This window comes from Ananas comosus, linkage group 19 (assembly GCF_001540865.1).
Source record: "Ananas comosus cultivar F153 linkage group 19, ASM154086v1, whole genome shotgun sequence".
NCBI classification, from domain to species: Eukaryota; Viridiplantae; Streptophyta; class Magnoliopsida; order Poales; family Bromeliaceae; genus Ananas; species Ananas comosus.
The window spans coordinates 1,525,241-1,577,209 of NC_033639.1; the positions used below are offsets into that span (position 1 = coordinate 1,525,241).

A 51,969-nucleotide genomic window follows, 5' to 3' on the forward strand; every position below is an offset into this window, starting at 1 on the left:
TTTCACCATTTGGACCGTTATGATCTTGAAAGAAAATTAAATTTTAAAAAACTATATAAGAATTTAGAATTTATTTTTTATATAAAATGAAACAAAAATTATATTAAAGATATTAAAAAATAAAAATTACATAGTAAATTAATTTTTTTTAAAAAAATTAACTTATATGAACCAAACAGGGATTAAAGAAATAGGGTTAATTTCAAACAAGTCCCTGCAAATATAGTGAATTGTAAATATATTCTTATAAAGTTTAACTTTCATATATTGTCCCTACAAAAGTCTTGATATTTTCAAATATGCCTCTTCCAGTAAGATCCGTTAGAAAAAATTAGTTAATCATAAGTAAAATACTTAACTCTAGTTAGTTTTTTTTTTTTTTTTAGAGATAGGTAGCACGCTACCTGCTTTGTTTATTTCATTTAGAAATAAACTTAGTTGGAAATGTGACTCAATTAGGACTCAAACTTGGGTCTCGGGTATCAACCACTAAGCCCTTTGCCATTTGCTCTAGGGACGGTCGGTAACTCTAGTTAGTTAATAACGTGAATTGACTTTTTTACCCCTTTTCAATTAATCATTGGAATTTTTGGAGAGACACAGCAAAAAGGTCATTTCACTTAGAAAATAAATAATATTTTAACAGTGACAAACCAGAGAGACATATTTGAACATATTATGACTTTTTGTAGGGACAATATATAAAAGTTGAATTTTATAGAAATATATTTGTAATTCACTATGTTTATAGGGACTTCGGTGATAACTCTATTTGGTGCGTATATTATTATTTGCTCGTTTCATTATAAGTTAAGGGCCTGTTTGGTATTAAAGGTCGTCAAATGCAATTAGGGTGAAAACTTCAAAAAAAACCCTATGTGGTTTCGTACCTTTTTACTTTGCCCCCTTATGGTTTAAAATGTATCAATTTGCCTCCCTATGGTTTCTTTTTTCTCTTTTTCTTATCAATTTCATTTTTTTTCCTTAAATCAGTAATAAAGTTAAAATTAAAAGATACTAAAGTGAATATTTGATAAATCTAGATAGGTATCTGAAGTTTTTTGTATATAATTTAATAAAATATTAACGAAAAAGCTATCGAAAAGATAAAAACGAAACCATATGGAGGCAAATTGATACATTTTAAACCACAGGGAGGGTAAAGTGAGAAACTACGAAACCACTGGGGGTGTTTTTGAAGTTTTTCTAAAAAAATATTAATAGTTGATCAATATATATACACACATAAGTTTATGGATAAACACATTAAGTTATTAATAATTAACCAGCTAATTAATTATAAGTAATAAATTAATTAATTATTTTATTATTTAAGTAATGAATAATTATTTAAATGTACTTATTACATTAATTAATGATGTAACATTTTTCTAATATGATACTATTTGCATTAGAAAAATATTTTTTAATGTATTATTATTTCGTGCAGCCACACTCAGGAGCCGGTGCTTTAAAGTTCGTGCCGAGCGGCGGCTTTTCGCTGGCGTGGCAACATCATAGAGTTTTGAAAAACATGTTGAACTGTTTAAGAGGATACTGTACTTTTTCATTTTAATTTGTTTATTTTTTTATTTTTTTAAAGAGCCATCTACAAACAATTATATGTTTGAAAAATTACCAGACTTTTCAGATATTATTCTCCCGTCCATCAAGCGAACACGAAAATAAATAGCTGAAAATAAATATCCTCTACAAAGTGACGATAGAAATTTTATAATCAAGATCGAGAATATAGATCTTGTTCTAAATAGTTTAAATAATTTTCAAACCAAAATTCAATTGATTTGGATAGCTTTACACCGTTAAACCAGAAAACGCCTCATATTTACTATTAAAATTATAAATTTTTGAAATCCTTTTATCATTAGTTCAATAATGTCGAAAAGATTTGAAATTTGTTTTCTAAATGCTTCAAGCGATATAGATCATGTTCAACGGTGCTGATCGACTGATCGTCGATTTGGAGGCTCCATTATCGAAAATAAATGAATGACAACGGAGTCCATTTGTTACCGATAACATTCCAGCTCAACTCATACTTTGATAATATATATTAGTGATTTACTTTAATATTTAGTACATTTAAATTACCGGGTTCGGATTTTCTATTTCGGGTACAAGTTCCCATATTTGTTTTCATTTACAGTTTTCGGATTTCAATTTTTTATTCGGATTTGGTTTCGGGTTTTGCCAAAACCGCCCTAAAAAAGAGTAACTTCACTTTTGGTACCTTTTAACAGCAAGTAGGGATGTCAATGGGTGCGACTACCCGAAATTTTATTCAAATCCGAATTCGAACAGAGAGCGAATTTATCTGATGCTAAATGGATATAATTTCATATCTGAATATCAAAACTAAAAACCTATCGGATATGGATTGGAATATAGATTTTAACTGTACCCAACCCAAACCCGAACCCAATCCGAATCCAAATTTATTTTACATTATATATAATATATATATAAAAATTTGATGATATATTTGAATTTGTATTTTAAAATTTTAAATTTAATGTAATATATATATATTTGAACTAGTGAAAAGAGAGATAATTATCTCGGGTTTGAATTTTCGCATTCGGGATCGGGTTAGGGTTTGGGTTCGGATTTCGGGTTTGGAGTTGGGTTGGGGCTCGGGTTTGAAAAGCCGCTCCGAATTCGACCCATTGACATCCCTAACAACAATACATATCACTTGCACTGAAACTCCACTTTTCACCCTTGATTTACTCCAAATTCAAAATGAGACCAAGTTGCGAATCTTAAAAAGTCGAAGGACTACAACACAATTTACCGCGAAAAATGCTGATACACTGCACTCATGTTCTTCAAAACAAATCACACATACACACATACAAAAAAAAGAGAAAAAAAGAAGCGAAAATTTCGAAGAGAAGGAAACTTCTTTCGGCGAATCGCGACGATAAGCCGAGGAAATTTCGGAGCTAAATTTACTGGTTGAGAGGAATCCACTCCAACTCCAAGTCTATTTCGCCGGACTCGACGTTTTGTAGCTTGAGTGACACCTCTTGCTTGATCTTGCCGTCGACGATGTTGATCGTGCTGTCTTTGAGGAGCGCGTTGTCATGCGACTTGAGCCACTTCCCGATCGGCATGTCGGCAAGCAGGTCGGGGTCGCCGAACGCCATCGCGGCGGTTATCATCGGTTGGAGGTCGACTTCGGCCTCCCCCATTATGTCGTCGGCGGAGAGCATGTCGTGGTCGAATACTTGCTGTTGTTTGGAAAAGAACGAGGACTAAACTGGAAGGTACGTTTTCTAAAAGTTCTGCAAAAGTGATATTTGAGTGCCGCTGCTTCCGCAGCATTCTACTGCGGTAAGCGGAAAAAGCTTTAAATCGGAACTGCTACTTCTAGGGAAAAAGGCTATTTTAGCTTTTTGACAAAGGGCGACTGTTGCTTCTCGAAATAGAGAAGCAGTTCTAGAACCCATGTCATTGTAGAATCGGAAAATTCCGCATGCTTGGTTGAGTTTAAAGTTGGTATCACCTTCAAGCATGCCGTTTAAACGAGGCCCGACAAAGTGACCCTTTATATATATATATATATATATATATATATAGAGAGAGAGAGAGAGAGAGAGAGAGTGAGTTAGGCTAGCGTGCTTTCAGAAACACGGTGGCCTCCATACTGTCAAGTCGTTTTCGATGCTGGGAATTTCAAATCGACGATCGACTACGTTAGACTTTATCTAAAGTATATGAATTACCTAAAATAAATTTTGCGATATTTCAATATTATCTACCTAGTGATCAAAGGGACCCAAAATCCACAATTTTAATTGTTGTGGGGAACCGCTTGCAAGTTTAACGGTGTAGAAATATCAAAATCACGTGAAATTTGACAAAATTTTTTTATACTATATAAAACAAGATCAATGTTTTTGATCTACAATTTTAGTATTATATTATCACTTTTTGTAAGATTTTTATTTTCAGATATTGATTTTGAGTCTTTCAATCACAAATTAAATGATAATGAAAAATCATAAAATTTATTTTTTGCATACTTTTAATACTCTAGATCAAGTCTAATGAAGCTTATCGTCAATTCAGAAGTCACAGCATCAAAAATAATTTGATAGCCCAGAGGCCACCATGCTTCTAAAAGCGCACAAGCCAAACAGTCTCTCTCACTCTCTCTCAATACATATATGTGTGCGCGTGCGCGTGCGTGTGTATGTATAGAGAGTTGAGCTCATGTGCTTTTAAAAGCACAGAAACATTTGTGCTTGTGATTTTTTAGCCGTTGGATCGCCTCAAGATCTGTGCAGTACTATAAACGGTGTGTCCCATTAAGTCCCCTTTACTAGTGCTGCGTAGATTTTGAAGCGATCTGACGGCTAAAAAATCACAAGCCCGCTGAGGTCCTGTGCTTTACACACACACACACACACACACACACAGAGACACAAAAGTTAGTATCATCTTTCAACTAATGTATTTAAGCTGAAGCATGTTGCAACCCAACGGTAGATTTCAACTTTCCTGGTTTAACCTTCTTCATGAAATTCACTCTTCAACTTCTCAAACCAGGATCGAAACCATAAAACGGAAACGTCGATCGCAGATGAATCGAGTTTTCCACTAAACAAGAAGCTACAACAAACAAATAGAACACATAGCATGGCAAAAATAGATTGACTATGCCATTAATTTTATGTAGTTATCGTCCCCTCAACAGTAGTAAGCTCCTCGTAAGTAATTTTGCATGAACTCTTCGCAAATGGCCGACCAATTGACTAATCCACCAATATTAATTACCCTACGTGATTTCGCACTTTTAAGTTTAATACTTTTTGATGAAAAATGGCTTAAGCGTAGTCCTAATCAATCTAACTAAACACCGTGAAATGCTGAAACGAACAATTATCGATGTTGAGGTAGTGAACATACCAGTTGCAGAGGCCCATATTCTCGAGGAACAGATAACTTGAGCTCCTCATTCCAGATAGGGTTCAAATTGCTTTTGATAACAGCAGTTTGCGCTCTCTGCATAAAGCTATCATCTTGTCAAAATTCGATGAGAAAAGAAAGGCCACATTACACGTTTGGTCTTAAAACTATGAGGCGCATGACACTGTGGTCCTCAAACTTTAATTTGTTGTAATTTTTGGCTCGAACTTTCTGAATTGTTGCAATCAAGTCCTAAAACCCAATTTAGTCGACTACATGTCGATGTGCCGCTAATATCGAAGTGATGTAGTAGTACTGTGATTGATGATATGGTAATAATTAAAATGCCACATTACTTCTACATTAGCAGCATGCCAATATTTGATCAGCTAAATTGGTTTGTGGAGTTTGATTGCAACAAGTTAGTAAGTTCGAGCTAGAAGTTCCAACAAAATAAAATTTGAACACCAAAAGTTGTAATTAAGCCGAAAAGAAAAAAAACTTGAAGAGGCAGTAATGTCACCTTCTAAAGAAAACACAATACTTATCATGCAATTAGCTTTATCTTTGTACAAGTTGCGGAAAACTCTTTCCTAAAGTACAAAAAATGACTAAAATGTTGAAGAAAACAAGAAACTAAACTACCTGTTGCCCAATGGTCAAGACGACGTAAGGATCGCTACTTAGCATATCTCTGATGGCTAGATTTGTTCCTTTTATGACTTTGACCTTTAGTATGCCGATGAACTCAATCATGCCCGCCTATTAACAAGTCAAAAGAATAAAAAAATTAATCGCGTGGCTACTCTAAACATAGGATCCTAACACTATTCATGCTTATTTACAATCTTAGCAAAACATTTTACATCATATAATCAGAATTTTCGTATACACCCATTAAAAGTGCAGCTTCTTCGAAAATAACTTTATTTGGAGTCATCCAAATCATGGTGGAAGGACGATTTTGCGTCAGATGAAGGTTTTATAGAACGGAAAACTTTGTAATTTACTGAAAAGAAAGTAATATCTTACTGAACTCTTGAAACTGTCCGAGCCAGAGCAGCTGACTTTTCCAGAATCGCAAGACTGGAAAGAGCTTTTTGAAGAAACGATCCGTAGACTTGGTTTGAGAAATTCCTGTAACTCATACTTCGACCTAAAGGGATCATAATACGGCTTCTCATGATCAGTCACTTTCGACCGTGTGAACAATAAAGTAAATAAACAACATACTGATTAAAGTTTACCTGATGAAACTCGCTCTTTCCTCATGAGACGAATCCGGATTAGGTTTGGAACATCCTTGTGGAAGAAACGCCTCGTATATTGCATTAGCATAAGAGTTTCCTCCGACTTCTACCATAGCGTCGATCTCATCGTCCGTCCATTCATCTAATGTCACCGAAAGAACCTGGATGACCATGGTCGATGAATATCATTATTAATGCTATGCTACCCTTTTGACCTATCAATATGTGCAGGGACGTAGCTAGTACTCAATTCATTGAAAGTTAAATTTTTATTTAATGTGAAAACAATAAATTGAGAGGTGTATTTTCTTTAATAATGACAAAACAAAAAAGATAAAAATCTATTTAGATGTAGACTTTATAGCAAGTAAAGAAGCTAGCACTATTGTTAATGTGGGGTTATGAGATTTCGCCACACAAAATGCCAAATTAAGATGGAACTGTGACCCCTCCCTTCGTCCTTGAATATATTGTAGTAATAATGCACAATTAAAATTGAAAGAGGTGGACAAAATTATAATTTAAGATGAATATGTTAACGCATATATAATACCTTCGATATATGCGTACCAAGACTCCTGTGCACGCCGCTGCATTTTAAGCATATGAATACCCCTATGTTTGCCGACCTGCAAATCCAAATCATTGAACCACTCATGAGATAAAAATTGAAAAAGAGAATTTGTAGTCCACCAATTCTTCACAGACAAATCTAAAGAAGCGGTATAGTTGATGTCACAAATTGATAATGCTCTTCCTTCATATTCATTTTGACCCTTAACGGCATATATTTCTGATCTGATATCTGAAGAATGTTATTATGCGGCTCTTAATCATATCAATCATCTCAAGTTCATGAGTGGTTCTTTCTAAAATCCTATCCTGTGAGAAACTAGATAAAAAATCTCTACAAATCACAAGAATTATTTTTGATTACTGGTGATTGACGAAAAGAACGAATGACAAAGGTTAGGGCAAAAGGCACTTTGGGTCCTCAAACTATGGTGACACTTCGGTCATCAAACTTTAATTCATTACAATTTCTGGCTTGAACTTTCTGAATGTTGCAATCAAGTCCCACAACCCAATTTTTTTGGCTAAAAATTGATAAATTACCAAATGGAAGTAATATAGCAATATCGTAATTGATGATGCAACAATAATTAAGATGCTACATCACTTCCACATTAATAATTCATCAATATTTACTCAAAAAAAATTGGGTTGTAGGACTTAATTGCAACAATTCAGAAAGTTCGAGCCAGAAATTGCAAAGAATTCAAGTTTGAGGACTAAAGTGTCACTCGTCCCATAGTTTGAGGGCCAAGAGTGAAATTTACCCTCAACTACGCAAATACTATTCATTTTCAATGCTTTAGTACGACATTACTTACTCAAACCCATGCAAGTAGTCTGTATTTACTCAAGTCTCGATCTCATCAATCATTACTCCTCTGTTCTTTAGATCCGTTCTTTTCTTAGATTATTTTTATTTTAAGTAAATGAAGATAGGAGGAAAAAAAAGTATGTTTATTACAAAATTTAGATATGTTCGAGTTGCCAGTTTCTCGTACAAGTTAGATGCACTTACGCCCATTTAGGATCTGGGGCGCTGCAATCTGCACAAATGCGGTTATCGCTTTTAAGCAATAATTCCTTCAGCTTTTTCTTGCCTGTTAACAGAATAAACAGTTTTAGTCTGATTATTGAACAAAAGTACAACAAAAAGTTCCGCAGATATTTTCATCAGTGCCCAAGTAATTAGAAAAAGTGTACAAAATTTTCCCAAAAATGAGTTTCACCAAATCCCAATAGCCTAACCCCTAATCCCATGCAAGTATCGGCGACTCCAAATTGTATACATAACTAAAGATACAAACACCTTTTTAAAGTGCTTTGTTTCTGATTAATGTTAGCAAGAGTTAGCTCTCGAGTTCAAGTGATCAATTGTAGGTCATATTGCACACAGTTGAATGAAGCGCAGTAATCGTTTGGAAATGAGAAAATCAAGTAATCAAACAAACATAAGTATCATCCATTAAAAACTGCACTTCGACATTGTTTCTGTGTGCACCTTCTGATACATTTGATGTTCTAAGCAGATATGGGTACATGTTTACACCACGTTATATGACGCAATGATGCAACTCAACAATGCCGAAAGAGTTTCGTTAATCAAACCCAATCCGATTACGATGTCGCGGGTGTTGAGTAGTCGCATTTATGCTAAATAGCCACAGTTATACATGCATACATGCTTCGTTTGACGAATAACTGCCTTGGAAAAGTTTGCAATCTTCTTTACAAGCACAGAATTTGTTTCGAAGTTCCTCAAAATTGGCCCGTAGCTCATTTATGTCGCATTTGCTCTTTAAGAACTAAACACCTGTTTGGCCGGACATTCGTAAAAACTGCTTCACTTCAAGAAGCTGGCTATTAGACAAACAAAGCGTATGGAGCTTTTGCTGCGCTGGGAAGTTGAAATGAGCTTTCGGAACCAAAAGCATATGCTCTAATTATGCGGCTTCAATTCGCACTGCGGCGAGAATTTTAGGGCGATTACAGCTATTAGTGCTTCTTCAAACAGCTCTGCCCAAATAAACACGCTACGCAAGCTCCAAATGGCTCAAACAAACCCTATATTTTAACATACAACCCCCTTGAACTCTTTTTTTTTTTTGTTTTCCGATTGATATCTCCTCAAATTTTGTTTATTTTGATTGGAATTATTTTAGTTCATTGGATTGGGGATTTCGTTAAATTTAGCAGTACTTCCATTAAATCTAAAATTGAAGATCTCATTAACAGTTAATGGCCGATAGCTAATGAAGCTCTCAATTCTATGAACAAAAGTAACACAAAAAAAATTGAGGGTGTTCTCAATTAAAGAAAAGAAATGAATAAGGCCGAGGGATCGACTTCAACAAAGGCTAATGGTTTGCGAGTATCGAAGTAAAAGATGAGAAAAATTTCCAAATTTCGCACCTGACGACGGCTTCTCCTCGTCGTATTTGAAACTACTCATCTTGGCTTTCACAAAACTCGATCGGTTTACGTCAGCTGAGCCTGCTAACAAGATTACTGAACAAAAATGTTAATTTAAGAAATAGAAACAAAAATAAAAAAGGAATTAGAAGCATAAAAATAAACTATCTTTCGGATTTCCATCACATACACTATCCAACTTAAAAACTTGCTAAATAAGTGCAACAAAAGCTTGTTTTAAAACTCGCTAATTAAGCAGTTTCGTTTGAGTAACCTACACTTTTAGGAGGCACAAATAAATGGGGACATGGCCCCCGAAACCACTCGAACTTCAAAAGCGCGAATTTTGATTCACCATTCGAACTTTGAACACGACATAAAGTGCGAATTTGGATCACCATTCGAACTTCGAACATGACATAAACCCTCTTAAAAAATTACGCATTTCGCGACATAAACAGCCTCAAAACAAATTGTTGAGGTGGTTTTTGTTTTTTTTTTTTTCGGGTGGTGATCTCAAATTGTGATAAAGTATATTAGGTTTTTTTCTTCTTTTTTTTTTGTTTTTGTTTTTTAGAGCATAATAACAATAAATCCTACACTATTCATACACTATCTTAAAAAAGTGCATTTTTTTACGAGTGGTATAAAAATTAAAGCATTTCTTTTTATTCCTTTTTAAAGAAACAAAACACTAGTTTATACATTCCCAATACGTAAAAAAATCACAAATTTACAACAAAAAATTGCATATAAATCACTAAAAATGGTGGGGGAAAAGAGGGAGTAGGATCAAACTATGCGAAAATCTAAATTACACCCAATTTTGGTGGAATCAAAAGAAAATGTTGGAGATTCGGGAAATTTGGGGAAAAACCCATAAAAAAAAAAGGAATCAAAATGGGATCGATAATTGGGAATAGGATGATTCGGTTGTAATAAAAATCCGATCTCTTTGGGAATATATTAATGATTGGATCTTCTTACCTGGGATTTTGTTCGAGAAATTTATCGTATCGGATTTGGGAGAAAGATGCGATTTTTTTTTTTTTTTTTCGAATGATTTGATCCGATCTTCGGAAAAGGCGTTTTTTTTTAAAAAAAAAATGTGCGAAATAGTTTCTTTGGTTTGGTGGAACAATTGCATGAAGACCCCTAACTTATCATAAATTTGTAAGAACACTCTCCATCGGAGGACTTTTTTATAAAATAACCTTCTAAAATTTTATTATTTGCGAAATAACCTTACCAAAATTATATTTAAAAAACTAATCTCTTAAAAACGGTGAATGGTTCACCGCCTTTACCTTCTGAGAAAAGCGATGAATCATTCATCGCCTTTCATTTGTTTATTATTTTTTTTTATAATTCTAACAACTATATAAATATTTCAACAAATTACATATAATCTTAACAATCTAAAAATTTTAATAATTTATCCATACAATCCTAACAATCGATCCTAATAATCTATCCATACAATCGTAATAATCAAATATCACATATAATTTTAACAATTTGAAAATCCTAATAATATATCAATATAATTCTAACAATTAAAATTTTTTTAATAATCTATCCATACAATTCTAACAATTAAACAAAAATTCTAATATTTCACAAACAATCCTAACAACCTCATTTTTTTTATTTTTCGTATAATTTACGTACAATTTTAATAACTTTATTTTTTTCTCTTTTTCAAAAAATTATGAAAAAGACGGTGAATGATTCACCGCCTTTAAAAGACCTTAAAAAAATTTCAGAATGCGGTGAATGATTCACCGCATTTCGAGAGTTAATTTGCCAAATATAAATTTGAAAGGGTTATTTCACAAATTATAAAATTTTGGATGGTTATTTTATAAAAAAGTCCCCATCAGATATGCTTATATTTTGGGAAAATTTTATATAATATTTGGGTAAAAAGTTTTGAATTTATAGATTTGCCCCTGTAATATTTTAATTATTTAAATATATTCGTTTAAAGCTTTCAAAATATATAAATTCCTCTTTTTTTTACCATTTGGACCGTTATGCTCTTGAAAGAAAATTAAATTTTAAAAAACTATATAAAAATTTAGAATTTATTTTATATATAAAATGGAACAAAAATTATATTAAAGATATTAAAAAATAAAAAAATACCTAGTAAATTAATTTTTTTAAAAAAAAATTAACTTACATAAACCAAACTGGGATTAAAGAAATAAGAGTTAATTTCAAACAAGTCCATGCAAACATAGTGAATTGCAAATACATCCTTATAGAGTTCAACTTTCATATATTGTTTCTGCAAAAGTCTTGATATTTTCAAATATGTCCCTTCCGTTAAGATTCGTTAGAAAAAATTAGTTAACCATAGGTAAAATACTTAACCCTAATTAGTTAATCAGATGAATTGACCTTTTTACCCCTTTTCAATTAACCGTTGAAACTTTTGGAGAGACATGGCAAAAAGGTTATTTCACTTATAAAATAAACAATGGTTTAACAGTTACAGTAACAAACCAAGTAAACATATTTGAAGATATTAGAACTTTTGTAGGGACAATATATGAAAATTAAAGTTTGAAGCGATATATTTGTAATTCACTGTGTTCGCAGGTGTTGGGCAAACAAGCAAGTTGGGCAATCCACGGGCTGATCATCATATATAACATATACAAAAGGGTCGTTTGGGCATAGATAGAATTTACCAACAAATTTTTAGAGCTAGGCTCCTACGCTTTTCAATGATGAGGCATCCATAATTAGAATAGTATATTTCATATATGAGATAATTTATTTAATTATAAATAAAGGGATAATTACCTATATACCTCTTAAAACTTCGGAAATATCTCATTTACCTTTATTTTTTTTTCTTTCCAATATACTCCTCATATGTTCCTCCGTTATTTCAAAATATCCCTACAGTTACCATCCGTTAAGTTAACTTGGGTTAAACGTGAGTTAAATATCTACCACAGTTAAAAAAAATTAAAATGCCAATTTTTTCCTTAACTTAAGAGCAAATAAGAAATATTGGTGACATTAGAAGGGTATATTTTAAAAGACCAAAAGTCAAAATATTTTTTGTGCTTTTGATTTAAGGGGAAATAAGAAAAGTCGGTAATGGTGGAAGGGCATATTTGAAAGGGCAAAATAGTAATTTTATACAGCTAGCAGAGTTCATTAACAGATTTTAACTCTATGGATATATTTGAATAGGTTGAAACATAAAAAAAAAAGGTATTTTCAATATTAGTCTTTTAAAAGGGGTAAATTAGAAAGTCATAAATTTTTCAGGAATATATAAGCAATTGCCCCATAAATAAATAAATAAATAATTGGAATTGACCGACTAAGATATTCATACATTCTCCTTCCAATTCCGGATAGCATTATCAAACACTCATTTTATAGACAACCCCCTAAACTTCAGAAGGATTTGAAATTGACCTTTGAACTACTTTTTATTTAATTTACACCTACTAAACTTTAGCCCGATTAGGGATGCAAATGGATACAGGTACCCAAAATTTTATCCGAATTCGAACCAGAAGGAGCGAATTTATCCGATGCTAAATGGATATAGTTTTGAATATGGCTATAAAAAATAAAAACCCGATGGATATAGATTCAGATATGAATTTTGACGGTACCCGACCCAAACGAGAACCCGACCCAATCCCGCATTTATTTTACATTATATATAATATGTATATAAAAATTTAATGTTATATTTAAAATTGTATTTTAAAATTTTAAATTTAATGTAATACATTTGGAAATATTGAGAAGAGAAATAATTATTTCGGATTTAGGTTTAGGTCTGGATTTTGAATTTTTGGTCGAGTTCGGGTTTGGATATGAATTTTTAAAGTCTGGGTTCGGGTTCTGGGTTTGGAATCGGGTTCGGGTTTTTGAAAATCCACCTTGAATCCGACCCGCTGACATCCATAAGCCCGATTGGAAATTGACCCCATAACTATTTTTTAATTTAATTTACGCCCCCTACTTACTAAAAGTTTGATTCAAGCTCTTCCCTTGATAATTTTGAAAATTCTATTAGAATTTTTAAAAAAACCTATAAAATGCACAGCGAGTAAAATACATTTGCAGCTTAATATTGATCAGCATATTTTTAATTATAATACAATAAACAAATAAAAAAAACCCAATAAAATAGAAAATAAAATACATTAGAATTTTAGCAAAAATCACATTTTACAAATCAATCACCCTCCCTCCCTCCCTCTAAAATAATGCACTTATTTTTCAGCTTATCCCAAAAAAAAAGTCAAATAAAATAATAAACCCCAAAATTGCTAATTTAATAAGTAGAGGGAGTGCAAATCAAATTAAAAAAAGGGTATAAATCAAATAAAAGAAAGTTTAGGGGCAAATTTCAAATCAGGCTAAAGTTCAGGGAGTGTCTATACATTTTAACCTGGAGACAAATAGTGTTAGATAACATGCATAAAAAGAATACTAATTTTACATATGCATACATACACACATTAAGATTCTACCTCATACATTTTGAAGAGAGAAATTTTGTGGTATCTAGGACCAAAAAAAAAGAAAAAAAAAAGGCGAAATCACGCACTCTCGATGAGGGGACAACATAATGATCAATGGTTAATTAGAATTTTATCATGTTAATATACTGAGAAGTGAACTTCTGATAGCAGCAAAAATCTGCAGCTTTTCGTCGGTTCTCAATTGCTTTCGAAACCGAATATCCGGAATACACCTGCATGCGAAAAAACCAATGTTATTACCGCTGTTACTATCGAAGAACACAAGAGTACAAACACAAGTCGATTTGTTCAAGATTTAGTTTTTAAAACAAGAAGAAAAATTCCGAACATGAGACTTAAAATGAGGGTGGAATTCAATTGCAGTGAAGTTTTTAAGTTTCTCGGAAGTCGACTTCTCATTTGGTTATTTGTTTTGATGAATTAGTTCATTTTGGTTCGGTTCGGTTCGATTTTCCAATTAATTTTTAGATTTTCTTTTCTTTTTATGAATTAATTTATAATTTAGAATTCTAATTGAATCATTATGGAAATCACACAAAAAAATTTAATTCTAAGTATAGAATTTTGAAAAATATGCTGATATATGATCATGATTTGATCATAAATATAAAATTTTAATAAATAGTTTAGGAGTCTGGCTGGGATGCTATCGATAGCACGAAGTATTTGGTGCTATCAAGTTTTCTACCGTTAGATTTACCTCTTTTATCATTTTCATCCGTTCGATTATACTATACAACCAACCACCCACTCAACCCTAAGAGACCCACATCATCCTAACCACACATCTTTTAATCCAAGAGCAGAAAACTTAATAGCACCAAGTCATTGGTGCGATTAATAGTATTCCAGCCTAGTTCAATAGTTTAGATAAAAAGCGTAAAAAAATTAGTATTTGGTTTTGGTATGGTTCGGTTAAGAAATGTGTTCAAACCGAACCGGAACCGAAAACCAAATTTTAGTAAATTTCAAAACCAAACTAATTCATTTTGGTTCAGTTTTGCAATTAATTTTTAGATTTTCTTTTCTTTTTATGAATTAATTTATAGTTCAACATTCAAATTGAATCATTATGGAAATCACACACAAAAAAATTGATTATAAATTATAATTTTTTAAAAAGTGTTGATATATGATCATGATTTGATCATAAATATAAAACTTTAATAAATAGTTCAGATAAAAAGCGTAAAAAATATTACTATTTGGTTTTCCGTTCGTTCAGTTAAGGAATGTGTTCAAACTGAACCGAAACCAAAAACCAAATTTCAGTAAATTTGAAAACCAAACTGAACCGAAAACCGTATAAATCGAACCAAATAATCTTATTTGGTTCGGTTCGGTTTGGAACCAAACTGTGTACACCCCGAATTGTACTACAAGTAGCTTTTTGACATTGTTAGTATTTGTTTGGCCTATTTGTTTTATCATAAATCACCTAATCCTAATGTTTGCCAATAAATTACATAAATTTTGGGCAAAAAATGTTAGATAAACAAATTTTTAATAACTTCTATGGGAGGTAAAGTGCGGAGGAAGACAACTATGGACCTAATAAAGCAAAGTCGAGTGCAGGAGAAGTGAGGAGAAGCTGTAACTGCAGTTACAGCACTTTCTCACACTTACGCCAAAACAAGCATACAAAGATGTCACTTAACGTGGAAACTACACTTCTCCCCACTCACTCGCTCCAATCCGAAGGTGCCCTAACAGGTCCTTCAGCGTTTGTTTTGTATATTTCAGCCATTCAATTAACATGTTTGTGTGATATGAAAAATTCCCTCCAGGGTAGGTCAGAAATGCAAACAAACTTTTTAACTACTACGATGGAATACGATGATACTTGATCGAGCAATTTAACTTTCCTCATGGAAACCACGAAGATCAGATAAAACCAGATGATTTTTTTAAAAAAAATAAAAAATAAAAAATACATTTTCCAAGGGGTTTAACTGAAAACAGAGAAAAAGAACTCAATTCTGGGACACTTAACATTAACCAACTGTAGCAGGCATAATACTCGTGTATTTTTCACCTAAATTTACTGAGGGCTGTAGAAATAAGAGGGTTTTTTGCGTTTATAACCCTGAAAATATGCCACCCTTGCAAAGTTAGTTTGCATGCGTAGCCCTTGAAAACCCCCATTTACTCAGGATCATGTCTTGTAGGGGAAGATGCAATTTTGCATATTTATAGGGGTATGAATGCGACAAGCCCAAAAAGGAAAAAAATGGTTAGTCAAGAGTACCTTCGTCGGCCTGGTATTTGTTCTTGTCATCTCCAGCGTAAGCTAGAAGATTGTACTTAGGGTTCCACTCCACACTATTCATCGCCGCCTTACTTGGTATTTGGTGAACTGATCGTCCGGTTTGAACATTGGCCTATATATATAGTTCGATAAATGACCAAGGCATTATTAAAAAAAAAAAAAAAAAAAATCTAAATTTCTGATAATGTTATCGCGTGGCAAATGGTTCTTTGACATATACGTACTATGTCAATAACAGGATCTTCACTCGCTGAAGCAATGTATTCTCCAGTATAGTTGAAACTTACAGTTCTTACCGGCCACCTGAAATGTAATTTATTTGAGCTTTTGTCGAGGACTAAAACCATATTTTCACAGGTCAGAGAAAATGGGTTGCAATATTGTGCCGAAATAAATATGTGTTTTTCAATCTAGAGAGGTTATGAATAAGAGAGGAAAAAAACAGAGAAGAATTGAGAAAAACAGACTAAATTGCCGGAATCTACAACGAGTATCACAATTTTCACTTCCCCGCGGAAATTTTGAGAAAAACATGCTGCTTCCTTAAACTACAAGATTTTGTAACCATGACATCCATAGTGAGGTTTCCTGATGTTTATCAGCCAGGAAAAAGGAATTTAACAAACCAAATTTTCTTGCATCAAAAGCCGATAGGATTCTGTTCTTGCTAACGTCGTCGGTGTAAAAACTAAAAAGCTTACTCGAGTTTGGTGAATGTTTTGATGCACAACATCTCTTTGACATTCCAGAGGCTGACGAGTGAGTCTGCACTTCCAACAGCAAAATACCTGCCAAATTTCGAGTAATTTGCAAAGGAGTTCAAACATCCGAGCTTTCATCTGTTTTATGCTCCAAAAATTGCAGAAAACACAAATTTCAAAACGTAGAAGCAACCAATACAGCATTAGACTGTGCTGAAAGAGAAACTTCATTAAAGTGCTCGGCAATCACAGGCTGTGATGCATCATTTAGATCTCAAAAAAAAAAAAGAAGAAGCTTCAGCTGGACTGCACAATGAAAGTAACATAAAGGGATGATAGTATCGCCAGTTTGTCACCAAATCCAACAAAACTTAATATTAGAGTTGGCCACATCTCGAGAAAAGCAACAGAGAATGATTTCAACTGATTATTTTTTTATCATCAATGCTGGAGCTTTTCTAAATTACAATATTTTAAAAAAAATTAAAAAAAGCAAGGAAGAAGTGCAGAAGATTCAAGTAAGCGAACATATGCAATGATAGTATTAGTACACCTAGGATAATTTGGTTCACAAGTAAATTACGAGAGAACGAATTTTTGTAGCAATATTGCAGAATAACGAAGAACAAAATCAATACTATGTTTTTTAGCTTGATACCATAGGGAAAGCTATGATAATGACAAAAACTAACTGTAACAATGACGATAACTTTAATAGTTGCCGTATAACAGCGGATAAAGTGCGGGGCAACACTATTAGAGGGGAAAGCTGGGATTGTTGTCCGCACGCTATTCTAAAATAACGACTTTGATCAGAATCACTATTCCTTATTATTATTTGTTGCATTGTTAAGAACAGTAACAATTATAAATAAAAATTAAAAAAAATTGTATCACCTTCCTAGAGGATCCATTGCTATACAGTAGCAACCTGCTGTATGAGCCATTAAATTATGGCGCAACTTGAGGGATGGATATGCGAGCACCTCAACAGTACCTACATAAATAGCAAAACAACATCAAAAGACTCAAAATCAGTTTGAAGCTGCATAAATGAGTATCAAATTATATTGAAGAACAAATCCTAGTACTGTGTTGGGGATTATTCTGATGAAACATACTTGAGCTACACTATGAAGCAAAATAGGTAGATCGAAGATGATTCTTACCGTTCCCTGTAGTAATGAAAAATAGGTCTCCAGTTTTATTCCATGCTATCTCATTTATCTGAAAAAAGCTAAATTCAAGATATAATGCGTCCATGAGAATTTCATTCTAAAATGGAAAGTCAAATTGAAAATTACCTCATAATTGAACTTGAGCCTGTGAATAGGTTTAAACTTCCTAACATCCAGTATTGTTAATTCATCCTCCTGCACATAAAAGAGAAAAGAAGAAGAAGAAAAAAAAAAATATCAAAAGAACATTCATAATCAACCGATAGAGGAATACAATAATGTTGATAAAAAATCAATTTTAGTTTGGATGTTATTTTTCGAACACCCGATATATTAGAAATAACTGTTTTTGATAGTTAGTCATTCGCCATTCCTTTTGATTTTCCATCCTAATTCTTTCGGCACACTTCGTAAATACACTTCTCATTCTTTCTCCCCTTTAATTTCTCGATTGTACAACATGGAAGAATATTACAAGATTTGGTACGAGTTCTTTAGAAAGTTGTTTTTAGCATACCTTATTACCAACGGCAATATTAGTACCATCGTGCTTGTATGTGATATTGATATTTTCTCCACTAAGTTCAACATTTTGGGAACATTTTCCACCTAGGAAAACCAACAGATTAGTATGTACAGAAGTTTTGGCAACATGAAAATAGTAGGGATTCCAGTGCTTTTAGCCTTGCTGCAGATGATTTAAACAGCGAGTTCAGTCTCAAGAAAGAAAGAAATAAACACTTATATTTCAGCCGTTACTACCGTATTTCGAAAAAAATTAAATCATGATACTACGTAATGCTTGAAGAGTTTATTAAGGTAAGAGAAGATGACTAGAAATGTAATAGAAAGTTACAGCTGCAGAAAAATAAAAAAGTTGACATCGCACACATCCATTTATAAATCTGAGCTTGCACAATAAGAATGGATGTACTTACTACGAGCATCCCAAAGCCGAACGGTCTTGTCCCCTGCTGCAGTAGCAACTAAATCGGGGTGCTTCGGGTCCCAACATAGCTGGTCTACACTGTCCGTATGACCTTTCAATTCTATGTCTTTGACCTTACCCTGCACAAAAATCAATTCGACCACAATGCATGTATGTGATCTTTCCATTCAGGAACCTAAAGCATTTTAGCCCTGGTTGAAGCTTCTGCAAAGGGTTTGTTTAGGTGGAGCTATTCGAACAAGCATTATAGCTTTTTCGTTAGTCCCCTCAACAATTTCATTCTACAGAAAAACGGTAGCTTAATATTGAAGTTTCTGCTTTTCAGGGCCAAAAACTCATTTTGGCTTTTCGCTATGGCAAAATTCCAGACATCATTCTTTATGAAACACCAGGTTTCTAGTAGCTTCTAGTTTCTAGAGTTGACAAGCTCTTCCAGAAGCTGGTCAATCGGGCACTTATTGAAGAAAACCACTTGCCTAAGATTTTGCAAAAACTCTTAAGTCAATTATAACTATAAAAGATAAACAAAGGTTGGAAAGCCTTCAGCTAGGGAGCTCATATTGAGCATGCCAGACCCCATTCATCAGCGACAGCGCCTTCAAGCCGTTTCCCAATAACAGAGGGTTTTCTAGACTTAAAAATTCAATTGAGAAAGCTTCAATACAAAATGTATATAACTTTTCTGGACAGCACTGTTACTGCAACGTTCGATGTTGGGATTGCAAACATCAACTGGTGAACATATTTGTGAATAATGACACACCAACTATAGGCCAGTGAAAAAAATAAGTCTATAACGATCTGTATTCACATTATTTCAACAGATTAATTTCTTTCCTTCTAAAAAGTAAGGATTTAAGTGCCGTGGAACGGGGTTTTCGAAAACTTGCCGGCACGGTATGACAAAGTGCATGCAATGTCGTGCCAAAGAGTGCCGGTCATAAAAAATACTTATGTACCGACACACAATGGCATAAAATATATTTTCTTTAGCACCAATATGTTCTATTTGCTTACTATATATCTTTTTCAAATCTTTTGCACTTTATTGAGATAACTACTTGGTAATTTCAAAAAAGAAGAAGAGGGTTTTGAGTAGTGTCACCGGCACGGGACCTATATCATGTTGATATCTTGTCGGCACATTACGGCATGGTGAGCACAGCGGATGCCGATGGACACTTAAATCCTTACTTAAAAGATCTTTTAGAGTAGGACATTAAACTAGATTATCAAGGAGGTGAATACTAGATTGCAAACAGAGAATCAAGTAATGCTCTCCTATACTGATATACAGAAGCCCAAATCATTCTTTCTTTCTTACATATGTTAGATGAGTTTAGATGGTTCCGAACCTCATTTCCATGTCCTTCTTAGAAAAAACACAAATAACTTAGCATAACTGAAAACAACAGGATAACCAAACCAACAGGTTGGTTCAATCTAACACTTCCAATGTCTCCTTGCAACACCTTCTCTATAGAAAAAGAAAGAAAACAATGGAATCACATTTTCTTACTTTAAATAGTATTTATATCTTCTCATCATGCTATATGGGTTTAGAAACTTCTACACCTACAGCCGATTTCGATCCCAATTTCTAAAACCACAACTAAATTTCTATGAGGCATTTCGTCGAGTAATGTAACTGCAGTATCAGATGACCCAACATGCCAATTACACATCTAAACTAGAGGACTAAAAGCAACAAAAAGTCGCATTTTTTAAACCAAATTCCAGCTTTTTCTCCCCCAGAATAGTAACATTAAAACAAAATTAATTAGAAAAATTATAAAGAGGGAGAGGAGATTACATACATGGCCATGTGGGTCGATGTTCCAAATGCGCGCCGTGTGATCAACGGAGCCCGAAGCAAGCTTCGTCCCCAAGCAATTCCACGCCACAGAGTGCACCTTACAACAATAACAAAATACAACATTAAGCACCAAAAACCCTAAAAACCCATTGTAGGGCACCAAACATCAAACCCCAGAGTGATAAAATTCCGAAAAAGGGACGAAATCCCATTTAAATTCGAACTATTTGGAGCAAGAAAACGATAGAAAGATTCGATTTTCCTCTTTCTTTATAGAATTTTTATTTTTTTTTTTTCACCTTTTTCTTGTGCCCCTGGTACTCGCGGGAGACGAGGGTTTTGAAGTTGATGGGCTTCTCCTCCATGAGTGTCGCTTTGCCGATGGAATCGAAGGGTAAAGAAGAAGAAGAAGCGACCGAGCGATCTTACGCCGCCATTGTTGATTTGGAAAAACCTTCGCGCGATCGCACTCGGTGGAGGTGGTAGAGCACGGGGAGGAGGAGGAGGAAGAAGAAGTAGCGGTATATTTTCGACTTAGTCCCTGTAATGCTTGCCTAAACAATTTAGTCCAATTTTCTTTCCAACACTTTACATTTAGTCCCTAACCAGTTTTTTAATATGTGATTCATTTTCTAGGGCCACGTAAATTCTTAAATATTCTGATATAGTTCAATTATAGTCTATTTGAGTCAACGTAAAATTTTTTTTCTAAAAATTTTACGTTGACCCAAATAATTTTTTATCAATATTTATTTAGTTGAAAAAATATACATTTATTTACTTTAGTGGAAAAAAATAAATAAAAAAATTTTACGCACCTTGAGTTTTTATTTTTATCAAAAAATGGCAAAAAACGAAACTTAAATTTTTTTTTCCCAAATTCATAAAAATATTTTTATGTCGAACTAAATAAATGAAAAAAATATTTTTCATATCCAAATAATTTTTCGGTTCGCTCCCCCTTAGGTGATTCTTTTAATTTGTATAAATATAGTTGAGCCAGAATGCTATCAGTAGCAAACGGACTTTATTGCCACCTATTTATTATTGATAATGGAGCCTCCAAATCAACGATCGGTACTTTTGAATATGATCTACACTGCTTGAAATATTTAGAAACTAAAATTTAAATCTTTTATTATTGGCATAATGATCAAAGGGTTTCAAAATTTATAATTTTGATGGTAAATATGAGACGCTTTCTCATTTAACAGTATAAAGATATTCAAGTTAATTGAATTTTGGATACAAAATTTTTTAAACTATTTAAAACAAAATCTATACTATTGATCTTTATTATAAGATTCGTATCATCACTTTTTAAAGAATATTCATTTTCGGCAGTTTATTTTTATGTCCACTTGATGGACAAAAAAAAAATTTCATAAAAGCATAAAATTTGATTTTTAGATGCTTCAAAAGTGGTGTAGAACATGTTCAACAGTACTAATCGTCGATTTGGAGGCTCTATTATTAAAAATAAATGGGATGGAAACGAAGCTCGTATGTTAGTAGTATTCCTGCTCAGCTCTGTATAAATATATCATTACCTAATAATTTATCTTTTCGAAGTTTTGCGGCCAAATTTACTGTAAGGTACCGGACTTCTAAAATCATGAAGTTACGGTGTATATTTGGTTGGAGAGCCATTTGAAAGGTCCCGGTGAAGTTCGGTGAAGTTCGGGAGCATTCGGGCGATTTGGTGCGCGTAGGCGCGAAGACGGAACCCGAAAGGCTATGTTGGGCCATGAGTTAAATCCGGCATTAGCGTGGATGAAAAGATGAAGAAAACATGCTCGAAAACATGTTTGGAGAGTCTCGGTTCGATTTGAAATGAATCGGAGGTCAAACGGGCGAAAACGGACCCCGAAAGCTGAAAAAGCTGAAAATTTGGCTAAGTCTGGAATGCTGTTTTTCTGGACATTCGGGGACCGGTCCCTCAAGTCCAGAGACCGGTCCCAGCACCCGAAAATGGCCCAGTTTGGGCTGTGTGTGACTTATATTGTTGATGGACCTTTGTGCAATTGTGCCAAGGGTATAGAGAGGGTTGGGAGCTCATTTTTCTCTTTTCTCCCTCACATTTTGTAACCTAAACTCTCCCTCTCTCTCTCTAGAAAGGAAAGAAAGAGAAAAAGAAGAAGAGGAAAGTGAAGGAGAAGGTGGAGGAGAAGGCTTGGAGAAGGAGTTCTACTTCTTCTTCCTCCTCTTTGGGCCATTGGAGAGCTTTTGGAGGTAAGCTTGCTACCCCTTTAATGGTAGATCTTTAATGGTTGGTCTAAATACCTTATAAATGGTATTTTTGGAATCCTAGGATGCTAATTAGATAGATTATGCTTAAATCCAAGGCTAGAGTGATGGATTTTTACCTATAGTTGAAACCTAGGGTTCCAAAATGGGGTTTTGGGAAATCTAGGGTTTTGATCTAATTTGATGGGTCGCAAACCTAATTGCTAGGTCTCTGAACGCGTCGGCGAAGACGGTTCGTCAATTTGTCGAGCGGGTGCAAAGATATTGAAGAAAAGGCTTGTTGAGGTACAGATTGCCGCAGCTCGCGGCGAAAGCTTCCTAAAATCGCGAAATCGGAATCGTGGGCTCGTGGCATCACCTAAAGGTGGGGGAGTGCCATCCCGAAGCAGTCGAACTGCTCTTTATATCTGAGTTCTATTGTCGATCAATTACATATTGTAATGTTGCATTGTAGGGTGCTAAATGTAATTGTTACATGTTCTTGCATGCTAGTAGAATAATGTAGAGTTAATTTGTCTAATACTTGAATCTAGTATGCTTAATATAGTGTCAAGTGACTTGAGACCCTATAATGAAAAGATAGTTGATAAGGAAGGAATATGTTTATGTGGATATGAACCTAGGAAAATGATAACCTAGGGAGTTAGTGCTAAGAGTGTATAAAGAACACTTAGATGATAACGAGTGGCATCTAGTCAACATTGAATACAAGAACGAGTGGCATTGATGAACTTAGAGTGTAGATGAAAACTCTCATTGCATGTTGAACTTAGAAGTGAACTAGTTCCCAAGTGTGGTTGTCTAGAGTGTAGGGTATCCTCAATGATGGGGGATATGATCATACTCATATGTCTGTTCGAAGCTTGGAGTGGTCGCTCCACACAAGCAGTGTACTCCGGAGTTGTCACACGATAGGGATAACCTTTTTGGGTCCCGAGGGGTTAGCCTTTTTGGGCCCCGCAGACAGTCTTGGGCGAGTGAGCTGATCCTCCCCATGTGAGTCAGGTGAGTGAGCTGATCCTCACCTGTGAGATTTAGATTGGGTTGTGGCATTTGTGTGAGTCGGGCGAGTGAGCGGATCCTCCCCGAAGTGTTTAGAGAGTGAGTCGGGCGAGTGAGCGGATCCTCCCCGGTATGATAGATTGTGAGTCGGGCGAGTGAGCGGATCCTCCCCGGTATGATAGATTGTGAGTTGGGTGAGTGAGCGGATCCTCACCTGTGTGATTAAGTAAGTATGGCATTTCATTATTGTTGAAGCATCATGTAGTAGAATTGTAGTTATTTACTATGATTAAAGTTTATGCATGCATTATTGCAGATTGAGGCATAGTTAGATGTTCATTTTATACTCCTAACTGTTTATTATAAATGCTTTCAATTCAGCACAACTATCTATCTATTTGCATTATCTCTCTATGCCTGCTTAGACCTAGTGGGGAGATCGGCGGAGTCGGCGGCCGAACCCACTGGGAACTATTCGTAGTTCTCACCCCGTGTGGTTTTGGGGTACAGGTCCGAGTACTAGCGCGCCGGTCGAGGATCGCGGTAAGGGCTTGGCGCCCTAGGCATTTGGTAGCTTACTTTCCTATGCATTAGTAGTACCCTATTTCTATTTTGAGAGTAGATGATGTATAGGGTGTGAGGTATTTTGGATGATGTAAACTCAATGTTTAATATTTTGGAAGTTTAAATGTAAGTTAATCAAATGTATTATGGTATGGATGTAATAGATTAGTATCTCTCTCTTTTATTCACTTGTATGTTGGTTACTTGTGATGCTTGCTCTTGTTTGTTTTGCACTGTTTGTGCTCTCGCTATCATTGTATGATCTTGTATGTAAACGAGTGTATTTCCTGGGAACTTGTGTACATGATCTCGTCGCTTGAGCCTTGGGTGGACAGGGGAGACTCTGTCCGTTCGGCGTCCGTTCGCCGCGCCCGAACCGGACCAAATTGGTAGCGGGCTCGGGGCGCGGGGCGTGACAGTTGTGGTATCAGAGCGAGTAAGAGCAAGCAAAAGAGAGAGTCTAGGATGGACCTAGGAGACCCTAGGACGGTGAGCCTTAAGGTTATAGGTGCGCAAGTGCGACGTGAACCTATGACGCGGCGGAAGTTGATCGATTGGGTCGATGTTGGTGTTGATACTCTAGTAATTGCTAGAGATGATTCAGGTAGTACTATTTCTTGGTTCAAGGTGGTTGTGTTGGCGGCCGACAACACGATGCCGAGAGTCAAGAGCTAGTCTGCTTGTGAACTTCCGCCTGATTAATGTTGTTGAGTTATTTGGTCTCGTAGTTGCGACGATGTTGTTGGGTTAAGTAATTAACCAAGATGTTTGCGTTTCAGGAGCCTATGGCACCGAGGAGACGCTACGCTCGTGGGACTGCTCCGACACCACTTCCAGAGGTGCCAGAGTCAGCCGTGCCTCCAGTGGCGCCAGAGTCGGCTGGGCCTGGTGAGGTGCAGGAGTTGCGGGCGCAGGTGACCGCACTAGCCGGTCAGGTTGGGCGGCTCCAGGACCTGATGGAGCGGCAGATGGCAACGGTTGCTGCGATGGCGGCTGCAGGTCGTGACCCGCCTGCCCCCTCGGTTCGTGCCCCTAATGCGGCTGAGGGTGAGGGTGTTCCGGTGGCGCCAGTGGCGGCGCAACCCCCGCTGGTGGATATTCCTCCGGCTGCGTCGAGTTCTCCTACGCCTGCGGCAGCGGCTGAGGAGGCTGAGCGAGAGCGCGGTTACACGGCTCTCACAAGATTTACGAAGTTCCACCCGCCTACGTTCGATGGAGAAGTGATAGACCCTTGGACGGTGGAGACATGGTTGGCCTCGATGGAGACCCTGTTCGAGGACATCTATACGGAGGAGCGGGACAGGGTGAATTTGGCCGCTCATTGCTTTGATAAGCGGGCAAGGGTGTGGTGGAAGAGAGTAAAGCAAGATCGATCTTCGGATCTTCCCCCGATCAATTGGGAGGAGTTCCGAAGGATGATGTTCGCAGAGTACTTTCCCGACAGTGATAAGAGAAAGATGCGGGAAGACTTTCGAAAGCTCAAGCAAGGCAACCGCACGGTTCGGGAGTACGAGCGCGAGTTCACCCATATCTTGAACTGCGTCCCAGACGTGTCGACGACGGAGCAAGACCGGGCGGATTGCTTCGTGAGAGGACTCCGACCCGGAGTGTTTCGATTGGTACATGCCTTCAAGTTCCACACTTTTGCGGAGGCTTTGGACCGTGCCTTGTGGGTTGAGCACGGGAATGCTTGCGAGCGAGAAGAGCGCGAGGCATCCGAGAAGGACAAAGGGAGAAAGCGACGGGGCGGTGGTTTTGGAGATCAATCGGGTTCCAAGAAGCCCCCGAAGTACCCGCGAGAACGGTCCGAGGGCCGTGAAGTGCAACGGTGCGTCTTTTGTGGTGGAGACCACCGTGCGACGCAATGTGAGCACCGCCGTGGGAGGTGCTATGAATGCGGCCAGGTGGGGCACATGGCCCGAGATTGCCCGAGAAAGGCCCCGTTCGCCCTGCCTGTCGCATCGGCTCCGGCAATTCCAGGCCATTATGGAGGAGCCCCACCTATGGTTGCATCGACTGGGCGTGCTTTGGCGCCACGTCAGCCGGAAGCGGCCCGATCAGCTCCAAGTGGCCGGGTGTATGCTGCTCAAGTTGAGGAGCCTGCTGTTGCGGATGATGTCATGGCAGGTATGGTTTAGTTGAACCGAGTTCGTATCTCTGCATGATATTAAATATGTGCGTTGCATGCATTGAAGTTGTGGCCGTATGCTACTATTTATTCCTGAGCATAGTAGTGACCAGAGTGTGGGTCGGTGTAGTTACCCTAATGTGCAATAGGAGTGCCATAGTAACCCAACCCAATGAAGTGTAGCGGTTGGTTGTCTTAGTTGCTCCTGGTTGGAGTGTGTGCGAATTCCAAAGTGAGAATTTCGCCCCGTTATGATTGAGTCGACGCTTGCGAGCGAGAGGCATTACGGGTGTTGAGATGGCTAGGCTATAGGCCTACGTAGTAATTGTGACCGTTGGTCCAATTGTGGAAGCCGACGTAATCAGTTTAACCAATAACTCTGTGGAGGAGTTGGTGTAAGGAGGTAAATTTTCGAAATACGGGAATTAAACTTCGCTCAAAATTGACTAGTTGTCAAGTGGGGTTGCTTCGGGAAAGCCGAAGAAGTCAAATGCACCAGAAGTGCATTGCAACGAGTCCGCGAGAGCAAGTTATGCAAAAATCTACACTTGGCAGAAATTGCTCTCGGGGACCGGTCCCTGGCAGGGAGAGACCGGTCCCACTGACTGGTGGTTGCGGCGACGCGCGAGGCAACCGGTCCCTGGACCAGGGAGACCGGTTCCCGAACGTGTGAATTGGAGAAGGTCCTCTGGGACCGGTCCCTGGCAGGGAGAGACCGGTCCCCGAGTATGAATTTGCCCAGGCAGGCTGGGTCATGTTGGAGAAGTTGGAGAACTTGAGAATATTGCTCTCTTGAGGGTTAGCATTAGAGATGTGCCAAAGTGTGCCATCTCGCAATAGAACAAGGGTGCCACCTCGCAATAGAGCAAAGATCCGGATGTGATGGTAGCACTCGCGGTTGATCGATGCACCAATAAAATTGCCTTTAGGCAATCCGGTGATCGAACCGGAGAGGATTTCCCGATTGGGCGTGTAATGCAAGGAGTAGTTCCTTGCATGGTAGTAATGCACTTTTGGAGTTGCGCATGGCGAATGTGAGTGAATTTGGTCTCATATTCTCCGTAGTGAGCCTTTGGAGAGTTCCGATAAGTGAAAGACCACTCCGAGATGCAAAAGTGCATTGGAAACCTCGATTACTCAATAAGTTGAGTTGAGGTGTGTGTTAGATTTGAAGTGAGATAGTTTCGAGGACGAAACTCTTTTAAGGAGGGGAGAATGTAAGGTACCGGACTTCTAAAATCATGAAGTTACGGTGTACATTTGGTTGGAGAGCCATTTGAAAGGTTCCGGTGAAGTTCGGTGAAGTTCGGGAGCATTCGGGCGATTCGGTGCGCGTAGGCGCGAAAACGGAACCCGAAAGGCTATGTTGGGCCATGAGTTAAATCCGGCATTAGCGTGGATGAAAAGATGATGAAAATATGCTCGAAAACATGTTTGGAGAGTCTCGGTTCGATTTGAAACGAATCGGAGGTCAAACGGGCGAAAACGGAGCGAAAACGGACCCCGAAAGCTGAAAAAGCTGAAAATTTGGCTAAGTCTGGAATGCTGTTTTTTCTGGACCTTCGGGGACCGGTCTCTCACTGCCTGGGACCGGTCCCAGCACCCGAAAATGGCCCAGTTTGGGCTGTTTGTGACTTATATTGTTGAGGGACCTTTGTGCAATTGTGCCAAGGGTATAGAGGTGTGTTGGAGCTCATTTTTCTCTCTTCTCCCTCACATTTTGTAACCTAAACTCTCCCTCTCTCTCTCTAGAAAGGAAAGAAAGAGAAGAAGAAGAAGAGGAAAGTGAAGGAGAAGGTGGAGGAGAAGGCTTGGAGAAGGAGTTCTACTTCTTCTTCCTCCTCTTTGGGCCATTGGAGAGCTTTTGGAGGTAAGCTTGCTACCCCTTTAATGGTAGATCTTAAATGGTTGGTCTAAATGTCTTATAAATGGTATTTTTGGAATCCTAGGATGCTAATTAGATGGATTATGCTTAAATCCAAGGCTAGAGTGATGGATTTTTACCTAGTTGAAACCTAGGGCTCCAAAATGGGGTTTTGGGAAATCTAGGGTTTTGATCTAATTTGATGGGTCGCAAACCTAATTGCTAGGTCTCTGAACGCGTCGGCGAAGACGGTTCGTCAATTCGTCGAGCGAGTGCAAAGATATTGAAGAGAAGGCTTGTTGAGGTACAGATTGCCGCAGCTCGCGGCGAAAGCATCCTAAAATCGCGAAATCGGAATCGTGGGCTCGTGGCATCACCTAAAGGTGGGGGAGTGCCATCCCGAAGCAGTCGGGCTGCCTTTTATGTCTGAGTTCTATTGTCGATCAATTACATATTGTAATGTTGCATTGTAGGGTGCTAAATGTAATTGTTACATGTCCTTGCATGCTAGTAGAATAATGTAGAGTTAATTTGTCTAATACTTGAATCTAGTATGCTTAATATAGTGTCAAGTGACTTGAGACCCTATAATGAAAAGATAGTTGATAAGGAAGGAATATGTTTATGTGGATATGAACCTAGGAAAACGATAACCTAGGGAGTTAGTGCTAAGAGTGTATAAAGAACACTTAGATGATAACGAGTGGCATCTAATCAACATTGAATATAAGAACGAGTGGCATTAATGAACTTATAGTGTAGATGAAAACTCTCATTGCATGTTGAACTTAGAAGTGAACTAGTTCCTAAGTGTGGTTGTCTAGAGAGTAGGGTATCCTCAATGATGGGGGATATGATCATACTCATATGTCTGTTCAAAGCTTGGTGTGGTCGCTCCACACAAGCAGTGCACTCCGGAGTCGTCACATGATAGGGATAGCCGTTTGGGTCCCGCAGACAGTCTTGGGCGAGTGAGCTGATCCTCCCCAGGTGAGTCGGGTGAGTGAGCTGATCCTCACCTATGAGTTGAGATTGGGTTGTCGTACCTATGTCGAGAGTCGGGCGAGTGAGCGGATCCTCCCCGTTGTGTTTAGATTGTGAGTCGGGCGAGTGAGCGGATCCTCCCCGAAGTGTCTAGAGAGTGAGTCGGGCGAGTGAGCGGATCCACCCCGGTATGATAGATTGTGAGTTGGGTGAGTGAGCAGATCCTCACCTGTGTGATTAAGTATGTATGTCATTTCATTATTGTTGAAGCATTATGTAGTAGAATTGTAGTTATTTACTATGATTAAAGTTTATGCATGCATTATTGCAGATTGAGGCATAGTTAGATGTTCATTTTATACTCCTAGCTATTTATTATAAATGCTTTCAATTCAGCACAACTATCTATCTATTTGCATTATCTCTCTATGCCTGCTTAGACCTAGTGGGGAGATCGGCGGAGTCGGCGGCCGAACCCACTGGGAACTATTCGTAGTTCTCACCCCGTGTGGTTTTGGGGTACAGGTCCGAGTACTAGCGCGCCGGTCGAGGATCGCGGTAAGGGCTTGGCGCCCTAGGCATTTGGTAGCTTACTTTCCTATGCATTAGTAGTACCCTATTTCTATTTTGAGAGTAGATGATGTATAGGGTGTGAGGTGTTTTGGATGATGTAAACTTAATGTTTAATATTTGGAAGTTAAATGTAATCAAATGTATTAAGTTGAATGGATGTAATAGATTAGTATCTCTCTTTTATTCACTTGTTATTACTCGTGATGCTTGCTCTTGTTTGTTTAGCACTGTTTGTGCTCTCGCTATCATTGTATGATCATGTATGTAAACGAGTGTATTTCCTGGGAACTTGTGTACATGATCTCGTCGCTTGAGCCTTGGGTGGACAGGGGAGACTCTGTCCGTTCGGCGTCCGTTTGCCGCGCCCGAACCGGACCAAATTGGTAGCGGGCTCGGGGCGCGGGGCGTGACATTTACAGTTATCTCATAATATAAATCTAACTGAGACAAATAAAATGCAAGCTTAAAAATTTCTCCTAGTTTTATTCTAAAGTTTAACTCAAATATTAGGTAGGGAGGTCGATGGACATGGACACCTAAAATTTTATCCGAATCCGAATCTGAACGGAGCGAATTTATTCGATACTAAACAGATATAGTTTCAAATAGCGATATCAAAAATAAAAACCCGGCGGATATGGATTCGAATATGGATTTTGACCTGACCCGAATCCAAACCTGATCGGAACCAGACCCGAACCCGAATTTATTTATATTATATGTAATATGTATATAAATATTTGATGTTATATCTGAATTTGTATTTTAAAAATTTAGATTTAATGTAATATATTTTGAAATATTGAAAAGAAAAATAACCGTTTCAGGTTTGGATTTTCAGGTTCGAGTTTGGACTTCGGATTTTTGGTCGGGCTCGGATTTGGATATAAGTTTTTAAAATCCGTTGGGTTCAGGTTCTGGTTCGAGTTTTGGGTTTGGAGTCGGGTTCGGATTTTTGAAAATCCACCCCGAATACAACCGTTAAGTTAGATAAAATTTGGGTAAATTTTTTTTTTATATTAATATCTTTGATATAAAGTTGTATCATCATTTTATATGAGATTTTTATTTTCAGGTCTTTGATTTTGAGTCATCTCGATTACTAAAATACATGATATTGAAAATTTAAAAGTTCTATGCTTTGAATACTCTAAATAATTTAGATCAAGTCTAGTGAAGTCAATCATCGAATCGAAAATTCTATCATCGAAAATAATTAAGAAGCACGAGTCCCTTTTTTGCTACTACAAATACATAGTAACTAGACTCTCTCTCTCTATCTCTCTCTTGAATATCTACTGGCTTCAACGTTGCATCAGATGATGGAGCATCTAAATCGACAATATCCATCGTTAAATATAATGTGACTTTAAAACTTCTTAGAAATTGCATTTTGTGATATTTTAATATTATTTATATATTATTAAATTGGTATCAAATTTAATAAATTCAAAGGCATATATAAAATATAGTTAATTTTAGTTTTTGAGCATAAACGATTCACTAGTTTTTATAGGTTCAGTCCGAATTTTCCTAATGATCAAAATACTTTTATTTTGTCTCTTCTTGCTCTTTTTCTCCTCCGGTTTTTTTCACTCCTCTTCTACCGCCCTACGTCGCCACTGCGCTCCTCCTTACCTTGCATACGAGCGAAAGGGCAATAACAAAACTTGACTTGTTCGTAGCTGTAGTTGTGGGCATTGTCTGTTCTCTTCGATAAGGTCGCCGCGGTAAAAATGAAGGTAGCATTACTTGGAGTGTTGCCAGAGATGGAGACGGAGGTGGCGGAGGAGGAAGGCGATAATAGCCGGTCGAAGGATGCTCTGAAGCAGGTTCGCGAGTGTGGCCACGACGGTTAAGTGGTGGCAGTAGTGAGAGTAAAAAAAAAAATCTGGCGAACAACACAATATTGCATTATTTTTAAAAAATTATACTATTTGAAACATATGTCGTACTATCAAATTATAAAATAGTACAACTTTCTTGCAAAATAATGCATTATATATATATATATATATATATATATATATATATATATATATATATATATATATTGAAACATTATAACTTTTATAAATAGTGCAATATTACGTCGTCTACCATTTTTTTTTTCCTCTGATCACTACTACCACTTCCACCTCGACGCCTCGGCCACACTCACCACAAACATGCTTCGGAAGCATTCTCAACCAACGATTGTCGCCTTCCTCCTATGCCACCTTTGTCTTCGTCTATGGTGATACACTAAGCAGCCATGATGATGAGCAGCTCAAGTTCATCATATTCCTTTCGCTCGTGAGGTGTTCACAACACAGATACGACAGAGAAGTTAGTGTAGAAGTGGCAAAGGTAGGATAAGCGCTCGAGACTGCTGCCGAAAGTGGGGGGAATTGCAGCATAAAGCGATCTCTGTAAACATATTGAATAGCAGATATATTCCTAGAAATTAAGTTTAAGTTTTTATTTTTATCCCTACAAAAGTTCTAATATTTTCAAATACCTCTGCTGCTAGGATCCGACTATAAGTAAAATACTTAACTCTAATTACTAAATGAGTTATATTGATATTTTTATCCCTCTTATATTATTAAAAAAAATATTTTTTGAGAAGGATATTTTTGTATAATTTTAACATGCAGTTGGAGCTTTTAAAGGAATATATTTATAAGGGTAAAACTATTATTTCACTTATCTACTGTTAAAAAATAAATAGTGTTCTAACGATAAAAAACCAAATTGATAAATATGAATATCACTGAACTTTTGTAGAGATAAAAATAAAAAGTTGAATTTTATAGCGATATATTTGCTATTCGATATGTTTAGTCGAAACGGTATGTAATTAATTTTTTTTTTTAATAAAAAGTCTATAAAACTATTTGATTACTATCTAAATAATATAAAAATTAATAAAATTTTAATTTTTAAATATTCATAAATATAAATAATATTTAACGGTTTAGATTCACCCAAAAAAAGGCGCGAAGCTACCATGGCACGTGCAAAGGTGTCGCTATCGCGTAGTACGCGAATCGCGCCAATTTTTGCATGGTGGGGACCACACGCCCACGTGGATCCATCTCGAGGAGATCGCACCTCCACCGTCAACCATCTGACACGTGGATCCATCACGAGGAGATCGCACCTCCACCGTCCACCATCTGGCACGCGGATCCCACCACCCCAAAAGAAACAAATTATAATAATAAATATATATATATAATAATAATAAGCTCTAGAGAACGAGAATTATTTCCTACACCGGGTGTACAAAAACACCTTCCTGGAGCCCACATCTATAAAAAAAATTTATGGTAGAGGTCTCAAAATCAAATACAACACTAAAATTATTATATGAAATTAGAAATACGACGTAATTGTAATAGTTATTAAAATTTGTATATTTTTTTTGTTTGATTAAGGTTGTGTTTATTTGTGTTAAACTCTGTAAATTTTAAGCGCTAATTAATTATCTAATAAAAGTATGTGCTGAGAGGAAGGGCGCACCTATCGCACTTTAGTGCATAGCTACAACGCTCATGAAGACCCAACTTAATCAAGTTAGATCTATTGGTGGGTTTCTTATCGTTAAGTTTATTGCTGATCGCAGCTCTGTCCCACTTAATTTATTGGACTCATTTAAATCAGTTTACTAGTCTTCTCGGCCTATTGTCGGTTGTCACGGGATAAAAGATTGCATTTGTTTTAGCTAATAATAAATAACTAAGAAACTCGAGCGTCCGAAGTAGATCTCAGGCAGGACTAACGAGTTACGTTATTCAGATCTCATGGAACTTGTGAGATTTAACCAAAATGTGGTTAATTTTCATAGTTTTAACTTTGTTTGATATTGATACGAAGTTACTGAGTTTAAGAAAACTCCGACTATATGAAATCAGTGTCTCTGTATTTCTCCATTTCTTTATTCACAAGCACGCCCTTAATGTAAATGCAGTTAGAAATAGTATTAATTAATTTTATTATTTCGTATATAGAGTAACAAAATTATTTCTGAGGTAAAAAGAAAAAAAAATTCATTGTAATAGATAATTAGATACGCCAATTTATAAACTGTTTAAAATTACTCTTTCTAAATTCTATTATTGGAACTACAACTAATTTATGCACAATTTCATCTGCTGTAGTTTCAACTGCAGTAGTGGGGCGCTGATGCAGCAACTCAAATAAAAAATTGACTACGTTATAATTAGATTTATAATGCAGTAGTTTCAATATACAACCCCATAATCCATCAATCTAATTTATTAAATATAATTTATGATATTTAAAATATTTTTATTATAAAAAAGTAAATTTGAATACTAATTTTTTATAAATTAAATAATAGATTTTTGTCTACCATTAAATTTTTTTTTTGTTTGAACTGTTTCATGTCTAATTTATTCAAAATTAAAAATGCATAGATTTTAAATTATATTTTATAGAATTAAAATTTAATTTTTAAACAATTAATTTATTAAAAATCAGGTGAGGTATGTAAAATATATGTATACACTCGGTGCACCATAACTTTTTCTAACGAGCTCACTCAATCATCATCATATTCATGTGACTGCACATAAAGGGTTGGTCTCAAATTTTTAGTATATTGGTATATATAGGTATATTCCCAATTTTAATAGTTTATTATTATTATTATTTATTCCTATGAATTGTGAATTTCCTAATATGCCCCTCATTTTCTACCTTATTTACTTCATAAACTTAAGTTATTTTCTAGATTATTCTAATTAATTATTTCTAAGGGGAAAAATTACAAACAATAACCATTCAAATAATTTGCTGAGATCACATAATTTGCTGTCTAATATACAATCAATTCAAATCCTAAAACAGCATGAATGGTTGATCATGTGTTTTTAGTTTGAAACTGTCGCCAATTAATTCTAATTCTTTCTAATATAATTGCTTTAATCTTAAATATGAGATATATTAAGGCCGTACAAATGCATGACAGTAATTTTTCATCAACTGATAAATAAGTTTTTAACAAAATTATATTCGCACTCATTTTTTTTTTTGATAGGAATTCGAATGCGGATATATGTCAGATTTAGATATATATATCAGCCCTTAAATTTTCGTTATTATATCAGTTAAAAATGGATTCGATTTAGATATGAATCGAATTCGTATTCCAAAATTATTCAGATAATAATTAATAATACATCCTAATATGCATATATAAATATAAATTAAAATTAGAGCTAATAAGACACACAATATTATATATAATTAAAGGGTTACACCCGTATTTAAAATTTTGTATACCTATATGTTATTCAATAAAATTTAATATTTTAACAAATATAAATGTGAATAATATTAATATGAAATTTGTAGTAAAATAAATGAAGAATAAGATAGAAAAATACTTTATCTTCCTGCTGTTGGGAATCCGGTACTCGCCCCGGTACCGGATCTCGTGAATCCGCAACCCACTCCGATACCGACTGCTGTGGATTCGGTACCGATTGTTGGGATTTCTCAACGGAAACGTCAAATCGGGTTTTTACCATAAACCCGTCTTCTCAGCAAAAGCTGATACAATCATAAAAGAGAAAAATATGCAGGTAAAATAAGATTCATTAAATAAGAGAAGATTACACCTGACTCCTCTTCTGCACATAGTAGCTACAACCCGAGCCCTCTTTCTGAATCTCTTCTACTCTTCTCTTGTCTTCTATAAAATCCACAAAAAAGACCTCTCCACGTGCACCCGTGTACAAAGTGCACTAAAATAACTCTCTCTCTCTTTTTCTCTCTCTGGTACGACACCCCAATGATTCCAGCCGTACTACTTCCAAAAAAGAGAGCCACAATGCCTATTTATAATGCTCAACTTAAAACGTACTCCAATCCTAATATATTAGGATTCATACTTTAATTAATATCTAAATCTATCTTAATCAATCTCTAATAGATTTAAATATTAATCCTAATCTAGTTAGGTTTATCCTCTAATTAATATTTAAATCTTAATTTATCTCAAACAGATTTAAATATTAATTCTTATCCAAATAGGATTTAACTACAAATCTAACCAAATTCTAACACCTGCAATATATATTAACATCTCCCTATCAAATATATTTCTTAGAGATAAAAACGATCGAATATAATCGGTTTTTTTAAGAATTATATTCATATTCTTTTTTTTTTTAAAAAAATTTGAATAAAATTTGAATACAAATATGTGTGAAATGATAAATTTTAACATCCATACTCATATCCTATCGAATTCGACATTAGATTTGATCACCATACGATTTAAAAAGTTTTATTTTACTCTTTTATTATCTTTTTTACTTTACCATAAATACCTATAATTAAATAGAACAATAAAATAATATGTATTTTACAAAATTTAGATAAATGCAAATTATAAACTGATAAAGTGCTACATTTGTTATTCTATAGTTTATAAAATTTTATTAACCATAACTATATTCAATAATTCTTAAAAAGTTTTGGACCTGTTTGATATTATGGCAAAGTAGAGTGTCCAAATTAGAAAGAAAATTTTATACGAGTAGATAATTGGAACAGTGAGGTTAAAATGGACCAGAAAATTTTTATAATTTAAAATTAAATAATTTAGTTTTCTATTTTTATTTATTTATTTATTTGGCGCAAAATCCCACTCCTCGGATCGCGATATTTTATAGGAAAAACTTCAAAAACCCCCCTGTAGTTTTGCATTTCTCACTTTCTTACTTTATGGTTTAAAGTGTATCACTTTTCTATGTGATTTTATTTTTATCTCTTCGGCAGTTTTTTTTTTAATATTTCATTAAATTATATATAAAAAATTTTGAATATTCACTTAGATTTATCGAATATTTACTTTAATACTCTTTATTTTTAACTTTGTCACTGATTTAAGAAAACAAATAATAAAATTGATAATTAAAAGAGAAAAACAAAACGACATATGGGGCAAATTAATACACTTTAAACTATAGTACTAAAATTAGAAAGTAAGAAACTACAGGGGTGTTTTTGAAGTTATCCCTATTTTATATAACGAACCAAAACCACGTACACAAACGAGTGGCCTCTCTCTCTCTCTCTCTCTCTCTCCACTTTCTCTCTCTAGGAGCTCCGAGCTCACTCCAATGGCGATCGCCGTGGCGCGCGTTTGGGCCCCCAAAACCCTAATCCCCCCCTCCATCTCCTCGTCGTCGTCGTCGTCCGATCGGAGGAGCCCTAGGGGGTGTCTCCTCGCCTCCTCCCACCACGTCGCCGGGGAGAAGCTTCTCCACCCCCGCCGCCGCCGCAGCGGCTCCTCCGCCGCCGCCGCGCCCGTCGTCGTCTCCCCCAGGGCCGTCTCCGACTCCCGCAGCTCCCAAACCTGCCTCGATCCCGACGCGAGTCGGGTGAGTTCGATCCCGTTCCCCAAATCTTTATCTCAGCGTTTTTCCCCCGAAATTTTGGCGATTTCTATGTGATCTTCATGCGCGTGGTGGGGTTTTCCTGCAAAGGGTTCAATGTCGGGGTTAAATATTCGATCGTTGTGGATTTTGTTATCTAGAGATGATGAATTAATGGGGTATTTGGGGAGATTGATCTCAGTGATCACTAGATATTATCATTATTATTATTAATCATAATTTTTTTTTGATTGCCATGATTAATGCTGGAGATTGTTCAAGGTAAAGATCCTGTCCTGGTTCTTTTTAATCATGCTATGAGTAGGGTTTGATGTGGGGTTTAATTTGCTATTTATGAAATAATAATTTAATCAAAAGAGTTGGGTCACTGCATCTTTGTGATCCTGTAATATTATTATTTTTTATTTGAATTACCTCATGCGCATTTTTGTAAAGGAAATGATAGAATGTCCTAAAAAGATGATAAATAAACAAATAAATTAAACCCAATTTGTGATATAATAAAGTACATATTTTTCGGTACCATAAGCTACTAGTACTAGATTTGATTCTGTATAAATTAATTCATGCAAAATCCCTGTTTTGGCTAGTTACTGTATCATCTATGCATTGCTTTTCTCTCTCTATATATATTGCTTCTCTTATCAGAGTGATCATTAATGTAGATAGATATATTTCAATTTTGTATCTAACTTCGATTTTAGCTAATTGTTATTTTTCTCATTGTAGAGTGTTTTAGGCATCATTCTCGGGGGCGGAGCGGGTACTCGGCTGTACCCGCTAACGAAGAAGAGGGCGAAACCGGCGGTTCCTCTCGGAGCCAACTATAGATTGATAGACATTCCTGTGAGCAATTGCTTGAACAGCAATATTTCGAAGATTTACGTTCTGACCCAATTCAACTCGGCGTCCCTCAACCGCCACCTCTCGCGGGCTTATGGGAGCAACATGGGCGGATACAAGAACGAAGGGTTTGTCGAAGTTCTTGCTGCGCAGCAGAGTCCGGAAAATCCCAACTGGTTTCAGGTATTACGCCATAAATGAGAAATTCTTGTGCCAAATCAAACTCAGCGGATTAGATTACAAGTGAGAAATGCCATGTTTTTTTAACTCTAAATTAAGCTTAGTGGGCAAAGTTGCAACTTGCAATCACGAAAAGATTACCGGCTATTCCACGATTTTTACCCTTTTTTATATCCTGGAGTATTTGAAATTCCAATAATGATACTCATTGTGACAACTGATATTTGATAAACACATTTTATCGAATTGTTGATTCTCAATAACTGTAGTGTTAATTCCTTTGGAATTTGCGAGATTAGTGGTTAATTTGTTGTTGTTTTCAGGGTACTGCTGATGCTGTGAGACAATATCTGTGGCTCTTCGAGGAGCACAATATCATGGAATTCCTGGTTCTCGCTGGAGATCACTTGTACCGTATGGACTACGAGAAGTTCATTCAAGCACATAGAGAAACAAACGCAGATATTACTGTGGCTGCGTTGCCAATGGATGAAAAACGCGCGACTGCTTTTGGCCTGATGAAGATTGACGAAGAAGGACGCATCATCGAATTCGCGGAGAAGCCGAAAGGAGAGCAGCTGAAGGCGATGAAGGCACAGAATTCTACTGCTTTTCATTGAGCTCTGACGAATTCATTGATAAGCGATGGATCCTGATGCTTTCATTTGTGTTGTTGCTTTGAAATAATCTCGCAGGTTGATACCACCATACTAGGACTTGATGACGAGAGGGCGAAAGAGATGCCCTTCATTGCCAGCATGGGTATTTACGTGTTCAGCAAAGATGTCATGCTGCAGTTACTCCGTGAAAAGTTTCCTGGATCCAATGACTTTGGAAGTGAGGTTATTCCCGGTGCAACAAGCATCGGAATGAGGGTACGTATGTATTTCTATCGCTTCTCTCAACATTTGTGTACTTTTGTGGGTCTTCTAACATACCGAACATGAAAATACGTTATCAGGTGCAAGCTTACTTGTACGATGGTTACTGGGAAGACATTGGAACGATCGAGGCATTCTACAATGCTAATCTAGGGATAACTAAAAAGCCAATTCCCGACTTCAGGTATCTTGTTAGAATGCCATGTGCATTTTCTTGTAAAACGTCATTCTACGCAAGCAAGTTTGCTTCTCTGACATAGATTTTAATTTCTATCCGCAGCTTCTATGATCGCTCAGCTCCGATCTACACGCAGCCGCGATACTTACCGCCTTCGAAAATGCTCGATGCCGATGTCACCGACAGTGTTATCGGCGAGGGATGCGTTATCAAAGTACGTCGGCATCCGATACTGCTTTCCTTGTAGTTCTCCTCTATAAATTCTACATGGTCAATGAGTTTTCGATTCATGTATCTTCGAATCCTTTCGTCGGCAACATTGTTGTTGCCTACTCTTTTCCTTATTTTTTATTTTCCGTTACTCTCTCGGTGCAGAATTGCAAGATTCACCACTCGGTCGTCGGGCTCCGATCCTGTATCTCCGAAGGCGCAATAATCGAAGACTCGTTGCTCATGGGAGCTGACTACTACGAGGTAATTGTACAGTTTCGAAACAAATAAAAAACCATCACTCTAAACAGTATCGAAAGAATAAACGATAAATAAAGTTTTGTGTGCTTATCCACCTATTTTCGTTGCCAGACGGATGCTGATAAGAGGTTCCTCTCTGCAAAAGGTAGCGTGCCGATAGGCATTGGAAAGAACTCTCACATCAAGCGAGCTATTATCGATAAGAATGCCCGCATCGGAGAGAATGTCAAGGTAATCTCCGCTTCTGATACTGTTCCAATCTGCTATTTTAAACATCTGTAGTTCTCTTAAGCAGAGAAATTCGTCTTCTTTCTTTTTGTTTTATATTCTTTTGCTCAATTTTCGACTAAAAACTTCAATTAATGAAGGGTACAAATGGACTGAGATCTCCTCAACTACGGGCCATTCCGAAGAATACGATCTTCAACTAATTTTCCTTTTCTGCAGTTCTATTAGCGAAAAAGTGTAAAGAATAGTTACATTTAATAAATTCACCGTTAATTTACCAAAATTCGCAATTTAGTCGATGAAAAAAGACGAATTGAAAGAAACTCAAAATGGCCTACAATTGATGGGATCCCTATACATTGTTACCGTAACGAGATTACATATATGGTTATAACCGAGCTACAAGTGGCGTCATGAGTACATCAAAAAGGCGTCGATAATGTCTCGTGTTGTCCTCCTAATTCTCGGTCGCGGTTTCAACTTCTTTCAGATCATCAACGGCGACAGCGTGCAAGAAGCGGCGAGGGAGACGGACGGCTACTTCATCAAAAGCGGCATCGTGACGGTGATCAAGGACGCCCTCATCCCCAGCGGAACCGTCATATAAAGATGCTCGGCTCGGCTTCGATATCGCGTATGCACTTCTCTCCTAGTGTCATCTCTGGCTTTACCGTCTCATCTTTCCTACTTGCGTAAATTGTTATGAGTATTCTAGTGTTATATTCTAGTGTTATGGTACGTCGGTAGAACGAAGAACATATTAATGGCTTTATTTTTTTATTTTTTGTATAAAGGAAGCTTTTTTTTTTCGCCGCGGAACTAGAAAATAAATGCCTGTTTATCTTGGCATATCGAAATTTAGAATAAAAAAACAAAACTCTGTGATATTATGATAGGCAATTTAAATGACCATGATGATGTATCCTGGGATAAATCTCTTGCAAATTCTATTATCATGTGAAGTTTCTAATAAATGTTTCTGTGTGGAAGATGAAAATGTTACTTCTCATTTAAGTGAATTTTTTCTTTTTTTTTTAGTTGGAAAATTTTGTACATTTCTTTTTGATTTGCTGTTACATTTAATGATAATTTTAGGACCCAAAATATAGTGGTATAAAATGACATGTAGCCACAAATTTTTCGTGGGGTTTTTTTTAAAATTTTTTGTTGTTTTTATAACAAATATGTTAGTTGATTCTGTTTGGTTCATTCAATTTGGATTGAATATTTTTTTTTAATTTTAATCAATAGGTAATTAGTGGTTAAATAAACTCCGCAAATTATTTAATCGTTACTTTAGGCTAGTGTATTGTATATCAAGTTACAAAAAAAAAAAAAAAAAAAAAAAAAAAAAAACATTAATTCGGGCTATTGGGTTTTTTTTTTTTTCAATTGTCAATTCGATCCGAATTATTTTTAGAAAAAAAGAAAAGAGAATCGGATCCACCAAAATGATTCGCTTTGATTTTGTAATTTGGTTTGTACGGAATAGTGCTTATTTATTTATTTATTCATTATTATTTTTCTGTTGTCATATATTGCACACCACATATTCGGTTAATTCTTTTTTCTTTTTTTTTTTTCCGATTGATTTGTGATTTGGATATTTCTATACCTTTCACGCACCTCCGCTATTAAAATTATTATTTTTGAGCTCATTCGACCGCTAGATAAATAATATTAAAAAATTAAAAAAATTATTTTTTTTAGATATTTTAAATATTTTAAATCAAGTCTAACTGAGCAGACCGTCGATTCGGAAGTCTCAGCATCGAAAACGATGCTCTTTCGATCACCAGATAAATAATATTAAAAAAATTAAAAAATTATTTTTGAGATATTTTAAATATTTTAGATCACGTCTAACTGAGCAGACCGTTGATTCGAAAGTCTCAGCATTGAAAACGATTTGATAACATGAATACTAACATGCTTCTAAAAGCACACAAGACGAACTCATATAATAATATAATTTACAAAATAGCATATCGTTAGTTGGAATTTGGGTATTATACTATTAATAGTACCGAGTCATTAGTGCTATTAAATTTTCGGCCTTTGGATAAAGTGATGTGTGGTTAGGATGATACTGATTTTCTAGGATTGGTTGAATAATATGATTTAACATGTAGAAATGGTCAAAGGTGTAGATCTAACGGTGAAAAATTTGATAGCTCCAAACGCTTGGTGCTGATGCTGGTGCTGGTGCTACTGATAGTATAAAGCTGGATTGTCGACAAAGTGAAAATACGTTAAACCACAAAAAGAGGTTAAATTGTTGATTTTGCCGAAAGATTAAAAAAAAAAAAACAAGCTAAATTAATTTAAATTTTTTGCACTTAAATCCTTTTATTAGTATGCAAAATAATTTATTTGTGCACAATAGTGGGAGGGTTTCCTGCTGGGGTAGGTGGACCTGGTCCACTGCGAAGTTCTCTTCTGTGCAACCCAAATTCAAAGTACATTTTTCCACCTGCAAAAAGAAAAAAAAAAAAGAAAAAAAAATCAAAATTAAAAATTTTAAAATTTGATCAATTTGAAATGCAAGTTTCAATTTTTGTATTGCTTGTTTTTAGGTAACTTAATTTATTGCCAGAAATTTCGTACAATTTAGTGTGCTATGAAAACAAAAAGAGAGAATAATGTGCTCCTTTATTTTTCACATCTTTTTTGGGATAATATTTAATATGTCCTTCGAAACTTTAAAAACAAAAGAAGTATTTTGATTTTTTTTTTTTTTGTTTCAAATATACTTCTCGTATAGTTCTCCATTATTCAAAAATACTCTCGCTGTTAGTACTCATTAAGTTATCTCGGGTTAAATTCAGATTAAATTTCTACCTGGGTAAAAAAAAAAAATCAAAATACTTCTTTTGCCTAAGGGCAAATAAGAAAAGCTGGTAATGATATAAGTGTATATTTAAAAAGACAAAGAATTAAAATACTTTTTTTGCCCTTGTATTAAGGAGCAAGTAAGAAAAATAGGTGACGGTAAAAGAAAATATTTGAAAGGACAAAATAGTAATTTTACAGAGATAATGGTTGTCGCTAACATTTCACTAACATAATTTAACTTTAGGAACATATTTGAAATAACTTGGAACATTAAAAAGATAATTTTAATATCAGCCTTCTAAAAAAGGTAAATCAGAAAGTCGAAAATTTTTTAGCAATATATATGCAATTGTCCCTTTTAATCTAATTAAGAAAAAGAGATTGTTTTTCATATAACTTCACTGGAATTTTTTTTAATGGGACGGTTACTAAGACCGCACTGTCCCATTGGGTTTTTTAGCGCAATAGTCTTATCCTAAAATTTTATTATAAAAATAGACCTGTTAAATTTTTATTTATAAATATGGTACTATAAAAGCGGTGAATGGTTCACCGCTTTTAAAAGCGGTGAACCATTTACCGCTTTCTTTCTTTTTCTCACTTCTTCTATATTTCTACGATGGTAAAAGTGGTGAATGGTTCACTGCTTTTATTCTTTTTCTACTCCTAATGAGGAGTTATGAATGCGATGAATCATTTACCGCATTTAGAGGTTTATTTTTATAATTATTTTTTTAAAAAAATTATTTTTATGATTATAAAAATCGATAGAATTATTTACAAAAAAAATTCGTCCCATCCATAGTTAATTAATTTGGATTCGGCAAAAATTCGGTAGAGATATAATATGCATAAAATTTATTTTCTAATTTTTAAATTCGTTGAAAAATTCGGCTTAAAAAACAGATTCGGTATGAAATATAAATATTCAGATTTTTAATAATTTAGAAATAATTCGCGAATTATTCGGCTGGCCCAAAAATTCGCGAATAAATTTTTTTAAGAAAATTTGTAAACAGACCGTTTAATCCGAATTTTTAGTAATTCACGAATAATTTGTGATTTTTTTTTTTAAAAAAAAAACCAAAGAAAACAAAGGACAAAACAAAATCACAAAGCTTCTTCACAAGCACAGAAGCACTCTAATATAAATAAATCTAATATATGAATAATAAATAAACATCATGAAGAGAAATTAAAAGTGAAAAAGGAGCATCCAATTACCCACCAGATGATGATGATGATGATGATGATGAAGATACTGAAGTGTGCATTATTACTCTTGAATCCACAAATTCACTGCAATAACTGCTCCAAGCAATGAGAATCAAAAGAAACAAAACTTTGAGATTGGGATTGGGATTCCTCATCTTCATCTCTCTCTATCTCCCTCTCTCTCTCTCTCTCTATGTATATTTTGATTTGATGCTTCATATTGTATAGTTTTCAATGCATGCATATATATATATATATATTTGGAGAAAACACCCATTTTGACCATGTCCAAACCAAAAGAGGAGTGCTAGGTCAACAATCCACTCTAAATTATAATCTTACAATCCTTTCTGAAAAAAGTCTTTTTTTTTTTTTTTCTACCTGTCTAATCATCTTTTATTTTACACTAAAAATTTTAAAATATTTTTACAGATTGTACAATCTCTTAGTAGAGGGGTTGTAGAGATTACAATCCTTTTGGGTTGTAAACCTTGCATAATATTTCTCAGGCTAAAAAAACCTAAAAAACGCTATCTATATATATACACTATCGTAGGGAGTGTAAATTTTACATCATGAGCCGACGGGTTCGCAGAGACCATTTAGATTTTTAGTATTAAAAAGAATAGGATAAAATCTAATATGCCATTCAAAACTTTAAAAGTTAATATTTTATTTCTTTCGGGAAAACCAAAATATCCTCGTTGATTTAACACATTTCTTCAAATATGTCCATTTTGCTTACGGCTTACTAATAGAATAGGGTTTTAGAAGACTATTTTGGTAATTTGAGGATAAATTTAAAGATTCCCAATAGTAGTTAAGAGGTAAATAAACAAAAGTCTCTTAAAAAAAGAATAGCTTTTAGTATTAAAAAAACGACATTGATGTGACAACTAAAGAAATAACATTTTTTGAATTTAAACTAGTAAAAAATACCCTAACTATTGAATGAGTGGAGTGTAAGATATAACTTTAATTGGCGTGTACAATGTACTCCAATTTTGGAGTGTATAATATACACCCACTCATTCAATGGATGAGATTATATCACTTATCATATGATGTGACTAATAAAACATTCCGGCCTGTTAGATGGGTGGAATATATGATATACACCTCTTTTCATACGTATAAATAGCGTTGCTCGTTTCAAAAGAGTCAAAATGTATAGAGGCTTCTTAACTTTTAATTTCTTTTATTTGAGTTATTATGATTAGTTAAGTTAATCGTTTCGTTAAATTTACTGGTTCTGCTAGCGACCGGGCATAAATTTGGTCTAATTTTATTCGCCAAAATATGATTAAGAAAGTAGTCAATTTAATGAAACCACCAGAGGATTTGATGAGAACCTCAAACTCAATTGGATTGCCTAGTTTTATTCGCAATGATGTGATTAAAATGATTAAATTTGAAAAAAATCACAAATAAAAGATGTGATAAAGATCTCCAAATTTGATCCAATAAAGATTATTAGTTTAGGAGATCTCTATATAAAAAAAATAATAATAAGAGAAATGATTCGGTACTTTATTTTATAAAAAATAAAAAGATTTTAACGGTTGATCAATAGAGATTAAAGATGTAATTTTAATATTTAACAGGTAAAAAGATTATTTCATTCGAGGTTTACTGAGCCTATTTACAAATCACACTTCCAATAGTTTCAAACACTCCATTTCATGAAGAACCTTTTTGGTCATTTCCATGACTATATGGTCATGGCCACCCAACATAATGAAAGAGACTCACCCTTGGCTTACTTGGAATTCGTCTTTGGTTCGCAACCCGAGGCATTTTTCTATAGGGCTGGCAAGCTAGCTCACTGTTCACGAGCCAACTCATGCTTGGCTCGAAAATGAGCTTGAGATCGATTGCTCGATTAATAAATAAGTCAAACATGAGTTAAGGTCTGCTTGCTTGTGTTCGGCTCGTGTAATGTTAGGATGATAGTGGTCCCTTAGAACTTAGTGGATGGTTGGAAAAATAGTATGATCTAATGGGTGGGATTGATCGAAAGGTAGATTTAAAGGTGGAAAACTATATACGGATTTATTTATTATTTGATATCTGTACTGAGACGTAATGCTTTTTTATTTGAATTACTCTAGTTATTTAACTTAAATATTTTATCAAATTTAATTTGATAGTAAAAAATCACTTGGTTTTGGAAAGAAAAAAAAAGTTCAAAGGATGCCAATTACCAAAAGTAAAAAATAAAGGAAAAAAAAAAAGTCCAGGGGGCAATTTCAGAACTGCCTATAGTTGTGGGGGTTCTCTATACTTTTTTACATTTGATATTTTTTTGACTTAAAAGGCTATTGATTGGAAACCATGAAACCAAGAAATGTGGCTCCAAATGTCCAATCATTAAACATGTTTTTTTTTTTTTTTTTTTTTTTTTTTTTTTTTTTTTTTTTTTTTTTTTTTTTTTTTTTTTTTTTTTTTTTTTTTTTTTTTTTTTTTTTTTTTTTTTTTTTTTTTTTTTTTTTTTTTTTTTTTTTTTTTTTTTTTTTTTTTTTTTTTTTTTTTTTTTTTTTTTTTTTTTTTTTTTTTTTTTTTTTTTTTTTTTTTTTTTTTTTTTTTTTTTTTTTTTTTTTTTTTTTTTTTTTTTTTTTTTTTTTTTTTTTTTTTTTTTTTTTTTTTTTTTTTTTTTTTTTTTTTTTTTTTTTTTTTTTTTTTTTTTTTTTTTTTTTTTTTTTTTTTTTTTTTTTTTTTTTTTTTTTTTTTTTTTTTTTTTTTTTTTTTTTTTTTTTTTTTTTTTTTTTTTTTTTTTTTTTTTTTTTTTTTTTTTTTTTTTTTTTTTTTTTTTTTTTTTTTTTGTGTTAAGAGAACCTTAAGTTGAAAGAAAAAAAAGAAAAACAAAAGTTGTAATCACTTGAATCAAACTTTCCGTACTTTCAAACTTAACATTAATTTCAGAAAATTTTTATTCCACAATCTATATGACTTGATGGTCATAATAATAATAAAATGACTCATACTTTTCTTATTTGAAAGATGGTCTTTGATACGTAACTTATCACACAGGAATGTAAATAGAACATATTCGAAAGTGGGAGGAATTTTCAACTTTAGTCTGGAGCTTCCTTATCTTGGCAGATCGGGGCAGATTTGAAATATGTTGATTTTTATTCCATAAATTTACTTCTTTTTAGGGGGTATTTGGTTCAGCGAATAAATGTGGAAAAAAGTTTTCCATGAAAAACCTATTTTTCAGTTTGTCGTCCGTTTAGTTTCAAAGAAAATTAGCTTTTTTGAAAATTTATTTTTCAAATTTCATTGTGAATTAATAATTTTATTTTTCAGATTTTTTTAAGGAAAATGAAAATGCTGATTTTCTATAAAATTTGAAAACAAGTTTTTCAAAAAAGCTAATTTTTTTTGAAACAAATGGTCGGAAAATTGAAAGAGAAATTTTCTATGGTAAATTTTTTTCTAGATAAATATTTTTTTTCACGCATTTCTGAGGAACCAAATAGCCCTTTACCATTTTATTCAGAATACTTCAGGACAAAAGTAGGGATGCAAGTGGATCTGGGCTGGTGGAGCTCTCACCCTAATCCGCTCCGAATGGAGTGTTAAGTGGGAACAAAAAATATAGAAAAATATAATACACTCCGAATCCGTCCCGATCCGCCAAGTAAATAGAGCGGGAGGCGGGAGATCCTTTTCTTCAATCCGTCAAAAATCTATCAAAAATTTGCTCCCACTCCAACCTCTCCATCTGCAGCGGTAAGTGAAAATAACATGAAAAATAATCCGCCTCGAATCTGCCCTACCCCGACAAGAAATGGAGTGGGTGGTAGGAAAACCCTTCCGCCCCCAAATCCGCCATGTTCTCATCTCTAGACAGAAGTGAGTTTTCGACATATTTTTGGCATGTTAAGAAGGATCATGGGTAGAAAGAGGTCTCTCGGCTCTTACTCCATTTTTCTAGCAAATTAGAATGAATTCGAGACTGATTATTTACTATTATTATTTTTTATTTTTATTTGCTCTCACTTATCGTCTTATTTTGAACGAATCAGAGTAGAAGATCCATCAACCCGGATTCATTTGTATCCCTGCTACCACACAATGGTCAAAATAACACCATTTGATTTTGGTAAAAATGTTTGGAGACCCCTCAACTATAGTAACTTTTGAAGACGCCCCACAACATTTTAACTTTTTTTATTTACAACCGCCTTTGAATTCTAATTTTTTTTATTTAAATTATTCTAATTATTTAAATGAAAGTTTTATTAGATTTTAATTAAATGGGTCAATTATCTATTACCAATTAATTAATCTAGTTTTATTTGCCGCAGAGTGATTAAAAATAATTAAGTTTTGATGAAATCATCAAAACTTTCCATAAAATATCCAATTTTTAAGTTAAATTACTTAAACCAAAAAAAAAAAGCAAAGGCCTTTTTCATAAAAAAAAAATCTACTCCTTTTGTAGTTTTGCAGAACCAGTCCACTATTTTAGATTTTATAGATTCTACCATTTTTTAAAAAAAATATGATCAAATTGTCCCTATTCCAATATGTAGATAAAATCTGTATTTCAATTTTTTTAAAAAAGCAGAGCACATAAATTATAATTATATATACTTTTTCTCGGGAAACGAAAATCATCACATAATATAAAAATAAAGGAACAAAATATAATTCACAAGATAAAAGCGCCCTTCTAAAATGAGCAACATTCTCTCAACAGTAGTATAATGTTTGTGTAAATAATACAACATTTGTATAAAACAATACAATATTTACAATATTTATCTGTATTATGAATAATACAGTATATCATGTATATACGATGTAATATATTACAATTATATTATAGAGATGGTGAAATATTTATATAAACTATGCAAATGTTGCATTATTTGAATAAATATCGTATTATTTAAAAGAGAATGTTGCGTGATTTAAGAGGTTGATGCACTCTTTCTTCTTTAAAAAGTATTATATTTATTCTTTTATATTAGATGAGAATTCTCGTCTTTCAAGAAAAATACATGCAATCATAACCTATCTATTATATTTATAAGAAATTACATATTATAATACATTATTATACATTAAAATAGAATGTTAAATTTAATTTTTTTTTGGAAAGTACAAAAGGCAAGTCATAATAACATATACTTTTCTCAAGAGATGAGAACCCTCAAAAAAAAAAAAAAAAAAAAAATTAGTAAGAAGAAAAAGTGTAACACACTCAAATCATGTGACATCTTTTCGAATAATTCAATATTTATCTAAATAGTGCAATATTTGTAATATTAATACAAATATACAACATTTCTTCAGAACGGTTTAACATTGCAGCGTTTATACAAATATTGGTATACTATACTATCCATACAAATACATAATTTGATGGTTGTGACCGATGACGTGGCAAAATTTTATGCTTCCACATCAGTTTTGTCACTTCTGAAATTTCTGCCTAAAGATTAACCTAAAAACCCTACCCTAATTTTCCATTCGCTCTCCTCCTTATGCCGCCTCTTCCGAGGCTTTTCTCCACGCCCTCTCTTTTCTCTCTCCTCCCTATGCCCGCCTCTTCCGAGGCGTCTCTCCACGCCCTCCCTCTCTCCTCCGAGGCCTTTCTCTCGCCTCTGCTCACTGCTTTGTCTCTCTACTTCTCTCTCTCATGAGAACNAGTAAATTACTGTATTTCTCCTTTTAGATTATTACAGTCATTTGTAGTTTTGAGTTGTTAGAATTGTATATGGAGAACCGTTATACGAGAAATATTTAAGTAACTAAAAAAGAACAGATAAATTGTTTACCATATTTTTCCCCAAAAACAAGATAATAAACAATTCACCCATCCTAAGTTAAAAAATTCTTTAAATTTTTAGTGTTAAAAAAAAATGACAAGATGAGGGCTCAATATGGGGCCTTGGATGAAGGTGTTGTAAAATTTACACTTTTTGAGATGTACTAATGGCATTGCTCTGAATTTATTTAAATGAAAATGTATGGAGATCGTGACGCCCCCACTTTCCACCCAGATCTTCTGTTCCAAAACTATTCTAGTCCCAGTATATTTAATCCTCTTAAGTTTAATCACCGCTCAAAATAATATAGCTAGATTAAAAAATTTAGTCCTATTATGCTTTATATAAAAGACTATCCATACAAATACATAATTTGATGGTTGTGACCGATGACATGGCGAAGTTTTATGCTTCCACATCAGTTTTGTCACTTCTGAAATTTCTTTCTTTTTCTGTCTAACCCTCTACTTTTTTTTTTGTTGTCATTTCTGCCTAAAGGTTAACCTAAGAACCCTACCCTAATTTTCCATTCTCTCTCCTCCTTATGCCGCCTCTTTCGAGGCTTCTCTCCACGCCCTCTCTTTTCTCTCTTCTCCCTATGCCTGCCTCTTCCGAGGCGTCTCTCCACGCCTTCCCTATATCCTCTCGCCGCCCCTATACGCTTCTCCCGAGGCGTCTCTCCACGCCCTCCCTCTCTCCCCTCGTCGCCCCTTTAAGCCTCTCCCGTCTCTCCACGGCCTCCCTCTCTCCTCTCGCCGCCCCTCTAAGCCTCTCCCGAGGCGTCTCTCCATGCCCTCCCTCTCTCCTCCGAGGCTTTTCTCTCGCCTCTGCTCACTGCTTTGTCTTTCTACCTCTCTTCCTCATGAGAACCCTATCCCCCTACCTATCGAGGCCTCTCTGGATCTCCGCCGATCGTGAATGGAGGTGAGCTGTGCGATCTCTCTCTAGATCGCTCCACCCTTCGATTCGACCGCGCGGATGCCATGAGTACACCTTCTCTAGACCCTATCTTCTTACCTATGGAGGTAAGCTGTGCGATCTCTCTCTAGATCGCTCCACCCTTCGATTCGACTGCGCGGATGCCATAAGTCCGTCTATTGGNCTGTGCGATCTCTCTCTAGATCGCTCCACCCTTCGATTCGACCGCGCAGATGCCATGAGTACACCTTCTCTAGACCCTATCTTCCTACCTATGGAGGTAAGCTGTGCGATCTCTCTCTAGATCGCTCCACCCTTCGATTCGACCGCGCGGATGCCATAAGTCCGTCTATTGGATGGTGGCCATCGAAGTTTGTGAATGTATCCTCTGTTGCCTCTCTAATATTTCGGATTCTCAAAAGATCTCTAAGATTTTAACTAGGATTTTAACAGATCCCCACTCATTTTCCAATGCACAACTCTACAGAGAGGCCTAACATGGCAAAGATTTTGTTTGAACTGTCTTACTCTGTAAAGAAGATCTCCTTAGAGTTCCAAAAGATTTTCATTCTAATTCTCCTGGATTTTTCTTGCTGTCTTACTCTGCACAGCCAATCACCCTGATCTTCCCACGGTTGCCTTCACTTTTCACTTCTGTGAGAGTGCAGAGCTTCAGTTAGAAGCATTATAAATTAGTCTCTTTAGTACTTGCTGCATGCTACAGTCTTTTACTATCTCCTAAAAACAGAAAAAAGGGTATTTTCTTCGGTTGTGCACGTTTTGCAGCCATAACAGCACAAAGGATCTCTTTATTATAAACATAATAGTATATTGTAAACGGTGTAATATGTTATAATATTTTTGTACAGATGTTGTAATATTTATATAAATTGAGCAAATGTTGCATCATTTACACAAATATCACACTATTTAGAAGAGAATGTTGCACAATTAGAAAAGATATTATACTTCTTATTCTTTATATTTTTATTGTATTATACATCAAATTTTTTGGAAAAATAAAACAGACAAGTCATAATTACATATA

The 51,969-nt window shown here is 35.2% G+C and overlaps 4 protein-coding genes across 6 annotated transcripts; 2 read left to right on the forward strand and 2 right to left on the reverse strand.

Moving 5' to 3' along the window:
• LOC109724733 (ADP-ribosylation factor GTPase-activating protein AGD12-like) lies at positions 2,723-10,280 on the reverse strand. Of its 3 annotated transcripts, none has more exons than XM_020253654.1 (9): positions 10,158-10,280; positions 9,171-9,266; positions 7,777-7,858; positions 6,739-6,814; positions 6,183-6,346; positions 5,968-6,091; positions 5,581-5,697; positions 4,936-5,031; positions 2,723-3,254 (listed from the first exon to the last, which is right to left on the reverse strand). In XM_020253654.1, the coding sequence occupies exons 2-9, from the start codon at positions 9,208-9,210 to the stop codon at positions 2,973-2,975; spliced, it is 981 nt and encodes a 326-aa protein (XP_020109243.1). In that variant the 5' UTR covers positions 9,211-9,266; positions 10,158-10,280; the 3' UTR covers positions 2,723-2,972. The 3 variants fall into 3 exon arrangements, with proteins under 3 accessions (XP_020109243.1, XP_020109244.1, XP_020109245.1); XM_020253655.1 differs by having other exon boundaries at positions 9,171-9,251; positions 10,158-10,260; XM_020253656.1 differs by lacking the exons at positions 6,739-6,814; positions 9,171-9,266; positions 10,158-10,280.
• LOC109725246 (THO complex subunit 3) lies at positions 13,550-21,143 on the reverse strand. Its single transcript, XM_020254356.1, has 11 exons — positions 20,912-21,143; positions 20,614-20,709; positions 18,786-18,915; positions 18,365-18,456; positions 17,974-18,042; positions 17,839-17,896; positions 17,567-17,666; positions 16,670-16,756; positions 16,193-16,271; positions 15,948-16,080; positions 13,550-13,911 (listed from the first exon to the last, which is right to left on the reverse strand). Exons 1-11 carry the CDS (start codon positions 20,975-20,977, stop codon positions 13,877-13,879), a joined length of 945 nt encoding a protein of 314 aa, XP_020109945.1. The 5' UTR covers positions 20,978-21,143; the 3' UTR covers positions 13,550-13,876.
• LOC109725225 (zinc finger CCHC domain-containing protein 5-like) lies at positions 25,190-26,563 on the forward strand. Its single transcript, XM_020254326.1, has one exon. It carries the CDS (start codon positions 25,190-25,192, stop codon positions 26,561-26,563), a length of 1,374 nt encoding a protein of 457 aa, XP_020109915.1.
• LOC109724906 (glucose-1-phosphate adenylyltransferase small subunit, chloroplastic/amyloplastic) lies at positions 37,053-41,167 on the forward strand. Its single transcript, XM_020253890.1, has 9 exons — positions 37,053-37,374; positions 38,119-38,415; positions 38,736-39,005; positions 39,108-39,287; positions 39,374-39,477; positions 39,574-39,685; positions 39,847-39,945; positions 40,054-40,173; positions 40,661-41,167. Exons 1-9 carry the CDS (start codon positions 37,114-37,116, stop codon positions 40,775-40,777), a joined length of 1,560 nt encoding a protein of 519 aa, XP_020109479.1. The 5' UTR covers positions 37,053-37,113; the 3' UTR covers positions 40,778-41,167.

Coding starts and splice junctions, on each gene's coding strand:
- LOC109724733 (XM_020253654.1), bottom strand. CDS start 9,210: ATGAGTAGTTTCAAATACGACGAGGAGAAGCCGTCGTCAG. Junction 5,698..5,967: donor CGGACAGTTTCAAGAGTTCA/GTAAGATATTAC, acceptor ACTTGTTAATAG/GCGGGCATGATTGAGTTCAT. Junction 3,255..4,935: donor AATATGGGCCTCTGCAACTG/GTATGTTCACTA, acceptor TCCAAACAACAG/CAAGTATTCGACCACGACAT.
- LOC109725246 (XM_020254356.1), bottom strand. CDS start 20,977: ATGGAGGAGAAGCCCATCAACTTCAAAACCCTCGTCTCCCGCGAGTAC. Junction 17,667..17,838: donor TTTCATTACTACAGGGAACG/GTAAGAATCATC, acceptor CTATTTATGTAG/GTACTGTTGAGGTGCTCGCA. Junction 16,081..16,192: donor AAGATCCTGTTATTGACATA/GTACGTATATGT, acceptor CTATATATATAG/GCCAATGTTCAAACCGGACG.
- LOC109725225 (XM_020254326.1), top strand. CDS start 25,190: ATGTTTGCGTTTCAGGAGCCTATGGCACCGAGGAGACGCTACGCTCGT.
- LOC109724906 (XM_020253890.1), top strand. CDS start 37,114: ATGGCGATCGCCGTGGCGCGCGTTTGGGCCCCCAAAACCCTAATCCCC. Junction 39,478..39,573: donor AAGCCAATTCCCGACTTCAG/GTATCTTGTTAG, acceptor TTCTATCCGCAG/CTTCTATGATCGCTCAGCTC. Junction 39,946..40,053: donor TGGGAGCTGACTACTACGAG/GTAATTGTACAG, acceptor TTTCGTTGCCAG/ACGGATGCTGATAAGAGGTT.